Below are 72089 nucleotides of genomic sequence, written 5' to 3' on the forward strand. Positions count from 1 at the left end.
TAATCCTAGTAATGTGTTAAAATATTTAACAGTGAAAAAAATCCCCAAAGGATTTTTTAAAAACAAAAACTTATTTCTTACATACCAAATACTAAAGTAAAAAAATCAAACACAGTTTCACGAAAGAAAAACAGGTATTTCATTTGGACTGAATCAATAAACATGGAAGGATTTCAATTTCTGCAAATTGCAGGACGGACTGCTATGTTACTGAGAAAAAATACTAGCAGGGCTGTTTGCACCATTTTGTAGATTAGCCATCACCTATTGAAAAGGGGCTCAGAATTATTGTGACTTCACTAAGAACCCAAGAGGGGTTTATAATGGCCTATACCACATGTGTCAAACACAAGGCCCGCGGGCCAAATCCGTCCCGCCAGGCCTTGCAATGTGGCCCGCACCGCGCTGTCATCACTGCACTCCGCTGTGTTTCCATCACAATGACAGTTTATGACTGTTCAGTAAACCATTCGGCCCGCGATTTAGGCTGGATTTTAGATTTTGGCCCCTTCTCTGATTGAGTTCGACACCCCTAACCTATACCCTAGGAAACCAAACAAAGCTTATTGAAACCTAATTTTTATGATGCTGCAACTTGCAGGTTTTTAATTCAGGCAACCATGGCAAAATAAATCCTAGAGACATTGTCCTAGCATTAGCTCCTATTAATAACAACTCTTTAGTTGTCTGATCTGCTAACCCCCTTAACATGATCTCTAGAATATAATCTTTAAAATTGACAACAAATATTGATATGACCACACATAATAATGCTTGTAGGGAAAAAGAAAACCCTTGCAACAATTAATTCAGATTACCTTGGTTATTCTTTAAGTTTCTTCTCTTCTTAAGTTTACATGTAGTTGGTCCCTAAAAACATCTTTCCTCAATTGCAACTCAGTCTTTAAAGTCAGTGGATCAAATTGCTCCAACTTACACAACCTCTTAATGGTCAGTAACAACTTCTAGAAACCTATTTCTTTATCTGTGAAATTAGAAGATTGGATTGATTGATTGATCTTAACAATCTTTTCCACATTTATAGTTTGGTCTAACAGCAAAAGAAATACTGAAAAACTTCAAACAAAGTTGGAGGGAAAGCTAAAATTTGTAGTGTCACACTGAGAGATTAGCTGAGCAATTATCATTAATAGGAGTCATATGGTGAAATCCCCCAGAGCTATTTATCAACAAATCTCTGACTACTTAGAACCATAGGTAGAGCTAATTTTCTTTCACTTATTATTATTATTTTTTTTAGTCAGGATATTCCAAGGTTATGCTCTGTTTTCTTGGGATGAATTATATAATAGGCATTTGGAGAAGAAAGTTGTATTTTTCAGGTGAATATTGAAAAGGACTGAACTGAACCAGGGATGAGGTGGAGAAAAATAGGACATGTTATAAAGGTCAGAGGAACAGAACTGGGTTGGGGGTCAGCATGTGATAAGTATTTAAAGACCCCAGGGTTTCTTGTTGATAGTGGGCCAGCTTCCAATTCTGCTTAACACCCTGCATGATGAAAGAGGCATTGAGATATTATGAACAGTTGTGTTTATCATTTTATTTTTAAGTTCATTATGAGATAAGCTGGTGCAATATGAGACAATTACAAAATCAAAGAAGGGGGAAACCAATCAAAGGGAGTGCTTAAAGATATAAAAGAAGCTCTCTAATGCATTTTTCTCCTTTAAAAATGGATGCCTTTGATGGAGGGACTGTGTAGGGCAGTGGTCGGCAAACTCAATAGTCAACAGAGCCAAATATCATCAGTACAACGACTGAAATTTCTTTCGAGAGCCAATTTTTTTTTAAATATATATTTTATTGATATTTTACAGAGAGGAAGGGAGAGAGAGAGCTAGAAACGTTGATGAGAGAGAAACATCGACCAGCTGCCTCTTGCACACCCCCTACCGGGGATGTGCCCGCAACCAAGGTACATGCCCTTGACCGGAATCGAACCCGGGACCCTTCAGTCCGCAGACCAACGCTCTACCACTGAGCCAAACAGGTTTTGGGGAGAGCCAATTTTTTTAAACAAACTTCTTCTAACGCCACTTCTTCAAAATAGACTTGCCCAGGCCATGGTATTTTGTGGAAGAACCACACTCAAGGGGCCAAAGAGCCACATGTGGCTCCTGAGCCACAGTTTGCCGACCACAGGTGTAGGGTGTTGAGAGAAAGTGTTTCCTTTTATAATAAAACTAGAGGCCCGATGCATGAAATTCACACAAGGGGCTTGACCCTCACAGCTGCAGCAGCTTGCCTCTGTCCTTGCAGCACTGGCTTCATCCAGACGGTAGTCCATAAGGACATCTGGCTGACTGGCTAATTAGCATTTACTTTTACTATCATAGATTCAGTTATAAATTGTTTTAAGTATATTGCAAGATTGTTCATATTTCTATAAATATAAATTTTTATATGATTAAAAATAATTGAAATATTAGAATTAATGTTTAAGAAAATAATTCTTGTGTTTCACATTCGTATGACTCTCTTCAATTGTTCTTTTAAAAAGTGCTTTTATGATTTAATGGCAATAAGATATATACATTTTGAAGAATTTATTTATTAAAATTTTAGAATAAAAAATTTTAAAGTTGTCTACTATGAAGGTGCAAATTATATTTGATTCATACTATTAGGACATAAGAATTCAATAGTCAAGGCAGTTTAAACTGATGTGTACAAAAAGTTAAGAGCTCAAAAATAACAAGCTAACTCTTTTCTGATAATCTTTCTCCTGTATCCCAATGTATATTTTGCTGTAAATTTATTGTAGTGATATTATTTATTGATAGATCAATTTCCTCTTTGTACTAGATTATCTTTATAATCAGGGATTGTCTTTCTACCATAGTGTCCTCAGTGATCATTGGAACACAGTAGGCATTCAGTAAAAATTTTCTCAATAGTATGGTATTGCTTTGATTTATTCATGATGTAGAAAAAAGGAAAAACCAAACAAATAAATGATCTTACCAAAATCATTAAAGCCCTGGATAATAATACTGTAACACTTATACATGAAAAAAAATTAAAGGCAAACAACAACCTGGGAGAATACATCCTATAAAATAAAGAAAGCATTCCTAAAAAATAAAGAACTACAGAATAAAAAGAAAAGCACAAACAGTAAAGTAGGAAAATATATGGATAAAAATACAAAAGACCAGCAAACATGAAAAGATGATAAGCTCCACTAGTTATCAAAGACAGACAAATGAAAGCAATACTGAGCTCTCATGTTTGCCAGATTCATGGAACAAAATTTTAAAAGGTTAATAATCACAATGGTTGGTAAAAATGTGAGGAAATTATTACTAATACTAAGGGCCCAGTGCACAAATTTGTGCACCTTAAAAGGAATTGTGGGCTGAGAGGCTGCAGTGGGCACAGGGGTGGATCTCGGCCCATCCTCCAGGCCTCCACCCAGCCTTTCCCACCATGGCTTCTGGTCCCCTGTGTGCTGGCAGCCCCACTCCCATGCACTGACAATGCTGGCCCTGATCACACCTGCTAACAATGTGGAGTGATTGGGGCTGGTGCCAGCAGTGGGTGCGAGTGGGGCTGGTACCACCAGCAGGTGCAAGTGGTGGCTGCTGCCCTGATCATCCATCAGGAGCAGGGGGAGGTGGAGAAGCCCTCAGGGCAATCAGGGCTGGCAGACACCACTTGTACCCACTGACAGAAGGGAATAACTGGGATTGGTGCAGCACACTGGCAGTGAGTGGGAGAGGCAGCTCCAGCACCAGCTGCAAATGTGAGAAGTGGCTGCCAGCCCTGAGCGCTCCTCAGGAGCAGGGAGAGGTGGAGAAGCCCTGATGGGCTATGAGGGCCAGCAGTCACCACTCACACCTGCTGACAGTGCCAAGTGATCAGGGCCAACACCAGTTGCTGGCAGTGGGCCCAAATGCCCAGCAGGACCTCGGCATGTGTGCAGAAGCAAAGAATTTTCAGTAACCACCAGAGGCTCACCCCAATGACAGTGACTGGTGCCCCGCCTTGGTCTGGCGCTCCCACTCACCTGCTCTACCATACCACCACAGCCAATGCCTGCCATGTTCCACACTCTGCTGCCTACTGCCATCACCTGCCATGTTCCACACATGCCCCCTAATGGTCAGTGCATGTCATAGTGACCGTTTGTTCAGTTGTTCTTCCATTTGGTCTATTTGCATATTAGGGTTTTATATCTATAGATATTGTTAGTGGGAGAGTAGAATAGTAAAATCCATATTTTTACTATGGATTTTTTAAAAAAATTTCTAATCTATTAAAATGTAAAGCACATGTCCTTGGAACCAGCAATCGTACACCTCAGAATTTATCTTAGAAAAATACTTATACAAAACATCATGTGTCTGAATGTTTCTGGCAGCATTTGTTATATTAGTGAAAAATTGCAGGCAATCCAATTACCTATTAATAAGGTGCAGGTTAGCCCTAGCCAATTTTGCTCAATGGTTAGAGCATCAGTCTGTGGACTGTGGGGTCCCTGGTTCAATTCCAGTCAAGGGCATGTATCTTGGTTGTGGACACATCCCCAGTAGGGGATGTGCAGGAGGCAGCTAATGGATGTTTCTCTCTCATCTGATGTTTCTATCTCTCTATCCCTTCCCCTTCCTCTCTGTAACAAAATCAATAAAATATATTTTTTAAAAAATAAGGTGCAGGTTAAATACATTGTGGTCTGTCCTTCTGCAGGAATCTGTACAATCATTACAAAGAATAAGTTGAATACATGTTCGTTGACAAGGATATATCTGTGAAATGGAATGAAGTAATAAAGCAAGTTGTTTTTGTAAAATATATAATCACAGCATACATGTGGAATGTTCAGGAGGCTGGAGACTTTCATTTTACTTTTATGCTCTCTTATGTTTCCACTTGATAGTTTTAAAAAATGCAATGTTTTAAAATATAGAATGCAGAGGGAGGACAAGTTGAGTGTAAGATCTGTAACATTAAATATGTGTTTTTATTGTAAGCATTTTTAATAAATATAATACATATACATGTCCAAAAAAATCAAATAATACAGATGAGTTTATGTATCAGATTGTGTACTATTGACTGCAACTAACAAAAGCCTTTACTAAATAAACAAATAAGGCAATTATTATCTGACATTACAATATATCAAAGGGAGGGAAGACTTTGAGCCTAGTTAATTTTTCAACTCACAATGGTCATGAAGAACCTGAGTATTTCCAATTCTCTGATATTCTCAGTGTGAATTTCATTCTCAGATGGCTTCAGTGGCTCATCCAGATAGGGCATCATCAACAGGAAGAGGATAAAGGTTCAAGCACATCTCTTTATAGTTAGTTCTTGCTAAGGAGCGAGGGGGACTTTTCTCAAAAATGCCCCTCCTCCACCCCTGGAGCCTTCCTTTTCCATACCATAAACCAGAATAGATCCCAGGCAAAAGAAATGTGAGAGTTTTAGGTAGAATTGAGTGCAAGCTAAATTAGGATTCCCTTAGGAAGAGAGAAGGAGTGATTGGAAGGATGATGGTCAACCAACAATGTCAATTAGAGTGTATTATAAAAAAGAATGTCTTTCCTTTCTCTAGTACTCTTCCTTCTCTAGTCCTTCTCCTAAGAACAACTTTTAACTCTAAGTATTCCTCTGTATCTCTAGACCAGTGTTTCCCAAAGTGTGGTATGCATACCCCCAGGGGTACGGGAAGAGTTTGGTGGGGGTATGCGTTGCACCGGAGTTTGGTGGGGATATGCACTGCACTGAGCATAGCTGCTCCTAATTTTACATTTTATGAGGGGTACTCAGCATTACGAAAATTATAGAAGGGGTACACATATGTCAAAAGTGTGGGAAACACTGCTCTAGACAATATGCTTATACCACTATATTTTGATTTCTGAATTTTAGGATTCACCTATGAAATTTAACAATTTATTTACATTTTCTATCACCAATGTTAACCTTATTCCAGACATAATTGTGTCATGTTTGCTTCCTCTAAAGAATACTTTCGCATTCAACCAAAGGCAATATTGTATGACTCCACATTTTCCTGGCTGAGCTATCACCTAATCCCACCATATCCCATGGCTTTATCCCCTGATACAAACTTCCCCATTTCTGTCATTTGTAATTTGATTTTTACAGTGACATGCTCTAATTATTCTAAAAGCATAGTTACGTTTTCTGTGCTTTGGCTACAGATTAGTTCCAGATGTGTTAAAAAAATCAATAATAGTGTTTATATTAGCATAATTATAAGAATATATTCGTTAGGGTTTTATTTTGTGTGTGTGTGAGTGTGTAAGCTTGTTTTTGACACTTTTGCTCTTTCTTGTTTTTGAATCATTTGCCTCTATGTAGTCTCAATTATCATCAGATTTTTCTCTTATCATTCATTCTCTGAAGTGTCAGGGCTGCCCCCTTCCATCTGTCCTGGTTGCTCTGTGGGCTTGCCCTTTTGTGACTTCCTTCATCTGGTCTGATTTGGAAATACTATTTATTGAGTCCATTCCTTTTGTTTTCCCAGTACGTTTTCTCATTTTGCTGAAGAATATCCTAAAAAAAAAAAAAAAAAAAAAAAAACCCTGGAGAAAGTTCGCTGGGGAGGTTAACTCTTTGCAATGAGTTTTATTGCAACATTGTGCTTGCTTCATTGTTTGGGTAGCATATCACATCCCCAGCTTTAAAGGCATTGTTTTGTTGTCTGTGAGTTTCCAGAATGGCTGTTAAAAGACAACTAATGTAATTTTGAACAAGTATATGTATTTTCTCTGAAAACTTTTAGAGATTTCTCTTTATCTTCAGTGCTCTGAAATTTCACACTGTCATTTCTGAGAATGTGATTTTCTCTCATTTTGTGTAACTGTTGAGTACATTCAACCTGAATTCCTGTGTTCTTCTGCTAGAAAACTTTTCCTCTGTTTAATTTCTTTTAGACTATAACTTGCATGTGATTGTATTGTTTATTCTTTCTGAAACTCAATATTTGGAGAATGTACTTTCTGGATAAATTATCTTTTTAAATGAATATTTTTATATCTTTTCTTTTTTGTAGTCTTTTGATTATTTCCTTAAATATTTTATTTACTTTCCCTTATTGTTTTAATTTTAGCAAAAATTTTTAAATTCCAGAAGCTCTTTCTTTTTTTTCTTTCCATTTATTATATCATTCTATTTTTTCCTGAATTCAATACCTCCTTGAATCTACTTAGAAACTTTTGTGTGTATATTTCATTGTGTTTGTTTACTGAAATCTCTTATTTTTGTATGAGGTTAATTTTTTTTTTTTTTACTTCTTTCACTTTCATGCTGCAGGCTTTCCACAAATACCTTTATTTCTTGTTTGTTTGTTTTTTCTTTTCATATTAAATAATAATGCAACATAAAGTTCACAATGAATTCTAGTATAGAGACAAGGATTCTGAGCCATCAGTGTCCCCAGAAGGAACTGACAGAGATTGAGCTCGAAGGCATTGGTGTTCCTAAACAGCAGCGTAGAAAGGGTTTGGATGGGTCATAAACTTCCACACCATCTACCCTAATTTCCCCCAGAGAGTTACTTCAGTTTTTTTGTTTGTTTTTTTTTTTAGAAGAGCCCTTTGGTTGTAGTCATGGTGACAGCAGCAGTGGCAGTGGTAGAGACTTGTTCCTGGAGATAACTGGGTTGTGCTCAGAATTAATTTCTCTCAGTTCTACAAGTTTCTTTTACCTTCAATAGTACCTGCCATTTTTGAGCCCTAATCCCCTTTTTGGTTCTACAGAGACGATAAGCTCCAGGCAGGGCCATAGTCTTTCCACACAAACTCGTAACTGTGCTGTCTATTGGTCAGCTTCATCATCCATCAGTTCTTTATCCCACATTTGTCTCCCTGAAATCTATTACAATATCTTTTTTGGTGATGTCCAACCCTAGTATTTTTCAATTGTTGTAGAATTTTAACTTCTTTATTCTCTCCTACTATTTTAGTAGGGTTTCATGGGAAGGAGTAGGTGAGAAAAAACACACTTAAACTCAGCCCACAACCTAGAACTAAAAGTAACAAATAAACTCCTAAAATATAAAACTATACCTCCATTTTAATATTATATTTACAGAAAGTACCTTGTACTAAGATTTATTAAATTTCAACACAACTTCATGAGATACACAAAAATATCTCTAATTTGATATTAACAAAAATCAGATGCAGTTAGATTGACTTCCTCAAGATTAACACACCACTTAGAAACACAAAGCTAAGTATTGTAATTGTACCAGCACCAACACAAGGACAATGAGAAGTCACAGCTTTAGAGATATGCATTTAGTCACTGACATATTTCAGAATTTATGATGGTATCAAGTAAAGAGCCCTGGGCTAGAAGAGTTAGGAGGCATTATGTCTAGTCTTATTTCTTCTAACCAGTCAATGACACCTTCTTGGACTTTATTTTTTTCATCTGCAAAGTGACAGGGTCAAACATTTCTAAAGTTTTTTTGTTTTTTCTCCCCTGATTTCATGGTTGATATTTAAGTGATCTATTCCTAAATGATATTATTGGGGACTTAGTAAACCTTTCCTCGGAAGTGGTTCCTTAGCATGTTGCTGTGAATTTAAGTATACAATGCCCTGCCCTTTCTGGGTTGGGCTCCATCAAGAATTTAATGGCACCAAATTAAGTCTAATAATATTTAATAGTGAGGACTCTTGCCTAATTGGAAGAGTCATGCTCACTTAATTGAGATGCCTCTAGGTGATTGTGTGTTATATCTACAGAACTTGAGGTGACTGGAGACTGGTAATGCTTTCAGCTTCTTCAAATAATTCTGTTAATGCCAAGTTAGTAGAGCAGTTCAGAGGGAGCAAACACTTCTCTAGAAACACCATCTCTCCTAGGTGAGAAGAATCAATGTTACCAGGGAGAAGATTACTCTTCAGTTCTCCAGTAAAGATTAATTATTAAAAGGCACTCTTGCTTCCACAGAAAAGGCTACTCATGGGTAGCTGCTCTGAGTGCTTGCCATAGGCATGTATGACAGCAGACACAGCTGTAATGATGTCTGCCTTAGAGAATCTTATTATCTACATTGAAAGACAAACTCATATGGGGAAAGTAGGCAGGAGCTGAATCTGAAGCTTACGATGTACCAACATGCACACACCATATACTCAGGCTTATTAGCCAAATGTAAAAGGAAAGCACACGGCTATAGTTTCTTCTTCACAACCTGTGTAAAAGATACAGTATTTAGCACCTGGTTGCTTTTAGACACCACTCGTCTCTCTGTTTAGATTAAATGAGGTCTCTGTTTTCTTTTGGTTTCTTAAATTATTGTTATATTGAAGTTTGTTGCCATCCTATCTAATAAAAGAGTAATATGCAAATTAGCCATTATTCCATGACAAAAATGGCAGCACCCATAGACACAAGATGGCACCCAGTCCTCTTGGGCCCAGGGAGGGCTGCTGCTGAGAGTAGGCAGCATGAGGCCCCGGCTGTTGGCCTGGGAGGCGCCTTCACAGCCCCTGTGCGATCCGCTCCCAGTGGTGACCCGGGCTGTGGGCCTGGAAGGTGGCATCCATCCCCTCTGAGATCCTTTCCCAGTCGTGACCCGGGCTGTAGGCCTGGGAGGCAGTTGTGCACCCCTCTCCCTCTGCCCCCTCGAGATCCGCTCCCAGATGCAATCTGGGCAGTAGGCCTGGGAGGTGGTGCACACCCTGGTGTGATCAGGTCCTAGTGGTGACCTGGGCAGTGTCCTGGGAGGCAGCCATGCACCCCTGGCATAATCAGCTCCCAGCTACAACCTGAGCCATAGCCCTGGGAGGTGGCACATATCCCCTTCACGATCCGCTCCCAATGGCAACCCTAGTTGTGGCCTGAGCAGTGGCCGCGCCCATCCCCCACACCTCTCTACACACACACACACACCCCTCCCCCCCCTCCGCTATGTGTGATCTGCTTCTAGTCTCAGCTTGGGCTGTGGGCCTGGGAGGCTCCTGCAACTGCCATATCTCCCCACTCAGCGATCAGCTCCCATCCATAGCCAGTGGCTGGGGGGTGGGGGTGGGGAGTGTAGGCCTGGGAGACAGCTGTGCCCCAAGAGCTATCCTTTCCTTGGGGAAGCTTGGGTGTCAGGCCCCATGGAGTGATCCCCCCACACACACCTATAGACTTGGAATTTTTCTTGCTCTCAGCAGACTGATTAGAGACAGAAAAAGAATAAAAGGAGAAAAGAAAGGACAGAAGATGAAACATCAAGAAAAAAAAAAGGGAAGGAAAAAAGGAAGAAACAACCATATGATATCACCTTTCCAAAGTCTCATGAAATTCCTGTTTAACATTTTTTTTTTATGACACTTTTAGTTTGGGTTTACATTTTTACTGGTTTGTCAAGACCATGGCAGGTACACTGTCCAATATGTTAAAGAAAAAAAACATATCTAATAAAGAGGGAATATGCAGGGGAGGGCATTTGGGGGTGACCAGGCTGTCAGGGGAGGGTATTTGGGGACTATCTGGCTGGCAGGGGAACAGTTAGGCATCAATCAGACTGGCAGAGGAGTGGTTAGGGGCAATCAAGCAGGCAGGTGAGCAGTTGGGAGTCAGCAGTCCTAGATTGTGAAAGGTATGTCCTACTGCCTGTTTAGGCCTGATCCCATAGGGGTCCCAGAACAACCTCTCCCCTTCTCCCCAGTGCATGAATTTCCATGCACTGGGCCTCTAGTTGTATTATGAAAGTCTTGACTTTTTTCAATATAGCTCATTCTATTTTCTCCACTTGGTTTATATGACAATATTTTCATTATAAGCAGCATTTAGGGAAATTTTGTAACAGGGAACTTCATTATTTTAAGTTCCAAAATAAAACATGTTTAAAATTTCTCTCTTCTCTTGGAGACATGGAACTATGAATTTTGAGTAGATTCACTTCAGAGGAGATTTTGGCTTTATTTGATATATCTTTATATCCTATAATAGTGAACATGTTCTAGAATAATCATAATATTTTCTGAGTTGCTGAGCACTTCACACATATAATTTTTAAGCCAAATAATCCCAAACCAAATGTCCCATATAATCACTGTAGCTGCCAACAACAGACTCATAAGGCTTAATTTATTTTTTCAGAGGGATAGAGCTTTTAGATAATTCACTTAACAAAGTTAAAAATGTGATTGTAGTTACTGCTTTCCAGCAGCTTACATTATATTTGAGCTCAGTAATATCATTGAGATTTCTTCTACCCAAAGCAAGAATGTTCTATGCCCTCATTTTAACCCCCTGAACCAGTGCTTAACTACACTATTATTAGCAAAACTATTTTACAACTCACTGCTAATGTCAAGAGTTACTTCTCTCAGTTATCTCACTGAGGCATTCAGGCTGGACAAGAGACAAGTGGAAGTTCAAAGCACGAATGCGCTGAAGTCATATGAATTTCAGCAGCTGAAAAAGAGACCTGAGTGACTCTTAGGCAGGAACAAGCATTTACTTAGGTGTCCTCTCCTTTCCCTTTGCTTCTTCCTCACCTCCATGTGTGACCTGTACTTAGTAGTGAATTGACAGTTTTCACTACAATAGAATTCAATAATTTAGGACATAATAAAATATTCACTAGCTTTTTAAGAAATCTATGTTTTTTATTTTTTAAGTTTTTATTATTGTGTCCTTTTTATAAAAGTTTTAATTTCTGAGACATAGAATACATATTTCATATTAGTTTAAAAATATTTTAAGTGACATTGGAAAGGTGTCTTGATTTGGAAAGCAGAGTATTATACCATTTTTCTATTCGTACTGTGTTCCTAGTAGGTACACAATAAATGACAATTGTTGTTTATTAGGTAAATGATATAAATGCATTTTATTTAAAAATTCATATGATACTTTATCATTATTCTGGTCCATCTTATGATTGCTAAGTATGCCAACAACTGTAACTATTAAATAAATTACTTCAATCCAGAGTCAATGTCTTTCTCTTCATGTATGTTTGACATTATCTGTTCTTCTAAATAAAGTCATTATATGTCATACTGAATTCTGCTTACTTTGAAATCTAGATTTACTGAATCAATTTATAAGGTCAAATTTGTCCCACTACTTCACAGGTACAAGAATTTCCTCAGCTATGGGCTTGGGTTACACTTTGTATTTCACAGAAGAGGTTTACATTTAATTCTGGACTTTAAAGGCACCTGGATAGGAGCAAGAGGGGTTGTGGATGAATAAAGTGAAGTGAGAGTCAGAAGGCTGGTCAAGGTTATAGAAGTGCTTCAGTTACTAACTTGTCTGTGACCTCAGTTTCTTTAGAAATGGTGTGTTTAGACCTCAGTTTTATGAGCTTTACAGTGAAGGCACTGAAATCAATCTCTCTGACCTTATATTATGATGTTAATGCCTTTTGCTTTTCACATGGTTCTTCGAAGAGCACCTTATAAAGCAGGGGTAGGGACCGTCCAGCCCACAGGCTTTATAAAGCCTGAAAAATCATTGGGTCTAGCCCTGTCAAGGCAACCACAGTTGGGACTTGAAATTCAATACATCTAGGAGCTTTTTTCACACCAACATAAATTTATATTAAGTGAATTATATTAAGCAAATGATGTTATGGATATCCAAATAGCCTTTGGCAGAAAAAAGGTTCCCCACCCCTGTTATGAAGCTATGGTGATCTGAACCTAACAGCTGATGATATAACAAAGGTCATTTTTACATTTAATCAATATCTAAATATTTCATAAGTATATAAAAGTTCAGCAAAGTCAAGCAATAATATGAAAACATTTTACCTTTTAAAAATCTATCAAATATATAAAACTAAAATCGCATTTAATTGTCTTTTCCAAAAAATTATTTAAGATATTAAGATAATGCTATTAAATATCCATATTTATTTTCTATAATGAACTATATTGTGACCCCCAATCTATATGGTGAAGTCCTAACCCTCCAAGTGACTGCTTTTGAAGCTAAGGTCTTTAGGAGGTAATTAAGTTTAAATGAGGTCATAAGGGTAGGGCCCTGATCCAATCAAAGTGATGGCCTTATAAGAAAAGGACCATCTCTCTCTCTTGGCATGAACACCAAGAAAAAAACAATGTGAGGACACAAAGAGAAGATGGACATCTACAAAGTAGCAAGGGAGGTCTCATGAGAAACAAAACCTAGCCAGACCTTGATCTTAGACTTCCCAATCTCCAGAACTGTGAGAAAATAAATTTCTATTATTTAGTCATGCAGTCCGTGTATTTTGTTATGGCAGCCCAAGCTGGCCAAGACATTCTCTGTACTTACTAAAAGTATATGGTAATGAATAAAATATTATGATGAAGAAGTCCATGGGAATCTCCAGAATAACACTAGGGCTATTCTCTCCAGAATGCTTGGCTGGCTGGAAACAATGGCACCTAACTCCAAAAGTAATCACTCTATTGAGTTGTAGGAGGGAAGACTTGACTCTTGTAGATATATCTCTAATTACCAAATGACTATGGAATTAATATTCAGTTACTGCATACCACATGTACAATTTTAAAGTAAACAGTGACAAATTCTATCTATTTACAAACACTCAACATGAACTCTTAAGATTCGTTTTATCTGAGAAAGGGAGAGTTACAGGTGTTTCTTCCAAGGTGGAGGACACTGTGAGGTGTCCCTCATTGTCACTCAGATTTCTTGAACTGAACGAATCCTGCCTTCTCTCATAGCAAGTAAGCATAAGAACAGCAAAAAATATTATAGAAGTCCAAGATGAATGTTACTTTCCTAGTTACTAGAATCAAAAGAATGGAATTGAATCTTCATTCACAAGCACAGGGAAGCTTAGAGTTAAGGAACTTGCCCACAGTGCTCATTCACAGGAAGTAAATAGAGAATCAAAATCTGAAATCAGCTCTCTTGAATTCCATAGTTCAAATTCTTATCTTGTTTACTACCCATAACTCCATAACTCCTCTTTCTATACATGGAGAATATGACTGGGCCTAAAAAAAATCTGTGCCATAGATTCCATGGCATAGCAAAATGCTTTATAATATCCTATAATGGGTGCATATTACTCAACGGAAAAAAAACAACCTGAAATATGAGATTTTTTTTGGAAAACATCAAAACCATTTCAAGCAATTGCATGTTATAGTGTAATTATTTTTTTTCCTTTATATCTGGGATGTGCACAAGTCAAATGGTCTTACATATGTTCAAGAGAAGTAACGTTACTTACTTTTCTTAGTTCATTCTCATTTTGTTATCTCTCGGAGAGGTGTACTCTTGAAAGAAAAAGAATAATTTGGCTGTTTGACCTTTGTCAAAATCATTTGTAAACACACTTCCATAATGGAAAAGAATCAAGCTTGAAATAAACTAAAACACTGTTATTTTTCTTGACTGAAAGCGCTTGCCTAAAAAAGAATTTCAATTCAATATTGACATTCAAAGATGTTATATTGTTTTATTTGTAGTACAGGATCATTTGGGGAGAATAAAAGTAACAACAAAAAGCAATCTATGAATGTCTAAGCAGATGATGAAGGTTGTTTCAAACTTAGTGTTTGAACTTACGACATACAAATTTTAATGTTATTTAAACTTGCTTAACATTTAAAAACTCTGTCATTTAAACAAAATCCACCACAGTAATGACTTATGATTGTAATTTTTTAGATAGTTTCTATTATTTGGTTTCTTATTTTCCCAATACACTGGTCAAAAATTATTTTGAACAATCCCTAACTTGAAATTTAAAATTTCACCATAGTATTGATCAAGAAGAACTTCATTTGCAGCTGACAAAGTAGCATTATACTCTCCAATAGATCTTGTGAGTACATTTTGGTTACTCAACAGAACTCTTAGATAAATTGTCCCATCCACAACCACAATCCTATAACTTACAGTTAAAGAATGGCAATTGTATAGTAAGGGCTTAGCAGGGAGTCAGCTCTCACTGGGAATGGTGTTAGGTGGTACTAAGTACAAGAGTGTTTAATTGGTTTCAAATTTCCTAACTCTTGGAATGGGATTTTGCAAGAAATTATAAATGGGCAAAAAGTAAGGGGGGAAAAAATCTAGTATGAAATTTTATGGATCTTGAACTCCTCCCATTTATAGAGATTACTATTTTGGATAAGTGAAATTATATTCTAATTTTTTTTAAAAAATCAAACTTCTGAGAAAAGACATTATGTTACCATACTAATAAATAATGATTCTTGCTACCTGAAATGATCCTTTATGTGCTTCCAAAAATCCTCCTATTGCTTTTTACTGTTTATTTTCTCTCATTTACTCCTCAGTGAAATGAAATCCTCTGTTAGAAGAAATGAAGAGTATCTAGTTATCATATTTTAAATAAGAAATTTCTGTAGGCTTGATGATAGGTATTTTATTTAATGTAAACATTTTCACCTCCCTGCATTTGCCTCATCTTCTCCCATTTCAAAACTGCTCATTCATTCTGAGAACTGGAAGGAGTAATAGTCAAAGGATTAAGATTTAAAACTCAATTAACAATTCTGACACAAAATAACTTTGTGCCCTTTGGATAAAACACTTCAAACCTTCTGAGTTTTGTCAACAGTAAAGTGTGGAGTTTGAACAGAATTATCTCTATTTGTCTATCTCTCAAAGCAAGTTCTAATGCTTTCCTGAAATCTATCCCACATTAATTAGGGAATCTAGAACTGGACACATCATGCTGATACTAAATATAAAAGTTAGGTCATCATTGTGAATACATTTATGTCTATTTCTGAATCCCAGTCTCATAATAATGTTTTTAAACTATTTAACTTTAGAGGTAAAATAAAAATAATTGTATTATTCATGGTAACCTCAAGGCTTTTTTCCATGCTAATCTTGCTCATCATTATTAATTTTGAATATTTTTAGATTTGTTTAAAGTGTATCAGCAGAGAATATACCCATGAAAATTTATTTTGTTTGCTCATAATTATTTCTCCACCATATTATTTTCTTATTATAATCTGGGAAACAATGGCCTTACCTATCTGTCCACTTGCAATACATCATTTACTCCCTTAATTGTTATTCTCACAAATCACCAAGGAAAATATTTAGCAGCATCAGGGCTTGTGCTGGCCCCAGAGAAGTACCATCACTGTTGACACTGATCCTTTGATAAGTTCTCTCTGCATAATGACCATGAGCTGTGTGATCCATCTAGAGCCTATTTCCCAATTGACTTATTTTCCATTTCCATTTTTATTTGGATTACATTTAGTTCTATAGGTTTACTTTCCTTGAGAAATAGGAAGGCTGTCCACACTAAGAGGATGATACCCAGAGACCTATTTAGGTAATATATAAGAAAGGGATCTTACCATGGAAGGGAAAAAAAACAACCAATAAGAACAAAAACATTACAGCCAAATAAGCTATATTAATTAATATATAAAATGTAAATAGGTCAAAACATCCAATTAAAATCAGAGATTATCAGAATGGATTATAATGCAGACCCAACTATATTCTGCCAATATGAAACACACTTTAAATATAGAATCATAAATAGCTTAAAAGTAAGAAAAAGCCCTGGCTAGTTTTTCTCAGTGGTTAGAGCATCTGGAAATTGATCAAAGGGCCTTGGTTCTGGTCAAGGGCCCTTGCCTCAGCTGTGGGATCAGCCCTGATTGGGGCTCCTATAGGAAACAACCAATTGACGTGTCTCTCTCACATCAATGTTTCTCTCTCTCTCTTTCTCTCTTTCTCTCTGTCTCTCTCCTCCACCTCCTCCCTTTTACTCTCTAAAAAAAATCAATGGAAACATTATCCTCAAGTGAGAATTAAAAAGAAAAAAAAAGTTAAAAACAAACAAACAAAAAAAACAACCCACAATATCCTCAAGTGAGGATTAAAAAAAAGGTTAAAAAAAAGTTAAAAAAATACAAACACTAATCATGAGAAAATTAAAGTGACTGTATCTATATCAAACTAGGCTTCACATAAAAAGTATCTTTCAAGATAAAGAGGAAAATTTTAATGATAAATCACTGAATTTATAAAAAAAATCATGACAATTTTAAATGTACTGTATCTAATAAAATAACTTCAAAGTACATGAAATAAAATTTGACAAAACTAAATGCAGAAATAGATAAATTCACAATAATCACTGGAGACTTTAACAGTCAACTCTCAACGACTGACAGAACAAATAGATTTTAAAAAATCAATAGCAATATATAATATTTGAACCTCACTATCAGCAAGTGCATTCAAGACCTATACTCACTACTGTATGCAAATATACCTCAATAAAATAAAGAAATAATATGTTCCTAAACTCAAAAATTGTGATACATGTCATATCACAGGTAAGTATAATAAGACAATCTGTATAGTTACTAGAGGCCTGGTGCACAAATTTGTGCATGGGTAGGGTCCAGCTGGCCTGCCTCAATGGGAACCCATCAGGCTGGGCCAGTGAAGGGAGGGGCCCTTGGTGGTTGGCCGGCTGGCCCCACCCCCCAGGCTGGCTAGGGGGGCCCAATTGGGGCCTGGATTAGGCTGGTTGGCTGCTGCAATGAGCATCATAGCCACCAGTTGTTCTGGTCATTCTGCCATTCCAGTCACTGGGCTTTTATATATATATAGAGAGAGAGAGAGGTCCAGTGCACAGAATTTGTGAACTCTCGCGGGGGAGGAGGGATCCCTCAGCCTAGTCTGCACCCTCTATCAGTCCGAGAGCCCTCAAGGGATGTCCAACTTCCAGCTTAGGCCTGCTCCCCCTGTGGAAGCACACTGATCACCAGGGGGCAGCTCCTACATTGAGCTTCTGCTCCCTGGTCATACCAACCTGTCATTATGCCATCAGCTGAAACTGACTCTCCGACATCCCCTGAGAGGTCCCAGGTTATGAGAGGGTACAGGCCAGGCCAAAGGATTCCAACAGTGCACAATCAGGGCTGGGGAAGAATGTGGGTGGCTGGTCAGCCGGGGAGTGACTACAGGAGGACTCCAGGGTGTGTCCAGTCCATTTTGCTCAGTCCTGATCAGCTGGATCCCAGCAGCAAGCTAACCTACTGGTCAGAGTGTCGGCTCCCTGGTGGTCAGTGTACGTCATAGTAAGCCATTGAGCAACCTTAGTATATCATTAGCATATTATGCTTTGATTGGTTGAACAGTCAACTGGACAATCAGACACTTGGCATATTAGGCTTTTATTATATACTAGAGGCCTGGTGCACAAATTTGTGCACCAGTAGGGTCCCTCAGCCTGGCCTGTGGGATTAGGCCAAAACCAGCTCTCCGACATCTCCTGAGGGGTCTCAGATTGTGAGAGGGCACAGGCCAGGCCAAGGGACTCCACCAGTGCATGATCGGGGCTGGGGAGGGAAGCGGGAGGTTGGCCAGCTGGGGAGGATCTGTGAGAGGGCTTCTGGGCATGTCTGGCCCATCTTGCTCAGTCCTTATTGGCGGAACCCCAGCAGCAAGCTAAGCTACCAGTTGAAGCATCTGCCCCCTGGTGGTCAGTCCACATCATAGCAAGCAATTGAGCAGTCTTAGCATATCATTAGCATATTATGCTTTAATTGGTTGAATGACCAATCGGATGACCAGACACTTAGCATATTAGGCTTTTATTATATAAGAGGATATTTATTTGTATGCATATAAAGAAATTAGTTCAAGGCCCGGCCAGAGTGGCTCAGGGGTGGAGTGTCGACCTAGGAATCAAGAAATCAGTTCATTTGACCATATTGCAATCTGAACTGATTGATTAGATTTTTCTTAATGCCTTATACATGATACTACCTAGACAAGACAGAAATTCAATGCATTTTTGGTTAATGACCTCAGCATATTATATAGGTGGCTTCATGAACTCAAATATACAAGTGCCTGTGAGAGATCCAGATCCTGGAAATTGGGATAAGTACCCTCCTACACCTGGAAGCCTGGATGCTTTTGGCCAATGAAAGGTAGGCAGTGGAGGAAGTAGTTCTTCCTATTGATCTAAAAACAATCTGAGTCATAGCCCATGACATCGGAGTGCTGTATAAGATCTCAAAGGTAATCTAGGTCAGCCCTCTAATTTTACAGGTGGAAAGCCTGACACTGAGATAGGTTGCCCAGGGGAAGACAGCTAGTTAGTGGATTTCAAAATGTCTATATTCCAAGTACCATGTGAACTCATATCAGATGCTTCTAACCTCTATAAATTATCTACCATTTTTTTCATTGTTAATTTCTTATGTGTGATTTGTTTTTAGGTATCTTTAATATTCTTTTTTCCCAATTTTTTACACAAATTTATGCATACTATTACTATGCAAACTGCTCTACACTTAGCTTTTGAAATCATTTTAACATAACAGTATGTCTTGAGGGTCAATTTATTTTCATATATAACCACCATTTTCAAAGTAAAAGTGAGTGAACCAACAGGGCATACATTTTTCAGTTTAAATGTTGTATTTTGAGTCTCTCAATCCATTTAAGGCTTCTTTTGATATATATTTGAACCAGATTTAGACCAGAAAGGAAAGAGTGAGTAACTTAACTGTCTTTGCCTGAGCTCATAAGCCTTTAGGGTTGGCTCATGACAGACAGTTTCATTGCAAGATAATTGTATTTCAATTTCTTGTAGCAACTTCTCCACTGAGGCTTTAAGATCAGAGAGGGGAATGAAATGCATCATTGAATTACACCCATTTCTATTCCATAAAGTGAACTTAACTATTAATTTGCGATTAGTTTAGACGTGGTATTTTTATGTGTGTGTGTTTTTTTTTTAATTTAAGGATTATTTATTTTTTTAAGTTGTAAGCAATATTTCTCTTTTTCAAATTTTGTTCAACCTCATTGTTTTTACCCGTGTAATTTTAGGAAATCTAGAGATATTGCTTGTATCACAATTTTATTTGGAGATTGATCTTGCAGCCTAATGCTCTGTTAATGTTTTAATGCAAATTGGTTTTCCTTTTAGTAGTGAAGAACTTGGAGGGCTTGTCTATGTGTGTGTGTGTGGGGGGGGGGGGCAGTAGATATTAGTGATCTGGAATTATTCAAATCATTTGCTCTCTGAAGGACATTCTGAGACATTTAGGATTATTATGCAGAGATTGCCATGGTTAGAATTGCTATTCCTAGAGTCTCTCTACTCATTCACCTGAGTGTGTTTAAGAACCCTGTGATATGTTCTGTCAGCATCAGTCAGTTTGGGAGGTCTCAAGGTATCTGTAAGCCTATGGACCACCTCAGTAGATGAGTGCCAGAGAAGGGTAAAATCTCCTGGTTCTCTTCTCTGCAGTTTTTGTGACCTCACTTTCTAGGGCCTCTGACTGAGAAGTGTAGGCCAGATAGCACTCAACAAGACTCTTAAAAATACAAACTGAGAACTCTAGTGGGAAATAAAACTATAAATTCATATATATGGAAAGCATCGTTTTGGGAAAGTTTCCAAGATGTACTAATTGGGCAACAGCTAGTCAGCTTTTTTGGAAAATGAATCAAAGTTGAATGCCTTCCATTGTACATTAAAATAAATAAGCCTCTCTTAAGGATGTTAATATTAGCCTTTCTAATTCACTGCTTTCAATATAAATAAATACATTCATATTTTTCCCATTTTTTAAATTTTCTCACCATGCCAAGAATTCTTATGTACACAAAATTTGGTTTCAAATGTCTATTTTAATTGTATACGAACCACTGGAAGTGCCCTGGTTCCAACGTGTTAAGAGCCTTTAGTGATCTTCTGTAACATTAACCTAGACTTTTACATGTCAGACTTGGTGACAGGGGGTACTCCTGAGAGCACTAGTTTGATTGATGTTATAGTGTTGCTGGGACAATGTGGAAGCATCAGGGGGCATTTTCAGAGGCAGCATGGAGGATATAAGCCAGAACAAGTGCACTGGCATCAATCCTCAGTAAATATTTATTAAGATCAATGGCTACATGCAATGTGCTGATGGTAGATATTTGCTCTGAGTTAAAATTAAGATGAAGTATATTATTGATGTATTATGACCTTTTCTTTGCTTTTAAAGTGTAGGACAGGTTTTTGTTTTGTTTTGTTTTTTGGTGTTGTTTTTTTTTTTTTCTCTCCTTCTTTGTATAACCTACACATCTTGCGAGCTACCAGACATTGCATCATAATGCTTACATATCCATTTAACCTATAGCTGATCTCTAGTGGGTTAGTGACAATGATGTGATCTACAGAAAAGTCTTGGATAAGGGCCAGGATCATATTGTGGTGAGTCATTTGACCTCTACTTATGTGGCCAGTTTTAACGCCGTAACAGTCTGTTCATAATCACATTCAATAGCATTTGAGTAATAATAGCATACCCTGATAAAAGCAGAACCTTTTTGAGAGGGTTCTTTGGAGGTTGGAGTGTATGAGGACCTAGAGAACCCTCTTTACTACAAGATGTTTACAGATGGCAAAATTTTGTTGGCTGCCATAAAAAAAGTATTTTTCTTCTTTCTCATATAGGTTTCAAAAAGTAATGGTTTCAAGACTTTGAGCATGGGGGGTACATTTTGCAGGATGCCCTTTTCCCCCAAATAGGTGTCCTTCAAAATAAAGAATAATATTTTGGGTTTTAATGTATAGCTTTGAGATGAGGAAAATTTCACTGGATCTTTTAGAATAAAAACATAAAATATTTTGAATATTTAAACAAAGGCAAATAAAATAATCTTCCTCCTATTTCTGCAACAAAAAGAAAAAAATGGTTTTGCCATGTTTTCTATATTCTTTAACAGGTAAGCTATAAATTATTTAATAAGTGCTACCTGTCCAGAGAATATGATCTAAAGTATTGAATATGTTCTGCTAAAGTCTAATCAGTTGTTCCAAAAGGAAACATTTGTCCCGCTACAAACTGGTCTACAGCAGTGAATCTCAGAATCTGATCTGGAATCACTGGTTATTCATTATAATCCTTGTTCATGGATCACACATGATCCAATGATCCAAGTCCCATGTAAGACATTCAACTTTATATGTCTAATATAATCCTATGTAAGACATTCAACTTACAAATAAATATCATATACAGAATATGAGACCTAGACATTTCTTTAGAGTTTTGTCATAAAAATTATTGCAACTTGACCTCTAAATTCAAAGTGCAGTCTTCCTAGGAATATCTGTGGACTTTTTTCTTTGTTAGTTATTAGTTTTATTTACCAAAGTATTAGCCCTTTGCCCAAATAGAAATTGAGAGCAATGTCTGCAAAATGAGGTTAAATATTTTCAAATGTATTGTCTATTTTGCCTAAATTAATGACTCTTTTCAAATTATCCTAGCCAAAATATTTTCTCTTTCCTCATTCTGAATTCAGGGATGATAAAATAGTGTTTACTGAGGTGTTTTTGTTCATAAGTTTGATCTAGCAAGTAATGAAGTGACGGTGTCATTAAAAGAAAAGAAACAGAAAGGGAAGTGTGACGAGGGAACAAACGAAATAAGAACAGAGATTCCTAGCGCCTCTCCATCCAGCGGGAATTCCGTGGGGAATGCCTTCCTTCCTTCCTTCCTTCCTTCCTTCCTCCCTCCCGCCCTCCCTCCTCCCTCCTCCCTCCCTCCCTCTCTTTCTTTCTTTCTTTCTTTCTTTCTTTCTCTCTTTCTTCTTTCTTTCTTCTTTCTTTCTTCTTTCTTTTCTTTTCTTTTCTCTCTCTCTCTCTCTCTCTCTCTCTCTCTCTCTCTCTCTCTCTCTCTCTCTCTCTCTCTCTCTCTTTTTCTTTCTTTCTTTCTAAAGAATTTTTCCAGAAACTTGATAGGAAATCTCTGACTCTTTTTTTCAAGTCTTAGATGAAAATATTGAATGCTACTTGACCAGCCTCATAACTTAAGTCACTTGGCTTTGTACGTCTCATCAGATTGACAATGAAGCTTTGGTGGTCTCTAAAAAATGGCCTGATTTGTGCATAATAATACTCTTCGTTTTTCTTTGATTACTCCCAAAACTCTGAAAAATGTGTATCCTTTAAATACACCACAGGCTTTTTAAAGAGAACAACTTATAAAGAACACATTCTTTAATTTTTTTTTTCTGAGGGAAGTTTTTAAAATATGTATCATATCGCACTAACCAATTGATATAAATTCTTTTTGGACATTTAGCAAATTAAGTAGTCAATGAGCCTTATGATTCTGTATTAATCCTTTATGTGTTAATATTTTGTTTTCTTTTTCTGGGAAATACTGAAATGTAAAGAAATGTCTTCAGGAGTCAAAAACAATGAAGTTTGGAAAGGGCATTTGGAAAGGATTATGCGTGCCCTATACTATACAGAACCAGAGTTATAGGTCTGAGTCACTGAAGAATGTAACAAATTCTTTGTCAAATGTTCTGTAAACAAAGAAAAGGATAATCAATTGGGCAATGAGTTATTCAACATTCACCCAGTTGTGTCATTTCCTGTTGGCTAAAGAATGAGGACCAAGTCCATACATCAGCAGCCAATCACATTAGCAGTCAATATTAATGAGGAAAAACAAAACCAAATTCTGTAACCCAGACTAGAGCACATATACCAAACAGCCTACACAGCTTATTTGAATGCCCTTGACAAGGAAAAGAGACATAATTCTAAGTGAAAATTAAGGAAAAGATAGATTCTCTTCCAAGGGAACAAATTCTTCCCAAATAATAAGTCCAACCCCTTAAATTTTATGAACCATCCTTTCCTCAATTCCTTTTTCTCACACAAAAAAAAGCCTATTACTGTTTTGATGTTACATGAGGCCAGTTGAGTGATCATCCCAATGAAGAGACAATTCTGAAAGTGTCACCCTTGTTACAAGTTCACACCCTACTCTTATCTTTATATTGCACTTCCTGTATTTGAAGCTATGTCACATCCACCATCATATTAAATTCTCTGAGAGAATGACTATGACTCATAGCCATATGTTCTGATGTAACGTCTGTAAAGGCATTCTGCATGTTTTCTTGTTTTTATGTCATCTCTTGCTTCGTTGATGATGCCTGTAAGAGACCAGTGCTTTCTCCTCATGATGCACCTGCTCCTTCAAATGCTTTGACCGGAGTCTGAAGAGAGGCAGGCAACCGTGAATAAACAATTAGGATTATGCCTCACAATTTTCCACTGTGAGCTAAGATCTCCATACAAACCCTTCATGGAGAAGGGGTTGTCTGACCTGTGTTTCTAAAGAAGAATGTTCTAAAGTATAGGGCACATAATTTTTTAAGCAGCCTTATTGTGCAAATTAAAGGAGGCAGATATTATCATTCTCTTGCCAGGATGATACTAAGGAAAATAATTCAGCTAGCATTTGCTTGAGGTCAGACAGTGCCTTAGTGTTTAGCCTGGACTAAAATTTAAATATTCAGACTTGTAGTCCAGTGCTCACAGGAAGAACAGAGCTATTCCTTATCAGTCCTATACCACCCCCAAAAAACTGATTCTCTCTCAATTTGCCCTCTCAACGCTTTTTGTGTCAGATATGATGCAGTTTCTATAGAAATTTGGATTTCCCTCTAATAAGTAAAGGGTTAACAACAAAAGAAATACGGTAATTTTCTTTTTAGCTCAAACCTCTTAGGACAATTGAATGCTGAAAACACACAGTTTATTCACCAATCTATGTTGAAATGTTTGCTTTTTTTCTTCTTCTTTTGAAGTTAGGGGTAAACTAGAGAAGGAAGGGTAATAGGAAGACAAAGGAAGATAAATAGAAGCAATGATAAAGGGAAGGGCATTAGGTTAATATACAGGGGTAGGTAAAAGTAGATTAATAAATATAATAAATAGTACAATAATCAATAAATAATGCAAGAATAAACTCTGGGATATTTATAATGGTAAACCTACTTTTGCCTACCCCTGTATGATCCCCTAGATGGGGCTTCACATCTTCCAAATGAATGTTTTTCTTAGGGAAAAACCTTCCATTGCAGTCTAAACTTTTAGTCTTTTCTAGGACTTTAGGTATCATTTAGATCTGAAAACTTCATTAAAGATGAGCAGTTTCATCAAGGATTTAGTTATCAGAGTGACAGTTGCAGACCTAGAACTAGGTCCATTCATTCTTTCTTTAATTCCTGAATTAATTCATGCATTTAAGTAATCACATCACTACTCTGATTCAAGCTTCCCTATGTCTAACTAGATGTTTCCCTAGAATGAAATCCAAACTCTATCACCATATCTCCATCGGCCAATTATTTCATTCCTACCTGTTTTCTTCTGCTTCCCTCCCTATTTTCTCTTTCCCTGACTAGGCCTCAGTGACTCTGGCCTTCTGATTTCTGTTCCTTAAATCTGCCAAACACTCTCCCTCCATACTATCTTTTTACTATCTGCTTCCTTGCCTTCCACTAGACCTTCTCAAGGCTGATTTGTTCTCATCATTGAAGACTCAACTTCCTTATAGAGGCACTGCCAGGCCACTATGCCTAGCCACAACCTGCTATGCTTTATCATGCCGTCCTGTTTTTCCTTCACAGAGCTCAGCACTGTCATTCTTATTTGTGCAGTTGCTTCCTTATTATTGTGCATCTCTTGTCTGGAATGCGTGCTCTGGGAGCATAGCAAACAGGTCTGGCTTGTTTACTGTTATACTCACAGTTCCTAGAACACAGTGCCTGGCATATAGCAGGTGCTTAATAAATACTTATTGAAGTGAATACTAAATTTTTAATTTTTGAATATCCATCCATCTGAAGCATTAAAGATTCAAAGAAGAAAAGGAAAGAGTTCTTACCCTAAAGAGACTCAAAGTTTAGTGATTTCAGGCAGTTGATTTTCTACTCTATTACACAGACATTAAATTTCACTCAGCAACTTGCAGATTCCTGGAGATTCAGGTAACCTGATTTCCAAAAATAGCTATCCACTCTGATTCCAGATTACTCATGAGTAAAGTGATCATGTCTCTCAGTTTGTCTGGGACAGACGGTGTTTATCATTGTTGTTCTGATGCAATCATTTTTCTCTCAAAATTGTCCCAGCTTATATGATAAACTACTCAGTTATTCTATTCCTTGTCAGCCAATTACTGATAAATAATAATTATTGCTAGTTAGAGTGGTTTAACCATATAGACCAGTGTTTTTCAACCTTTTTTGGGCAAAGGCACACTTGTTTCATGAAAAAAATCATGAGGCACACCACCATTAGAAAATGTTAAAAAATTTAACTCTGTGCCTATATTGACTATATATAAAGTAATTCTCTTGAATAGGAATCAAATAAACACAAAAAAGTATTTTATAATTATTTTATTATGAAATATTAAGTAAACAAAATAGTGAAAAATTATAAAATTCTTGTCTTGTCTGCACCTACGGCACACCAGGCAACATCTCGCGGCACACTAGTGTGCCGCGGAACAGCGGTTGAAAAACGCTGATATAGACTATGTCAATTCAAGAATATGGCAAGTCAAATCATATCTCTAGAAAGGGGCAAATTTCTAAGTAAAAAACTGAGGGAAAAATAAGGTGTATCTAATTTTCCCAGTTTCAATTAGTGAGGCCACTAATGAGGCCAGAATTTCCCGTGATACATTCAGTAGTTCTGAGAAGTGCAAATAAGAGTTATGTGCGATATAAAAAAAATAGGTTGATGATTCTTTATTGTGCCAGAAACTAATCTGAGAACCTCATTTACATTGTTTCAAAATTACTATTTTACATTTCCTCATAGTTATTATTATAACTCCTATTTTACAGATGATGAAATTGAGGCTTAGAGAGGTTAAATAACTCACCCAATGTTACACAGATGGAAAATATGAAGTTTAGGAACTAAATACACCTCTTTGTGATCTATTGCCTCCAACCACTATGACCATTGCTTCTTAAACAAACCAGTAAATAAACAAGTAAAAAAATTTCTGTGCATAAGTAGATTTGAGGATGATGGTTTAAATAAAGCATGTAGGCTACTTTGCTACAAGACTTTTTCTGTCTGCAACATACTTGGTACATCTTCAAGGAGTGATATGAGCACATCACTCACATGACACCCATTTTTTTTTTTTTTTTTTTTTTTTTTTTTTTTTTTTGAGGAGGAAGAGGAGGAGGACTAAAGTTCTGCCAAGCAAACTCTGGCCGATGTTGCTGCAGGAACCCGAGGACGGCCAACCATCCTCTTTTCTGTGGGTCAGCCCTCCACAATGTGACCGATAGGCCACATCAGAGTCTGCCTCTGGGGGGCTCCAATTTCTCAGCTCTGGGATCTCATGGTCATAGTGTCTAATACTTACATTCATGCTTTTCACCACCCTTCATTGTGCCTTTTCACTCCTCATACTAGACTTTTTGTTTTTCACTTCATCTTCTTTTCATTTACAAGCCTAGAAGTCTTCATAGGGAACTTTTAAGTTGGTTTTGGCCAATGTCCTTATGACCTAATGGTTGAAACCTTCTGACTATTTGGAGCACAGAAGATGAAGATGAGGGGAAAAAAGAACGTATAAGAAAAAGAAGACAAATTCACCGGTCAATTTTAGTCCTCTCTGAGACTTTTGAAATGGGTGATTAGAGTGATGGATGTGGAGGAGGGATGAAGGGAGGCGGAAGTTTGTACCTGCATTTTTCAGCTATGCATAATGTATTTTTTGGGTCCAGCCTAGGGTGCTTCAATTCCAGGGAGGGCGGGGGAGGGTCCCTGATAAAGGGGTTAAAGGGCAGTATCTGAGTCCTTCCTATCCAATCCCCTCACTGCAATTTGGACAATGGCTGACTTCGTATGTTTGGGTCCCCAGCGCCATAAGGTTATGTTTCCAGTGGTTTTGTCACTCATTGATGAGTAGTCCTTCATTTTATTTCTTTTCTGCTCCCACCTCCCCTTTGCACTACCCCTGATTGACTGAAACTGACATGTTTCAGAAGACAGTCTATTACTGTGACCCAGGCAAGCCAGTTCCCACATCTGGAATAACCTGGCTTAGCTGCTGATTTATGGCCTATATACCTATGACAGACGGTTTTCCTACAAAAACAATCACTTAACCCTTCCCCACCCAAGACTTGCTTCCTCTATTGTATATGGATGTCTTAATTTAGGAGACTAACGTTTTTGCTTTCATAAATGTCCATGCATCTTCTGTAGATCAGTCCTTACTAAAACGTCTTTTTTTTTATTTCTAGTAAAAATCAATATGCACAGGGATTCAGTTTTCCATCGCTTCCTGGACTTGCCCAGTCCCATCCATCCCTAGAGCGTCCTTGGAAGCTTCAAGTTGTGCCAGAGCCTTGGTCTGGCCATAGATCCCGCAGGGTCACCCTAGAGGGCGCACTGTTTACGTCGTCTGCAAGCAACCAGACAGCGCTGGCTCCCGGGCTCCATAAAAGGGGAGGAGGCGGATCAGTTTCCTCCTCTCATTGAGAAAGAAGAGGATTGGAAGGCTGAGCGTATAAAGCCGCGCAGAGAGCGTGAAACAAAGCAGTCGGATCGGAATTGGACTCGGGAGGAAGCGCGGCGCGGAGTCAGGCATAAAAACTTGTTGGAGGGGAGAAAGGAGCCAGCTCCTCCAGCTCTCCTGGTCTGCGCCGTGCTTCAGGGATTCCCACCAGCCTTGCCACTTATTTTTTTATATCTGCTTTTTTATATATATATAGAGAGAGAAACATACATATATATATATTTTTTTTTCCTCTTAAGAGAAAATTCCTGTTCTAAGAGAAAATAAGACAAGATCAATGAAGGAGAGAAGAGCCAGCCAGAAATTGTCCAGCAAATCTATCATGGATCCTAATCAGAATGTGAAATGCAAGATAGTAGTGGTGGGAGACAGTCAGTGTGGGAAAACCGCGCTGCTGCACGTCTTCGCCAAGGACTGCTTCCCCGAGGTGAGTGGGGCCGGCGGGACTTTGAGGATGCGGGCGGCTCGCGGGGGTACTCTGTCTCTGGGTGGGTTTCCCTTTGCTTTTCCCTCTTCCCTCATTATTATTGTTGTTGTTGTTGTTGTTGTTGTTGTTGTTATTATTATTATTATTATTATTATTATTATAGCTCTCCCTTTTTACCCCGTATTCCTCCCACCGGCTAGACTGGCTGGAGAGGGAAAGTGGGCAGGAAGCATGTAGGGGTGGAACGCGCCTGCACATTCTCTGCTGTTAGCTCTGAAACTTGTCCGGTCCTGAGTGCAGTCCGGGTTTGGGGGAGATTTGGATCCTCATGTCTTGGGGGAGTCCAGGGCGAGAGGAGGAGGCGAGTGGGGAGCCGGCGGGTTAGGAAAAGGCCAATGAATGCCTGTTTGGTGTGTGAGCTGATGTGTCGGGTATTGTATTTGTAATTGAGGAGGCAGCGTTTCAGAGGGTATCTGTCCTTGCAGCGTCGTGTGCGTTTTAAGATAACCTCTTTGCCCTCTTCTGTCCATTTTGTTCGTCCAGAATTACGTCCCCACGGTGTTTGAGAATTACACGGCCAGTTTTGAAATCGACACACAAAGAATAGAACTGAGCCTGTGGGACACTTCGGGTAAGAGTCACCGTCGGACCGCGTGGTTCTTGGTGGGGTTCCAGCCGCCCCGAGTGCGCGGCGGCTCTCCGCACCCGCTGCCGGCCCTCGGCGAACGCGGCCTTTTCCGAGGGGTCCCCGCTGGATGCTGATGTGGTCCCTGCTGGGTGGGGGGAGCTGTTGGCAGCGGGGAGGGAGGAAAGCGCGCTGCGTGCCCGCAGGGTGCCCCCGCGGTGGGCACCGCCGGGAGCCGGGGGGCCGGAGAGCGGTGGGCGCGCGGGACGCGCTGCCCGGGTCGCCCCGCAGCTGCCAGGGGGGCCCCGTGCTGGGGTGCTGAGGGCGCCGCCTCGGAACCACCCGGCTCCCCCGGCGGGCACTCCTCCAGGATCCAACCCCGCTAGCTTTCTGGGAGGCGGGGAGCGCGGCGGGGGTGGTGGAAAGGGGGAGGCGGGAGAAAATCCCCGAAGCGACGCTGTTCCCTTCGGATCCCGCCCCCGGGGGGGTGCGCTGGGCGGGGAAGGAGCCGGAGCGCGGCGGCCGGGCGCAGTGACTCACGCAGCCGGGAATGCGCCGGCGGCGGCAGCACGCGGCCCGCTGGTCCCCGGGTCCCCTCCTGGCCGCCGCCTGGTGCCGACCTGCAGATCCGAGCTCCCAGGCCTCCCCCCATCCCCACCCCCGCTCCCCGCTCCTCTCGGTCACGCCGCCCCCCGCCCGTGCCATCGCCCCTGCCCCCTATTGCATCACCCCGCCCGCCTACGAGGCCGCGGGCGGCACACTTCGCCTTTGACCTTCCCGTCCAGTTGAATTATGGACGTCGTGGTGCGTGGGTTTCAAGGATCTGGGGTTCAAGACCGGGTTACCGCCTTCCCAGGCGCCCACCCATCCACCTGGCGCGCGGTGGTGGTGGCTGGGGCCGGATCCCAGCACACGGCTTGGCTTTTAGGGGTTCGGGCAGGGTCTGATGGGGTTAGGGTACCCTCTGGGGTGTGAGTCTGGGAGCCAGGCGTCCGCTCCGGGAGCGAAGGAGCGCGGTGCTCCCCCGGGGCATTCCTCTGGAGGGGGAGGAGCCGGCGCCCAGGCCGGGCAGCCCCCACCCTCTGTGCGGAGCTGAGCCAGCAGCTGGGCTGCGCAGGTGAAACCAGCCGAATCCCGGGTGAAACCAGCGCGCAAGTGCCGACACGCAGGTGTTGCTGTCAAGCTGGGAGTAGCCTCCCGGAGGTGCATCTGGGCCGTGCGAGCACCCCACATCCTTAGGCTTTAACCTCTGCAGCCCCGGAGGCACTGGGGGGAGGGGAGGAGTGGATTGAGAGCACCGGGAAAGAGCCGGACTGGTAGGGTCGCCCGAGGTGGTCCGGGCACAAAGGCCGGCGGGAAGCCTCGCACCAGCGCCTCTCCTGGCCACTGCCTGATGCTCTGGGTTCTGCTGGGAGAAGCGCCGGTTTTGTTTCTCCCAGGAGAGCCAGGCTCTTCCTGGAGCGTTGCCAAGGGCAGCAGAACCAGGACTCCGGAGTGTTTTGTATTGGGGATTGCACACAGTCTCACAGTCTCGCAGCTGCAGGGAAGGTGTTGATAGAATTGCTAGTGTTTTCTTACCTCAGTAGTTGCTATTATCAGCGTTGTTACAGTACTTAATGGGATCTAATTCCCGGACATATCAAGGTATTGGTTATACTTGATGGACAAGACAGCTGGTTTGGACCCAATAATTCGCACCAGTAATCCATCCCGTCCCCCTCACCACACACACACACACACACACACACACACACACACACACACACAGGTTTGGACCTAATGCAAGGTAAAAAGTATGTAGGCATTTAGGTGAGGGGTCTGAGTCTGATCCAGTCGTTGATATGAAGCTGTGCTTCTATCTTAGCTACTGGTTACCACTGATTTCTGTGAACAAATCCCCTACCTCCCTGATTCTCATGTCATTGTCTGAAAAAAGAGAACAGAGAGCTAGATCACGTGCAGGATCTCTCGCAGCCCTTCGCTTCTTGGCTTTAGGACACCGGACCAGCAAGTCTTTTTGTTTCCCATGATCGGTTGGCTTCTGCTCTCAGTCCCAGTGGAACTGGCATTCCAGTGCTGGGGTTTTCACCACCCACAGAGCAAGCCAGGTTCTGGTCAGAGCCCCCGCTTCCTGGGGGGTTTAGGAAGGAGACTCATTTAGGTAGGGGAGGGGCCTGGGTGGGCTCCGAGGAAGGAAGGAATGTTGGGTTATACATGCCCTGTCTCAGGCTTCAAGAGTCACAGGACCACCAACGGAGATTTTTAGATTAGGCCTCCAAAGAGCTAAATTGACTTTTTTTTTTTTTAGCAGGAAAAAAAATGACACATTGTTTTTCAAAGGCTAGAAAATAAACAAAATGTGGACAGTTGATAGTTGGAAGCCATGCTTCACATGTGCAGTAAATATCAGTCACTTCAGATATTTTCAAGTATTTAATTCAAACTTTTTGCATACATAGCATCATGTCTCACATGCAGTATTCACCCAATACGATATGTTGCATGAACAAATGAATATGCATAGTTTCCAAGGAGATCAGATTTCTTGACATTTATTACCACCGAATTACCTGTGCACAAAGATGTCAACTTTATAAACACTGCCTTTCATCAAATTAAAGATAATCACCTGAAATGAAATCTGTAGTGAGATAATCATTTGTACTTTTACTTAATGAAACAAAAACGGATGGATGTTTAACTGAAATATAAAGGTTTGAAAAAACTGTGATTAAGAAAATATCACTGGAAAATGATTCCATAATGAAATCTTTGCTCCAATAGAGGTTTATACAAATGGAAAAAAGGCATAGTTAGAATTCCATTATGTTATTTGTGAGGCAAAATATTAATTAAACACAGTTACCAAGCACTGCTTAAATTCTAAAATAGACTCCACCAAAAATGGTGTGTCACTCATGAGCAAAACACATCTAGCAAGAACCACTACATCAGCAGCTAATCATTTCAAGTGTCTTTAACATTTTTCCATTGCAACTCGAGCTTTTCATAGCAAATTTCTAAACAGGATTAATTTCTGACGAATGTTTGACATTTTCTTTGCCCACTCAGACACTTGTTTAGTTCAGGTTGTAAAAATAATTGCATGTGCCTTATGCCTCCTGATACATTTATTTTTTCCAATTGCTATCCATTTAACTTTGGAGATAAGATCTAAACCACTTCTGTAAAGCCTTAAATGTCAATTTTATTTTTCCTTCCTAAAACATTGTGAATGTTAGAGATTTGTTTAGGGAAAATTAGATGTTCCTCACTTCACTTATAGAAGGAGAGAGATTGCATAAACTTTGTCCTTTGAATGGCATGCTCCTCATGTTTATCCTCCTAGCAGAGGGATAAACATTCAGGAAACAGAAGCATTTTTTGCCTTATCTGGCTTCCATACTTGGAAGGCTTCTCATAAAGGGGTCTCCTTTCCCCCCAGTAGTCACACAATATGCACAGAGAGCTCTGCCAATTTGGGTGTAGGAAAGAACATCAAGTGGAAGCAGGCACTATAGGGTCTTTTTGCACCAAGAGAAAAGATAATTCATTCCCCACTTTATAAGGCACGGAAACGTAATAGTGCCTTCCACTCTTTCTCTAGCTCTCTTCTTTTTTCTGTACCTACTATGTGCAAGCCCTATGGGAAGTCTTAGAGATGCAGTGTTAGTTTTAAAAAGGCCCTTCCCCTAAGAGTCATATAATTCAGGGGGGTGGGGGTGGGGAGTGGGGAGAAGGAAACCCTCCCCCTTTTTAGTGTAGCTCATATTCAACTTATGATCAGAGTCTTGCACCAAGTGCCCGGTTCCACCTGGTTACAGTGAATTTCCATTGTCAGGCATCCTTCGTGCTGATAGACCCTCCCACCCCCAGGGCACACACCAGTTAAAGCCACCACAGTGGCACTTGGCTAGTTGATTTCTGATGGTCCCTTAAAGTCAGCCCCTCTGAAAGTAAACAAAACCTTCTTTGAACTAATGCCAGCATGACTCCACTAAAAGATGGTGGTGGGGGCTAAAGATAGCCTTTGGATACAGATCCATAATTTCTTGATTTCAATGAGAAGCATTCCCTTTTTATTAAGAAAATGAACATGTTTATTAATAGTTGTAGAAATGCCCCAAATAATTTTCAAATTTACTCCATGAGCTTCTGCAAAACCATGGGTCCTGCTATCAGCACTTTGAGGTGATGAGTTGAGATCAGAGTAGTTCTACTATCTATCATGTGCTTCAGAGCCGGCCACGTTTGCCAAGCATGGAAGCAATTTGTAGCATGGAGCTAATAATAGAAGCTTAGTCATTTAAGGATCACCATATCTTTCCTAAGTGATTTGATTGCAGTGTAATTTCAACGCATGTGATTTCGGGAATAATAGTCATTCATGCCAGCTTTTAAACCAAGGCAAGTTAATGCACATTTTATTTCAGGCATATTATTAGTTTTAAAATACTCAGTTCAGCTGCTAAAATTCCCCCACAATAACTATGCTGTTTCCTCATGAATACTCTTTTGAATCTTGTCATGATATAAGCTTCTTTTAGGCCCTATGTGCTAAAGTTAGTACTTCCTTATTAGTTTTTAACATTATTAACAGAGAATACAGTTGTATTTAAATTTTATACTTAAAGGAAAAGGGAAGAAAGAAAAATCTTAATTATTCATGGCCTGACTTTAAGAACAAACTCTTTACAAATAGAAGTCATTTATATTGTTTTATCCATAGCTTATACACAAGTTTAAAGGACGGTCTCTGTGACAAGCATTCTATTGAAATATTTCTTAACAGGAATGGAAATGTTCAGCTGTGTTGAAGATTAGTGTATAATTAATTCAGAAAGGCAGCTACAAAAGAGATCGCTGGTCCCTCTTTTGTGATTTACCATGTAAATGAACACATCAAGGCAAGACATATAGAAAGGAGTATAAAACCAGTAAGCATTTTTTTTATTTTTTTAGGACATTGTGTATGCATGAACTCTGATGGATGCTGTGGGAACAGGGTACAGTGCAAAGCTGAGCCCTCAAGGCTCTTACCACTCTTATCATTGGTTCTTTAATACTTGTTTATAAGAGAGTGAGTCTTAAGGTTCTAAAGCTGTTTTCACCTATCGAGAAGGTCCTAAGGCTATAGGGCCAGCCCAAGCCCCTGATCTATAAGTCATTGCTCATTGAAGTCCATCATAATACCTTCCTATCTCCAGAAGTTGATGCAGTTCTTAAGAAGTCTTTAACATCCCTCCCACTTGGAAACAGCTTCCATTTATTTAATGATTCAAGGAAGGGGAAGCCAAGATTCTGAAAGCTGAAGTCTAACTTAACCTTGTTAGAGAAAGACAGAGAATAAGCATTTACAAAAAAGCCAAATACTCATGGGTGATGTGACTACCAAGGGCAAAATTGCAGAAAACCAGTTCGATCATAAGGTAGACCTGATCCCTAGGAGCTTAGAGTTTCAAAACTAGGTTCAACTCTTAAGTGTTTATCCTGAAACTCTGTAAGACATATAGATTATGGCAAACAGAGAGCTCTTAAGTTTGGATGGTGATTTTTCAATAAGCAATATATAAAACTACACTTGGAGATTTGTCCACCATACAATGATTTCACAGCTTAAACTATAGATTTTTTAAAAAGTAAAGTATAAATTCCCTTCCTAAGTTTACAGTTGTCTCTAGATCTTTTAAAATTTAAACCCCAAGTAGTGCTAAGTTTTCTCCAACCTAGTTTCTTACTAAGTTGTACATTTCAGTGAGGCGTCCCTATTGGTCATTTTGATGGCACCTGAAATAACCAGATATTTCCTTATTAATCCAGTTCTTTTGCATGTAGATATGACACCAGGGATCAATAGTTTCTCCAAAAAAGTTCATGGTATCTGGTGGCTGTGCTAAATGAATTAGTTGTACCTCAGCCACTTTCAGATGCCCTGAAAATGTCTTCTTGGTTCCTATATACTGGCAACTTGACTTAGAGACACCCTTGACAAAGCAAATTCCCATTGACATGGAATGCAACTGGGAATTTGCAGAAGTTTGACTAGGTGTTGTGTAAATTGGTTTTAAAAGGAGCCTGATAATGTACAATAGGTATGGCAAGATGAATTCACCTGTGTATTATATGGACACAAAGTCTTTGATCTGTTACTGAAGAATAATGCCATTTTAAAATTTTATCCATATCTACACTTATCCCTAAAGCTCTGTGACTTTTGGATTCTAAGTCTGAGTGAGACTAGGAGTTTAGGGCAACCACTTTATTTACAGCCCCCAAATACTGACCTTATTTCTACCTCATTGACTTTCCAACTATGCATCTGCATTGCCCCAAGAAATCAAAAATATTGATTCTATCTTTATAGCAACACAGAAGTATCCCCGTCCACGTTTTCATAAAATCTGTTCATAATTCCAGTGAATCTGAACCTGTAAAAGAAACAAAATACTCTTTCTGGGAAAGTTCCTTGCTTACTTGCAGCCATGGCATTTGTGGGGCACACTACTTGGGAAAAGCGTTCAGAGTCCTACACTGCAGACAGAAGTCTTGCTCAGACTTGATTCACAAGTTGAGATTGTTGCTAATTTGGAGCTTTCACTCTCTAGCTGGCATGAAGAAATGGAATCCGCTGATAGCTGGGCAGATCCTGTGTTTGCTGCTGTTGGCACAGATATTCTGTTGGTGACCACTCAAAAATGCCAAAAGTTAATCTATTTTCTTGGTAAAAAAAATAAATAAAAAAAATAAAAAAAATGCAGTATTCCTAATTTTATTGTTCTTGTTAGGAATTTCTTAAGGGGGAATGGAAAGTTTTTAAGGTTCAAGCAAAAGGAATTATAGTTAGGAAATATTCAACTAGAGACTCCTATAGAGACTCACATTTGAACTGGTTTTGCAAGAGTTTCCATAAAGCCTCCCTTTGGGCATGAATCTTCTCACATATACATTTCATAATGTACATATATGGTATGTTCTATCTTTGTGAAAGGATGACGTAAACAGGCAGGTATGTCTGCAAAATTAGTTTCTGGGTGAGGCACTCTGTGACTCTTCTTGGCCTGGAATTGCTGCTCTCACGCAGCGTTAATGGTCTTGAAGACAGAGATGGGTAGACCTGATGTTTCAAAAGCCTTTTAGAACGTGGCCGATGTTTGCCAAACTTGAGGAACTCAGAGCACCACAATGTGCACTTATTCTAATCTACACCCAAGCAAAGAGGAGTTGTTTTTTTTTTTTTTGAGGGGGGGGGGTGGAAGTGGGTGCAAATGTGGTGTAGTTGTTTCTTTACAATGCAGAGTTTTCTTGAAATTTTCTCTTTATGGTTCATTATAAAGGACTTTCGAATAGTGCTGTGTGTTTCAAGTGTTGTCTGGCATAATAAGAAATGCTGCAGCTGAGATTTCCATATGTATGAAGCCTATTTCACATGCTGAGAAAGAGTTTTAGTTGAGAAAGCTCAGCTCAATGCCTCGACTTACTGCATTTAGCTAAGGTACATTCTCGGGGTGCACACATTAGTACCTGCTGTGTACTGCAGTTAAGAGTTCAGTACGCTCCTACATAGTAAAAAATGTTCAGCACTTTTGTGTTTAGTTCTACAGTTACCCTTGAAGCTTTGCACCTGCATCTTTAAAAATATATTTATAGAAGTTAATGTGTTGCTGTTTGGCTTAACAGAATGTTTTAAGACTTTTCTGGAGGGCAGGCATTGTTCCTGTTTCATGGGCTTACTTTCTGCCCTTACTTTGGTGTCACTTCTGCCTCCCATATTGGTTCTCACTTCACAGGGCATTCCTGGAATTCCTTTTCCCTTTTTCTTGGCCTGTGAGTTGAACCACACATGCCTGTGATTACAGCGTGCACTCTCCAGCTTTGCTTTCCTTTGTGCAGTAGCGTGGGCTTTACAGAAGAGAACGAGGAAGAATCCAAAGTGCTCAAGCAGAGTAAACACTGTTAAGTTACACAGGATCTTTTTTTTTTCTGAAGGTTCTGCTTAGCTGAATTGTTAGATTTTTTTTTTTTTCCAGGTAGATTCTTTTTCTAATTCTCTTTTTTTTTTTCTTTTTAAACTATGAATTGGGATTTTCTATCCCAAAAGATCCAAAAATATTATGACTAAATAGTCTTGTCTTGTTATTTTTAATGACAAATTACTCTCATAGTTAGTGGTTATGCAAATGATGCTTATAACTAATAAATATGGGGATCAGTTTTATTGCCACTTTGGACACTCCCGTTGATCTTGTGAAAGCTTTTAAAAAGTGCCTCTTCGTGGGTGGTGGGCACACAGTGCAATATACAGATTTTGTGTCATAGAAGTGTATGGTTGAAAACTGTATGAACCTATTAACCCATGTTATCCCAATAAATTAAATTGCCCCTCTACACCTGTATAAAGCAAGAGGGTTCATTTCTCATGAACCTTCACATACATGCTTATTTTCATTCAAAACATTAAACCAAATGAAAATATGAACAGAAACAAACTCCAAAAGAATGTGATACCAGTCACAGCTCTGTTTCTTTTTAAGTCAGGACAGTTTCCACATTTTGCAGCTATTTGACTTACTTAGCACACAAAGCACATGGCTTGTTTCTAGTAAGTGGTAGTCTCTAGGCAGGACAGAGCAGAGGACAGAAAAGAAAGCTAAATCCTCTTTGTGGCTGATAATGCTTGGGGAAGGGAGACCAGTACAGAAAGGGCCAGCCGGAGACGTATTCTCTGCAGCCATGTGGTGAGTTAAATTATGAAACTATTTTCTTGGTAGTCCCAGTTTTCATTACTCTATTTTTACACCTGTGTACTTCTCCAGCTGTCTTTCCTAAATTTTGTAGTATTTGGAAAAGATGGCCCCCATGGCTGTGCAGAGCAGTTGTGGGTCTGAGATTGGCAGTGAGCACTCTCACCTCATATCTGAAGGAATCAGGCACCTGCAGGTGCTTCTCTGCCCACGTTCAGGTTGGATTGAGTCTGGGAAAGTGAGTGGTTTCCAAGAAAGGAGATCTTTGAAAGCCTGGTTAGGTTTCTGACAATCCTCACTGTTGGAAAACCCTGGTTTTATGGATCTGGGGTCCACTCATTTCCTGCTAACTTGGAAGAGCCGAGGAAATCCTAGGGTTCTTGGCTGGTATTTGGATTTCCACTCTATGATATAGAACTTTCTGACTCCGTATTTGGAAAGCAATTCCTTAATGTTTACAGCTGCAGCTGTTGTCAAAGTTCAGACTTTGGACACAAACAAGAAAGGTTGCCATTCGGAAAGTCAGCACTTCACAGAACAAATATACCCACACAGAGCCATAAGTCACCTAATTCCTGATGCCTCTCAGTAATGTTTAAATTTGAGAATTATGTGTGTTATTCTCTTAACCTCAGATTTCTTTAAGTGGCTGAAAAGGTAGGACGGCAGCTTATCATTTTCAGAGTCGTCCTCATTCTTTTATGCCTTATTATTGAAAATGACTTGATTTTGAAAGAAGCTGATTTCTTTAATCAATTGGGAAGTGTCTTTCAGTTGTCAGCCTGCTTCTAGGTGTGGGTAGGGAGCTGGTGCAGCTCATGAAACATTCTGGCTCCGATTGTTTGTCCTTATTCATACACTTCCTGATTCCTAGAACATTTCCTTCTTCCTTGATTGGTGGACACACCTGGCTTGAATTGTCATTGTCCACCTGTAAAACAGCTAGGTGTCAAGGCCACAGTGTCTCTGGGTTCCTTAGTGACTGCTAGGGACCAGACCATACTGTGAAGAGAGTCTGGTGCACCCTAAGTGCAGTAACTTCTAGAACTCAAGAATAAACTCACATTTTGTTTTGCTATATTATTTGAGAAGCTTCTTTAGTCTTTCTCTCCTCCTGACTTTGACTATCAAGGTTTTGATTTACAAGGAGATAACATGTCATGTTTTTTCTGCTAGAAATAGAAGGATATGTCAAAATGGAATTGATTTTTAAAAATACTTCAGTGGTTTAGATTTGAAGACTTGACTCTCTGGAGTCAAACACACACACACACACGCACACACACACTCACACACACATCCCCTAGTAAAATGATTTTCATATTATGACTGTGAAATGTCAGTATACTGAAAATGATTTTAAAAAAAATAAAAAGTATTGACAAGCTGCATTTGACTTTATGGTCACATTATTTTATAATAATTGGCCTCATGTAATTGCCATCCTTTGGGATTCCTAAAGGAAAGGGAGACATTTCCTAAATGGCTAGAGGGTGCTGTGGTGAAATTAATTGGCTGGAAACTTAAACCTTTCGGGTGCCCTGGATCTAACTCAGGCCAAGACCCTTGGCTCATGCCTTCGTGTCACTCTCAGCGATGGAACTGTGTAAAGAAGTGAGGTGATGCAATATGGCATTTATTGCATGCTTTGTTGTAACAGGAAGAGAAGCTGTGTAGAGTTTGGGGGTGAGTTTAAGTAAGCAAGCTCAAAGGTCGATGGCTTATCCAAACCTGTAGCTTTGAGGTGGAGTGCACAGATGCCATCTGGTTGACTGACTGTGGGTCTCTTTGCAGAGCTGAACCCACTTTTTCCTCCCTCCCCAACTTGCCCTTATCAGATTGCCAGAGTGACTTTGAGTTTTGGTCTCTTTCCCAAGAAGTACCTCTATTTATGGTGCTGGCTCTCACTCAGCTTTTAATAGCACCGACACAAGCATAACCATAGTTAATACTTACTGAGCTCTTACTATAGCAGCACCCTGCCAGGGTCTATTTAATCCCAGGTAGGCAACATCATCTTCATTTATGAATGAAGACTCTGACACAGAATCCTAAAGCAACCCTGTCCCTCCTCCGTCAGTGGTGGCGGTGGGTTTGCATTCTGACCCATTGGCAACAACAGCCTCTGTGTTTCCCCTGATGCCCTAGTCTTTCCTCTGAAACACGCAGATGTTAGATCCCAGCTCTTCCCTTTGGAGTCCCAGCAGATACAAGGAGGCTTCATTCCTCTTCTGGCAGCGATTCATAGATTCATATATTACTACTCAGCCTTTGTTTGTGTGTTTTGTTTTGTTTTTGCATTATTTACCAAGAATTAGAGGAGGTGGAAGTGGGACCTCCACCCCCATGTGATAGTCAAAGGATTTAATTCAAAAGAGCAGGATTAATGCATGACAGACAAGTGATTTTCATCTAAAAACTTGTGTGTCTTTGTCTCTTCCAGGTTCTCCTTATTATGACAACGTCCGGCCCCTCTCTTACCCAGATTCGGATGCTGTGCTGATTTGCTTTGACATCAGTAGACCAGAGACCCTGGACAGTGTCCTAAAAAAGGCAAGTGCTGGGTAATGATGACACAGTTCAGTACCAGCCCATATATAACATAGGAACATGAATTGGACTGGGGAGCCCCAACACTCTAGTTAATACTCGGCTGTGTATTTTAGAGTTAGAACAATAAAAAGGACACTTTTACACTATATCAGGGTTTCCATATGTATTGCCAGTTTTAATGATGAGCCTGCTTAAAATTGTATTACATTTAAGAAACAAAATACCCTTTTACAAGCCTTTGGGTTTATTCTCTGGGCAGAAATTATATTTGATTACTGTCAAGCATGCCTTCCTTCTTTCCTTCCTTCCTTTACCCTATAGATTGTGTCTTAGTTTATAAGTTTATGTTCCACCCCAACTCAGATCGTGAAAAGAATGCAATAGTAGCTATTTGAAGAGAGAGGCTGTGTTTCAGTAATGGTGTTATTTATTAGAAACAGAAGTAGAACTAATATAGGAGGAACATGGGCATGTTTCCAGACACTAGACAAGGTGACTGTCATTAGGGAGATGTCAGATATTAATAAGAACAGTAGTTGTAAACATGTTCTAGATGATAACATACCTGGTTCCTGGAGGTAAAAGGACCCAAGGAAGCTCTGGACAGAACCAGGGGGAGGTCAAGAGGAAGGGGACCTGTTGCAGGTGAGAAGGCCCGTGGGAGGGAGGAGCTGTCCTTGGCCTCCACCAGTCCTGGGCTCAGTCTCTGGGCAGTTACTGAAGGCATATGCTTCACTGAGGATCATCCTGTGATCTCAGTCCTGGCCCTGAGTGCTGTGGGGTTTCAGAATCAGACCCTTCTGTGGAGTGCCATCTTTTCTCCATGCACTAAGGCTTACACAGAGGATGTGGTTGAGACCAAGGCAATGCCATTATAACATTTTGTGTGTTTTTATTAACTTACACTTCTTTATCATGTTTGACTGTTTATCTTTTGTGTCACACAAAATTAGGGTTTGAAGGTGAATCATCACTCATCTCTTTACTAAACACGGCAAGCACAGTTATCTCAATGAAATGTGCTTCTTAGCTCCTCTGTATCACAAATAATGCTAATGTTTGTCAGACTTAGGCATGAATACACCTTTCCTGTCTTCACTGCTTGTAAATAGTTGTTAGACATGCAGAGGGAGGCCTAAGTCATTACACAGCTGAAGAGCTACGTAGCAGCATGCCTAATGCTTGTCTGTAGGTAAAAGAGATTGCTTATTTATTGCAGTTTTTACTTGATGTAGCATCGGGTTATGCATAATTTATAATGAAAAGCCGTGCTCCTGTTTTATTTTGCTTTTGTCCTCTGAGACAAAATGTATAGTGACATTGGCCTTAAATATATTAATGAGTGTGTTTTACATTCCTGTGAGGTTTGAGGCTCCTGATAACCCCTGTTATGGTTTGTCTTGATTAATTGAATCCTTTAAGTCCTTGAATATCAAAGAGGTTAAAGTGGCTTAAAGCACAATGATAGATTGTATTCTTTTTTTATTTTCTTTCTTTTTTTTTTATTCACCTTCCAATTCTTAACTCCAATGCCATTCAACACATGGTAGATGTTCCTAAATAATTCTGGGAGGGAAAGGAGGAATGAAGGGTGGGGGAAAAGAGAGGGAGGAATTTGTGGATACATTGGGCTCTTGTGGAAAGTATATTGCTCCCTCCAATCCACTGGTATACTTGGCAGTAGAGTTCTTTGCCCACAGCACACCTCTAGCTCTGGAAATGTCTCCTCTGATGGTCTTCTAAACTACTCCTGCAGAATGTCCCTCTTGTCCAGGATCATATTCTTGATGTCATCAGCCACTCTTCTGTGAATTCCTTTTTTCAGGCAATTATGTCTTAATCGCCTTTGTAACCACCACAATATGTATTGTAGTAAAGCATTTAAATACATATATGTGCCTGTGGGAGGATCTGGAGGCGTGGATTCTTGATCTCAGCCCCTCTAATCCCTCTTCCCCAAGAGCCAGAACTTTCCTGTGAACACTCTGAACTCCTGACTCCCATCCTGATTTCTCAAGCTTGAGGAAGTGAAACCACAAAAAGATCTCCATTTGCTCTTTAAAGGGACAATTTAAAAAAGGAGAATCCCCTGGCAGACATTTCTGTAGATTCTAAGAATTCCTGTTAGGTCACAAAACAACAACATTGCACTAAATTGAAATATTTAGCAACTATCAATATATGACTTAAAACTGACTCCAGGGCCTATGAGCCACAGAACCAGATGCCTTTCTGAGAGCCCAATGCAAAGGTCTTAGTTGCTTTGGCCACTAGAATGGAAACTCCCTTAAAGGCAGATGGTTCTGTTTATTAACTTTATCTCCAGTTCTTGAAATCTCAGTACAGATTTCATCACATGGTAGCTGCTCCATCCTTCTTGATGGGATCAGTGAATGCATACCTGTGCTTATGTTGGCTCGGTCTTAATTCCCAGCCATCCATGGTGGGAAGTGTCAGCTGAACACATCCAAGGATGTAATCATTTGTTACAGTATATAATTATGCTTAAGGCACTTTTATCTCTCAGAGATAACCCAGTAATTAACATATTACTGAAGCTACCTTCTGAGAAGCTACCTTCTGACAACACCCAACAAGTCTCTTGCAGTAGGGACAGATACTGAGTCACAAAAACAGAGAATAAATAATAATATACATAAGTCTTCCCCAATGGATCCACTTGAAGATATAGTAAAACTTAATATTACTTAGGAGATAAGTGCCAGTTTGCTTCTTCATCTGAAGTGACAGTTCCTTTTAAATGTCCTTTATGAGTCCCATTTCTAATGTCTGCCAGTGGAGAAATGGTTTCTATTCTGTGGGTGTCAGTGCTAGGCTAATGTTTCGTCTTTTCCCTCAACAGTGGAAAGGTGAAATCCAGGAGTTTTGTCCCAATACCAAAATGCTCATGGTTGGCTGCAAATCTGATCTTCGGACCGATGTCAGCACGTTAGTGGAGCTCTCCAACCATCGACAGACACCAGTGTCCTATGACCAGGTATGTATATGTTGTCAGTGTACCACTGTAGATCTTAAAAAGAACAAAAATGGAACATCACTCATCTTACCTAATAAAAGAGAAACATGCAAATTGACCATACCTTTGCTATGCTCACAAGCCACACCCACCAGCCAATCGGGGTGAATATGCAAATGAACCCAACCAAGATGGCAGTTAATTTGCATATCCAGGCCAGAGTGAAGACTGAAGACAGTGTAGAAAGAAGCTAAGCTCTGCAGAAGGGAGCTAAGCTGCAGAGAAGCAAGCAAGCAGTATGGGGGAGAAAAGAGGGAGGCAGGCAGGGCAGCAGAGACCCCAGCAGGAAGCCCTGTTGCAGAAATCTTCCTGCGATAGGCCTCTAGTAATAAATAAAATTAAAAGTAGCCACTTTTCTTAAGTCTCAACCAGTGGTCAAGTCTAAGTGCAAGACCCTTTTCTAAGATGCAGAATGAGCACTGTATGTCTAGATTGGGACCATCAGTCAACACAGGTGAAGGGTTGTGCCTTCACAGGAAGCTCAGATTCGTGTCAAGACTACAGAGTGAGCACCAAAGTGATCAGGGACAAAGCTTGGCTGAACCCTCCCAGAAAGCTTTCCAAAATGTTTTCAGTGGTTTATTGTATAAAGGATTCGTATGTGTATATGTGTAATAAGACGAGTTTGGGAAAAAGTCTTTTAAAATATGAATGTTCTGGCAATTTGTAGGGCAACCACATCTTTGATTACAGATTATATAAACAGTGGGTCATATGCTACCTTGTATATTTCTGTAGCTCCCCCTGAATTTAAGAGAGAAGGTGGTCAACATCGGTGCTATTCTTTAAGATAATTCATCTTATTTTACACTCAGCAGCACAATAAAATACTACAAAAAGACAAAGCCTTTGCCAGTAAAGTAGAACACTCCATCAAACTGTCTTTTAGAGATTCATCACTTATTCAGATGTTTTTTCTAAGTATTTTGAAAAGAGAATAATTGGTTTTAGAAATTTAGTCTCTCAAAAGTTACAGATTCTAAAGAGAGTTCATGTTGAAATATATATATATATATATATATATATATATATATATATATATATATATATAATTATGTTAAATGCTGTAGTCTTTGTCTTGCATTTCTAATTAACAAAAGTTTTGTTATTTAGTAAACCGTTTTTGTTCTGCACACTGGGTTGTGTGGCCCATGTTTAGAAATTACATATTTTGTGTTTACTAAAGTTATAGATGGCATAACAGTATCATTTCTTTCATCAATATATTTTGGCCCTAAACTTAATTCCATACATCTCAAAATTTATTCTTTATCTCTGCTTTTTTGGTATAGCCTTTTGACTAATCTTGATTGTTATTTACACTCAAGAAAACTTGAGTGCCCCATGAGGTGCTGGAACAAGCTAGGGGCTGAATCCCCCCTGCTAGAAGCAGGTGAAAAATGCATCATTTACATTCATGATCTTCAGCTGCCTTTTTTCCCATAGTAGAATCCTCTGAGTAATTCTATACTCTGCTATGACCTGGAAGACAAGAGTATCTACAATAGTTACTCTGAGTTACAGTTGATAGTGAAGATGTATCCCCTCCTTAGCTTCTCTCCTACTTCTTTGAATCAGACTAACTGATATCCTGGGCCTCATTTGGTGATGACCCAGTGACAGCCATTAGCACTTCTGGGATGTGATGAACATTGAGAACCTTAGGACTGACAGGTTCTTGACTGCAAATATTAATGAAATGCTAAAGAAGGCAGTACAAATTTAAAAACTGGGTTTGTTTTTTGTTTGTTTTTTCAGCAACACTTGGAAAATTCTGTTAACATTAGAAATGTTTTGCCATGCATTATTATTTAGAAGACACTTTATAACTTTCCCCAAAGACTTATTGCTAACTACAGTCCCTTCTTTTACTCCTCAGGGGGCAAATATGGCTAAGCAGATTGGAGCAGCCACTTACATCGAATGCTCGGCATTACAGTCAGAAAACAGTGTCAGAGACATTTTTCACGTTGCCACCTTGGCGTGTGTAAACAAAACAAATAAAAACGTTAAGCGGAACAAATCACAGAGGGCCACAAAGCGGATTTCACACATGCCCAGCAGACCAGAGCTCTCAGCTGTGGCTACGGACTTACGAAAGGACAAAGCGAAGAGTTGCACTGTGATGTGAATCCCCCGTTACCTTTGATGAGGACAAGGAACTTTGGTGTAAAAAAAAAACAAAATCACACTAACAACAAAACAAAAAGGTGAAGTCTGAATGAAGTGCACAGCCGAAAGTCACATATTCCGGAGGCTTAGGAGGCATTTGAGAGGATGCTCATCTTTTTGGGATCCTGTCCTTAGGTTCGGCATGTAGAACAAGCGGTGAGAAGTGAATACATTGGAGAGTTCTGAAGTGTGACTTGAGAAATATGCCAAAAAGAGAGAGATTCAGATGGGCTAGAGGTTAGATGAGGAGGAGTGCGAGTACCTCCAGGAAGAAAAATCCCGCTCGGAATGGTGCTTGCATTATTGTTTTCTTTGTTATAATCTAGTCATAGATCTCTACTTTGATTTAAATGTTTCAATCTCCTTACAAAAAAAGTATATATTAATATACCGTCCTCACTGGGGAACTGGCACTGTGACCTTAGCGTTTAGTTTTCTAGAGGATGAGATCTAATTTCCTTCTAGCTCATCATTAAAATGGAAATTGTATCAGGACCCTTGGGATATCCAGAGGAAAAGTTGGCGAGGCTTTGAAATCTTGCCTTCCTGACAGTAGCTGAGAGAGAGGGCTCTAAAGAAGGGCTTTTGCAGTCTTGCAAGATATGCAGATGATCCAAGTAGAAATAAGTGTCGATTTTTATTCAGTCTGATGGTTCTGTTCATCATTGTGATTGTCATTAAAAAGTGGTAAATTGCTCAAGGTAATATTTTTGTGCGCTGTTTAGAAGAGAGGGAGTGTGACTTTTTTTTTAATTTTTGATATTTTTTTGTCATGGTTAATGAAAATGCAAAGTCAAATAAAAGGTGTTTTGGTTTGACATCATAGGATGAATGATCTGAGGGGGGGGGGAATGTAGGTACTATTTTCACCTGAAGAAATAATGAAGGAATAGTAGCAGAAAGCACAGTTTGTGAGTAAAGCTGTCTGGAATTGTTACCAAAAGTACAAAGCGAAAGCGGCCTCTTATTTGGGGGATGAAGCTCTGAAGCTGGCAGCATCTGATGATCGGTTGGTTTAGCTCGCTTTCTTTAAATGAGCACGATCAGAGAAGGACCTTCTTGTCCAAGCTTTAGCGTAGCCTTAGTGGAAAATTATGTACGGTCCGTCCTGACACTATGCTAGCCATTTCTAGAGTGATTGCTAAACCTCACTTAGCCAGATTCTGCCAAGGCCCCTGTTCAGTACTTGATCTCTGTTGTTAGCTAAAATAATCAGCAGTTACAATAGTTTACAGATATTTTTGATCAGTTTCTTTTAGAGCTTCTTTCAGAGTATAAACCCGATCTGACCTGTTGGCGCTTGTTGAAAACGAGCTTTCTTTCCAATGATAAAGCTTCATTTTTGAAGTGTTGAAGCTCTCGCTCCCATTAAATAGTGGCAGGAGAGGAGATTAAGGTGATTACAAACTTAGTTCAATGTTTTACAAGCACTTTGTTTTGTCTCTGCAAGGAAATACCATTCCAGTCATTTCCCACAAAATATAGACGTTTCTACCAACATAATATGCTTTGACTGAGGCAGCATTATGCTTTGGGCAGTATTACAAAATAGCTGGCAAGTGCTTTCTGTATTTAAATATTGTAAAAAGAAAATAAGTTATAACTGTTAAAAAGCAGAACTTTCGTTGCATTTTTTAAAATGTTGAAGTCAATTTGTATGTTTGTTTGGTCAATGTTTCTGCAGTATTTATTAAAACATATTTTTCCCCCCTTCAAATAAAAAAGTAACCATGTCTTCGTCTAAATGTGATCTGCCTTTTATTGTCTACTTCCTGATTTAGCTGTTGTAATTTTGACAGAGATGATTACAGAATCTGGCTCATGTTTCCAAACCTAGTAGGCTTTGGAATGCTTTCATTCTGGGCAGTAGTAGCAGTTTCTTGGGGAAAGATAAATCTGCATCTATAAAGAGTTTTCATGATGATTTCAAATCACAAAAATGAAAATGGAGCATAATTGGGCTAAGTGATTGGATCTTAGACATAAAGGGCCACGATACCACCTGGAATTAACTTGTAGAAAAGGTGGGACTTCCTTGAACAGCAGTAATGATGCAGTCGTGCAGTCTCCGAGTCATAGATTTACTTCTGAGAGGAGGCTAGTCTGCATCCCTGCCCTCAGAGACCCTAGCCTCAGTGCCTAACTCAGCCGCCCACCCTGCAGCTCTTCTTGTTCACAGAGGTCAATGGAACAGATGACCCAGGACCCAGCTATTGCATCCATTAGGGGAAAGGAAGCAAAACAAAACAAAAATGACCTTGCTTAGAGTTACAGCATCTCAATAAGGGACAACACAATATAAGCTCCCTCGGGGTGTGGAAGATGTAAAGGAAGAGTGGGGGTTAGCTTAGGACCAATGCAAGCTTAGGTTCCTCTAAGCCTAGTTAGTTGGTTCTACATTTAGCTAAAACTTACACATGCAGAGGCTGTTGGGAAGGAAGAGATCAACCAATGAACTTGTATGCATATATGCATAAACTCTGGACACAGAAGGGGGTGGTAAGGGCCTGGGGTGGAGTTGGGGCTGGAGGGACAGGAAAAGGCTGGAAGAGTTTAATGGGGAAAAGGGGAACCTAAGTAATACTTTCAACAATAAAAATTAAACAAAACTCTTACATATAAGTTTTACATAAATGTCTGAAGATACTCAAAGAGAGACTTTAAAACTCAGCTTTGTTTTCTGCACAGTTAAGTCACTGTATATGAAAACAGCATTGCGTAGCTTTTTTTTTTTTTTTTTTTTTTTTTTAATGGCTTTAGAAATCTTTGAGGTATAGTTGCTTGGAAAGAATTCTCAGAAGTACAAATGAACGGGGAAACCTGAGGTTCCAGCATGAGTGAGTGAATTAAAGAGCAATGAGCAATGACATTGGGCAGCCTCATAAAAAAATTTTAAAAGCAGAGAATTACCAAAAATGTTTGGAACTTATTCTTGTCAGCAAGCAATAAAGGAAATAAAAGGACTTTCCTAATTCTTGGCATTGAGTAACTTCTCGGCATAATATATAAGTCAGACTTGCAAGAAATGTTTCTCAACAGTGACTGGCATGGAGCAGTCGGGGGAGGGGTGGTGGTGGTTGGTGGGAGTGAGGGATACACAAACTGTTGAAGTTCTGCTGACCACGGTGGTATTTCATAGGCTGTACACTAACGTTTCCCTCTGGTGAACTGTTCCTTTCCAACAGCTTTAATTTGTTAATCCCAAAAGAAAAAAAATCTGTCTTTAGCCCTAGGCATGCATCCCTTCCTTTTTCCCTCTGACTTTTTGCTTCAGCAAACATTTATTCTAAGCATTCTGTGAACATTCCTTTCTATTGATTAATAGTCATGATTAATGTCTCTTTAAATACTTAAAGGTGATTTTCACATTCTGAGTTAAGACTTTAATTGTATCTCTCTCACTTCCATTAATCTTCTCCAGAAATAGTTGCTTAGAAGATTCTGGTCTTATATGGAATGTGCCTTTAGTCAAATTTAGAAATAACCCAGGAAATTCTTTGTTTTATTGGAGGAATATATTTTTTTTAAAATCACCTTATCCTCAAAGACTCTCAAAACTCAAAGCTGCATGTCCTCTTTTTGATGGATTATTTTGACATTAGCATTCTGTTCTAAATACCTGTTTTTATTTTTGTCATTCTTCCATTGACCATGTGATTTTTTTTTAGAGTACCTACTATGTGCTGGCACTATTCTAGGCTTGGTGCATAAGACAGTATCTCTGCTTCAAAGAGTTTATTTATTTATTTATTATTATTTTTTAAAATATTTTATTGATTTTTCACAGAGAGGAAGGGAGAGTGATAGAAAGTTAGAAACATCGATGAGAGAGAAACATCGATCCACTGCCTCCTGCACACCCCCTGACTCGGGATGTGCCGCAACCAAGACACATGCCTTTGACCTGAATCGAACCTGGGACCTTTAATCCACAGACCGACGCTCTATCCACTGAGCCAAACCGGTTTTGGCAGCTCCAGGGAGTTTATATCTAATAGAAGAAGATGGCCACAAACAACACAATGCATCATGTCTGGGTGGGATCTCTGTGGACATCTCCATGATGGACACCTCCATGGAATATCCATGGACATGGTAACAGTCACAGATGCAGGGCTGGTGGGAACATTCCAATAGGTAGTGGGGAACACCACTGCAAAAGCCACATATCATACCTCATTTATATTGCTATAATGAAGTGGTGCAAAGTGGAATTCCCAAATGCATCCTAATGGCTCACATGGTGATTATGGAAGAGCAATGTGAGATATAGTGACCAGTCAATATTGTGTTTGTACAATAAACCTAGATTTTTATGGCTGGTCAGAGTTAGTAGGGAAAAAGATTCCTTCCGAGCTGAACATGAGCGCCCCCCCCCCCCAATCTGTTTGTTATAAAATGTTGCTGCATTGCTATAGCTTTGTATTTTATGTGAAATCTTCAATTGTTGAACAAATTGGAAAACTGAAAATGAAGTATAGTTTGAAATAAATGAAATAAAAATTATAAAATAAAATTAACTCTCAAGAAATTATAAAATATGGTAGTATTTATATAGTACTTTGGGCGAATATAGAAAACTCATTATATATCTAATATTGAAAATACATATTTAGTGGGAGTCTACTAGTAAAAGATCTTTTAAAAAGTATTCACAGCCCTAACCCGTTTGGCTCAGTGGATATAGCGTCCGCCTGTGGAGTCAAGGGTTCCAGGTTTGATTCTGGTCTAGGACATGTACCTTGATTGTGGGAATATCCCCAGTAGGGAGTGTACAGGAGGCAGCTGATTAATGTTTCTCTCTCTCTTCCTCTCTGTAAAAAAATAAATAAAATATATTATAAAAAATAAAAAATATTCACAGTGAATTCTAAAGCTCTTAATCTCTGCCCCCCTGGGAACACAGTAACAAATTCTAATGAACCCTAAATCTGCAAGCTTGGCAGAGCCAATTAATTCTTTGGGATTATTTTTTCTTCAGATATATTGTATATATATATATATATATATATATATATATATATATATATATTCTTTTGAAGAGAGATATTAGGGCCTATCTTCCATGAACACTGAAGCACTGATGGTGAGCTTCTATTATACAACAAACTTTTAAAAGGCATTTCAATGAAAAATGAAAATGGGGTCATTCCATGACAAACCCCCCTATCAAAGTAAGAGTTAACACTAAAATTGCACAGGTTATGTGCCAGGCATTGTCCTAAATGGTTCATACCCCATCACAAATGAACTCGGTAATTTAAGTACCATCAAGTTTACTATTTTACAAAGAAGGAGCTAGGTATTTTCTTCAAGGTCAAGATTAGAACTCAGACAATGCAGTCCAGCTCTGCTACCCCATGCTATCTTCACGGCAATGCCATCTTGTCACAAATGTGTATGGGACACTTCATGTGTATGGTCTAGAGTCCCAGGTGCATGAAAGCTGAGCATTATGATCATACATCTGCTTTCTGAGCCAGAGTGTGGCTGCATCTTCCCTGACCTCCCTGAGTCAGCACCCTCATGAGTCCTTCCCACACCTTCCTCTTCCCTCTTTCCCCTCCGCCTTCACTTTCATGCTTGCCCTGCTTCCTAGGTGGTGAGAGCATTCTGAGGGGACAATGGAAGAACCTGTCTTGATCTGCTCAGGCTGTCAATATATAATACCACAGACAGAGTGGGCTTAAACAAGAGACATTTTTTCCCCCCCTCACAGTTCTGGAATCTGGAACTCCAAAATCAGGGTACTAGCCCATCAGACTCCTGGGGAGCACACTCTTCCTGGACTGTGGACAGCCACCTTCTCACTGCATTCACATGGCCTTTGCTCACTGTGTGTGAAGGGAGAGAAAAATCTCTTCCTCTCATAAAGCCACCGATCCTGACCCCGCACTTAAGGCCTCATTTAACCTTAATTGGCTCTTAAAAGCCTTCTTTCCAGATACAATCACATTGGAAGTGAAGGCTTCGGTATAAGAATTCGGAGGGATACAGTTTAGTCTATAGCAGGACCCATGGATGGCTGTCACCCATGGCCTTCCACAATCCAAGGATTCTTGAACTGTCCTGGAATCAAAAGGTTCCACAGCCATAGATCTAAAATCTTTCAGCCTCCAATGGACACTGGAGAAACCAGCACTCAAATCAAGAAACTGAAAAGTAGAAAAAGCTTTGACTTTCTGCCTGCTGGGGATCTACTCTATTGCATCTAATTCTTTTCTGAATAAAGAAAGATATAAGCGATAGTATAAATGATTATGAAAGGTAATCAACTAACTAAGACATTCTCCTGGTTGCAGATTCCTTATTTTGAGGAAGTCATCAGTTAGAGGAGTAAGTTACTTTATTCACTTTTAGTTTCCCAAGGGTGCACCCCCAGAAAATTACCATTTAAAGGTGTTGAGAAGTAGCCAAGAGTTACTTTTCTTTATGAGGGGCTGGCAACAGGGGTGGACAGAGAAAACCTGATTCAATGCAAATAATTCACTGGTTTCCATTAGACTGATCATCATCAGGGTGCTTTATCAGTCAACAGAGCTAAGAGAAGGGCTACATGCACCTGTCATCAAGATTGTGTGGTAAGGGTTTCCTCCTCTTTAAGTGCCATTGGACACTTCTGGAAAATAAACTTGTTCTGCTCCTCTTGTTTGTCTAGCTCCCAACAGTTTCAGTTACTCTCCATCAGTTGAAGTCCAAAAATATTAAATGGAAAATTCCAGAAATAAACACTTTGTAAGTTTTTAATTGCATGCCATTCTAAATAGTATGATGTAATCATGTCCCACCCTAGTCATGAATCTTTCCTTTGTCCAATGTATCACGCTCCCCACCTATTACTCATTTAGTAGACATCTCAGTTATCTGATAGATTGTTGCAGTATCGCAGTGCTTATGTCCAAGTAACCCTTAATTTTCTTAATAGTAGCCCTAAAGTATAAGAGAACAATAGAAATGAATGCAAGTATGCAAGACAAAACTCCCTCTCTTCCTCACCCATTAAATTTGGCTCATTTATGTTATGATGCCATGGCCTTTGCTCAGAGTTGCTATCATAGATCCAAACCACTTCTTATAAGAATGGCCTAGTTGTCCTGGCCATTGTTGCTCAGTAGTTAGAGCACAGATATAGAGCATTGAAGGATCATTGGTTTGATTCCTGGTCAAGGTTCAATCCTAGCCCCAGTCTACACATATACAGGAGGTAACCAAAGTTCTTCTCTCTCTCTCTCTCTCTCTCTCTCTCTCTCTCTCTCTCTCTCTCTCTCTCTCTCTCTCTTTCTCTCCTCTTTCTCCCCCCTCCCTTCCACTTTATCTAGAAAACAAATGTAAAAAATATCCTCAGGTGAGGATTAGCAAATAAAATAAAATCTTATCTAATAAAAGGTTAATATGCAAATAAACCATCACTCCATCACAAAGATGGTGGTGCCCATACCCACCAGATGGCAGTGCCTAGTCGTCTCAGCCCAGCCAGAGTCCCCCAGTTCTGGAGAGGGAGCCACTGAGAGCGGGCAGCATGAGTGGCCTGACAGAATGCTTGCCTCATTGCCACGGCAAGGTGATGAGGCAAGGGTTTTGTGCCCGGTCTCAAATGGGCCTCTGGGTCATGGGCAGCAAGTGCAGACCAGCCAGGCCCCACAGAGAGCTTCTGGCACATGGATTTGTGTGCAGGGCTATTAGTAATAAAATAAAATAAAATAAAAAGAATGACTTATCTTCCATTCCTGATGGGTGTCAGAAACCTTCACTCTCTCTTTACTCAATTCTCTCCAAAGTTCCTGGATTATCATCTCATCCTGTTGGCCTCTATGTGGGCATTCTTAGCAAACAGTCCATCTACTATCTCTTGAAATCCTTTTGGATAGATGGTATTTATAACTCTGAGCCTGGAAGGCATAGAGTATTTGAGGAAAAATAATTACTAGTAGTGTTCTAGGATAAAAGAAATCTACCAAATTTTTGTTCAATATTTACTGTGGGCATTTGGAAAAGTAAAAGACCTAGCTCCAGATGTGAACACATCAGATAATATCTAACATGGGCATATATAGATATTTAAAGTATCATGAAGCAGTATGAATGACCAGGGGAAAATGGATAATCAGAGAAAAAAATTATATACTGTGGCTGACAGTTTTAAAAGTTTTCTTAGAAATGTAGAAATTTTATAGGGGAACATTTATATCAAAAGTTATGTATTTGGGTGTTTCTTATTTTTTTTCAAAGTTACTTTTCTTTAAAAACTTTGAATTTATAAACCATTTATCTCTTAAAATGCATAAATGCATATACCCATATACCCATATATACATAACATTTTACACACAATCTCAGGAAGCTTACAGGCTTGCCTTGGTGTTTGCTCATGAATCTAGATTCTTCAGGTTAGAAATCCCCATGTCCACCTTCTCTATTATACAAACAAGAGAACAGAAACCCAGTTACATTCAGGGATTTGTTTCAAGTTGCTAGAAGTAAGCTAATGACAGAGAGTAATTCTAGGCCTTCACGATTCAGGAGTCACCATTCTCTCAGACCTTCACCAGTGAACACAAGGAGGGCCCATGACTGTGTATTTGCCACATGATGAATGGGGCTAGAATACATGTTCTCTTCTAAATCTGGGAGTGGCAATCCTGGCAAATGCAATAACACTTTCCTGAGAGTGAAAAATAATACAACGGAAATCATTGGATGGTGCCTTTTGCATTTGTGGACCCAGTCATTTACATTGTCAACAAATACTTTTTGAGGACTTTTCATGTGTCAGACACTGTTCTGTGCTGGGCATAGAGAGAGATGAGTTAGGCCTTGGACTTGTCCTTGTGGATGCTAGGCTAATGGGTGAGAAAGACAAATACAAATAAAAGCATAATTCAGAGTGATGAGTGACATTGGGGAGTATAAACAGATGTATTCTTCTCTCTCTGTTATTATTGTGTTTGATGTACTCTGCTCATTTCCTAAATTTCAAAGACAGATTCTTAGAAAAATTAAAGGACAGAAAACATAAGATCAGATAGAAAATGGTTGATTTTTATTTTCTCTGTAACTCTATGGAGAACAATAAGTAATTCAATTCTGTCAATGAAAATAATGTGTTTCTTTGTCCTCCAAAAGCAAACTCATACTTTCCTTGGGTTAAAAGAGAGAAGGCTCAGGTGTTCTCCTAATCACATGTACTGAAGCAGGAGGGTATTGCTTTTCATAATCAATAACAAAAGGAATGATATGTTTTCTTATTAAAGACATAAGCATTATAACGTGAGTGTGTGTTGCTGGAGAAAGGAAGACACTGATAAGGTAGGACCAATTAACTTCAAAAGCAAAATAGCAGTAACAGCTGAGCCCTCCTAAAGAACAGAATTCAGAAATTCAGAGCCAAACCCTTAATTCCACAATAAAGGACAATGGAAGTGACATCATCCCTTCTCTTACTAAGCCTTTTTTCTGTGTGAGACTTTCATAATGCTAAGCCCAAGGTCAGTTAAACCACTCTCGCCAGAGTTAGTCATCCTCTCTGCAGCTTTAGATGGAAGATGCTGGAAAATCCCTTTATTGTTGACTTAATTATATAGAAACGGGTGTCTAGAGAAAAAAGAAGAGATTGCTTCTATTCTTAACGAGTCATTTAGATTTATTGAATTAAAGCTTCAAGCTGCAAATTCATTTATCAAATTAAAGCTTCAAGCTGGATGTGGTTGGCAAAGCAAGGCCCTGAAATGAAGCTGTCAGCCAGGAGAAACCAAAACTGGTCAGGTGGCCGTTTCATATCATGGTTACTTTTGTCACTCTAGGATGTCCTGTTGAGGTGCAAATAAAGTCACTTTCTGGATAGAATGTTGTCAATTTCCTTGGCATCTTTTGACATGACTCAAGAGAAAAATTGGGTTGGATTTCCACTTCCCTAATGACACAAAATAGGTTGAGAAAAGGTGGAGGTATAATGGCAATTTGGGAGAGACCACAGACAGAATAGCAAATGGCAAACTTTAAGACAGCTGACCCCAGGTCTCTGCATTTATTTGTATGTCTTACTCCCTGAAGTCTTGCCTGAAATTAGATGGGTGAGAAAATCTTTTTTATGATATTTATTTTATATATGGTTTTATTCTAATCAAAAACCACCAGAGAATTATCAATAGGGCTGTTTCTCATAAAATTAGGATAGGAGAATATATTATTTCAATTCATTTTATTGCTTTTATTTCTAGTTTAATTGAGAATAAAGGAAGTAATAAGAGAAGAAGGGGTGGATAGAATAAAAATAAAATGCCTGCTATCTCCCAACCCCGGCTCCCACCCCCCACAGTTAAAAACAGAAGTTGTTACCAATATTTTTATCTTCAAGTTTCACTATCTTTGCATGATTTATAAAGTCCAGCCCCTCTGCTCCTTGTTCAACAGTTGATCCTTACCTCTTACCACACCAACTAAATGTTTTATTTAATATCATAAAAAAGATTTTCTCACCCATCTAATTTCAGGCAAGACTTCAGGGAGTAAGACATACAAGTAAATGCAGAGACCTGGGGTCAGCTGTCTTAAAGTTTGCCATTTGCTATTCTGTCTGTGGTCTCTCCCAAATTGCCATTATACCTCCACCTTTTCTCAATCTATTTTGTGTCATTAGGGAAGTGGAAATCCAACCCAATTTTTCTCTTGAGTCATGTCAAAAGATGCCAAGGAAACTGACAACATTCTATCCAGGAAGCGATTTTATTTGTTGCATAAATTGGTTTCTCTCTCCCTCTCTCTCTCTCTCTCTCTCTCTCTCTCTCTCTCTCTCTCTCTCTCTCTCTTTCTCTCTCTCCAAAAATCCTCAGGTGAGAATTTAAAAGCCAATAAGTAAAAAGAATGACATTATTAATGTATGTTCTTCCACATTCCTTAGTTGCATAAAAATTAGAAAAAGAGAGACAAAGTGAGCCCCTACCACTGTTCTCTCTGACCTGCACATATGCTATTCTTACTGACAGAAATAATCTCTCTTTCCATGGTTGGCCATGGTTACCTGGCAAACTCATTCTGATCCTTCAAATGTCAACTCAGATATCACAGGTCTAGGTATATTTCCACTTACCTTACAATTTGGGTTAAATCTTTTTGTTGTCTGGATAGATAGGACATTTCATATCTTGGGATGTGCCACAGTATAAGAATGCCATATGTACCTTATTCACCATTATAACCAAACATATGGCCTGGATTTCTGGCACACACTAGGCTTTCAATAAATATATGTTTTAAACAACAAAGCTAATACTTTTTCATTTTCTCAGTCACTACTAGCCCACTCCAACAGATTGAAATTCATTAAGAACATGTGTTGAGTTAAACATATAATTGGGAAAGAGGAATGGAAAACCATAAAAAATAGAATATTGAACATAATTAACTATAAGTAAAATAAAAATAATCTGAGACATCATTAATATGTTCTAAGTAAAAATATTTTTAAAAGTAGGCAATTGTGTTTAAGAAAACATATTCAGTCTGGAATGGGCAGCAACAGTAAAGAAAAGGTCTTCAGGAAACTTAGACTCCAACTTCCACTAAATTTTCAGAGAGACTTAGTCAATGGAAAGTATGACATTGGAATCAGGCCTCGAAAACTAAAGAGGAATTGAAAGGGTCCAGAACAGACCTCACTGTAAAACTTGTGAAAAATAAAAAAAGTATTCTAAATATGAATAGTAACTTTAGAGCTGCTTTCAAGTAATCAATGAAATTTCATGATAAGAAAATGAAATAACAAGACTTCATTTCAAAAATGACTCATGGAATTCAGCTTTATTGGTCTATTGTCATTGTTCAAGAGTATAATCAGTCTTTTTCGATTTTGCTTAGGAAATAAATAATAGAGGCTAACAGAAATGTAATTAAAATACAAATTTCTCTAACAAAGAACTTGCCAATGGGAAAAACTAAGAATCAGAAAGGGCATTGAAGGAAGCATTGAAGTCCAAGAACAAACTCTTACCCGTCCATAGGTGCTGGATGAAAGCCTTCCCAAAACAAAAGCCCTTATCACACTTAATGCCATGATTTATGGAATCATGAGTTCATCATGTGCACCTCAATGTGGTAAATAAGCATAAAGATATCGATTCAAAGCCAGACTCACCCACTTTGTAATTGCTAGATATATCCCAAGACTCAGATATCTAGTCTAAGAGATGGACATGATAATACCTACAGCATAGGTTTGCTATGAACATCTTAACTTTAATTATCCATCATTAATTCATCATTCATTTATTTTTATATTTTACCATGGAAAGAATACTTAATATAGATTTGTCCTAAAAACATTTGAAGTGTACAATATAGTACTGCTTATTATAGATACAATATGTATAGCAGATCTCTAGAGCTTATTTATCTAACTTCTCTTAGATCTTAGCATGATTAGTGCCATCACATGAAAGCTCTTCTTACCTATCCAACAATGTGACTTTGCACATCAGATACTGTCAAAGCATTGCATGCCCTTTCTTCTTAGCTCTTACCACACATGTAACATCCAAATATATAAAAGCCTAAGCAACTATTTGACCATGAGACTAGTAGCTACCATGCACTGACCACCAGGGGGAAGATGCTCAATACACAGACATGGAAACATGGAACAGACGAATGAATCTCAGAGAGAAGTGGGGAGAGAGGAGGGTGAGAAGAGATTAACCAAAGATCTTAGATACATATTAGAGGCCTGGTACATGGATTCATGCACTGGTGGCGTCCCTTAGCCTAGCATGTGGGGATTGGGCTGAAACCGGCAGTCCAATATCCCCCAAGGTGTCCTGGATCACGAGAGGGTGCAGGTTAGGCTGAGGGATACCACTGGTGCATGAATCCATGCACCGCTCCTCTAGTATATTTATATTTGTGACTAGAGGCCTGGTGCATAAAATTCATGCATGGGGGGGTGTCCTTCAGCCCACCCTGCACCCTCTCCAATCTGAGACCCCTTGAGGGATGTCTGATCACCTGTTTAGGCCCAATTGGTGTGATCGAGCCTAAACGGGTGGTCGGATATCCCTCTTACAATCCAGGACTGCTGACTCCCAACCACTCACCTGCCTCTGCCTGATTGCCCCTAACTGCTTCTGCTTGCCAACCTGATCACCCCCTAATCACTCCCCTGCCAGCCTGATCTACGACTAACTGCTCCTCAGCCTGCCTGATTGCCCCTGACTGCCCTCTCCTGCAGGCCTGGTCATCCCTAACTGCTCTCCCCTGCCAGTCCCTGCAGACCTGGTTTCCTTCAACTACCCTATTCTATAGGCCTGCCCCCCCACCCCCATCCAACTGCTCTCCTTTGTTGGCCTGGTCACCCACAACTGCCATCCTCTGCTGACCTGTTCTCCCCTAACTGCCCACAACTGCCCTCCCATGAAGACTATCTTGTGGCGACCATCTTGTGTCCATATGGGGACAGCCATCTGTGTTGCTGTAATAAACCACTAGATTTGTTAACAGAGTCAATCTTAAAAGTTCTCATCACAAGAAAAAAAAAAAATTTATTCTCGAGATGATGAGGAATGTTAACTAAAATTATAGTGGTATTCATGTCACAATGTATATGAATTAAATTATTATGCTATACACCTTAAACTTAAACAATGAAAATTTTTATACATTGAAAATATTTGCCATCTTTATACAATGCATATTTTAACAATAAAGTATACTTGGATATATTAAAAATGGACTCTAATTCATGCTCTATATGAATTAGAATCATAAATAACATTGTGGTAGAGAATAGTATAGTATAGTGTTTTAGAGATAAAAGGAAATTCTAGATTTCCAGTTTGATTTCTTCATAATAAAATAAAAAGTGTCATAGGGAGGCAAAAAACATACCTCTCTCAAGAATATAAGCAATTTATGTAGCAACTTACAAGGAATTTAAATTGCTATAAAATTATTAAAGCCATTACTGAAATTAAAGACTAGAGCATTGATTGGCATTGCCTAATGAGTAAGGATTGTCATATTCTTCTTTGTATTCCATCACAGCATCTTTCACACGTTTACTAAATAATGGTTTATTGGTTGACTGAAAATCAATAATGCAAAGGAATCATACTGAGTTGATTTACTCACTGTTTTCTCTCCTACTTCCTCTTTCTTCTGCTTTTATGAGCAACATGATTTGGTGGAAACTATTAGATGACATTTCCCCTTTAGGGAAATAGTTACATATGGGCTTGTTATAGAATCAAGTTAAATCTTCCATAGTGTTGAGGTTTACTAACACATTAATAATAATAATAAATACCATCGAAGAAAGTCCTGCTTTTTCTTCTTTTCAGTCTAGATCTTTGTATAAAGTTGAACAGTGAAATTAGCCTAGATATAATATTTGCATAGAAGTCAGGTTCTTGTCTCTTTATTTTTCTGGTAGGACCACTCTTATGTTTGATAATTTTGAGAAATTTCCTTTTAGTTAACAACACAGTGTTAAACTTTTTTTTCTGTTTTGTTTTTAATGTATTTTTTTTTATTTCAGAAAGAAAAGGAGAGGGAGAGAGAGGTAGAAACATCAATGATGATAGAGAATCATTGATCAACTGCCTCCTGCGTGCTTTCCTACCCCTCACTGGGGATTGAGCCAGCAACTCGGGCATGTGTCCTGACCAGGAGTTGAACCATGACCTCCTGGTTTATAGGTCAATGCTCAACCACAGAGCCACACAGGATAGGCAACAACATATTGTTTTAAATCTTCCTATTACAAAAAACTTTCACCAAAACTCTTTCTAGCATCTGCCTTAGATCAGGTTTATTTTCTCAGGTGCCATTTAGTTTCAGAAGTCCTAATTATGTATCTACAATAAAAGACTGAGAATTAACACAGTTTTGAAAATTGATGATAACCAGTTTAAGATTAAAAGTGCCTGAGGGCACTGAAGAGAATAAGTTTTGAGCTCTTACTAGATTGCTGTGTATGTAATGATTGTAATGTAGGTGAACTTTTAAGACATAGAAATCCTAGTCACAAAGTTTGCTCTGTAGTCATCTGCTTTGGAAATAAAGTAATTACAAAGCAAATCTATAAATTTAATCTTATTTGAGGGAAATAAGACATAAATGCCATGTCCTCTATAGCTCCAACTCCATGATATGCCCATTCTCTCTTCCAGTCCCCCAGGATTTCAACTTTACTCCATTTTACTATGCTCATTCATCAGTCTCAACATGCATATCCTTCACTTTTTATTGCCTTTATTTACCCATTTAGTTATAACACTTGGCCTTTAATCAAGAACCAGATGACAGAATTGTTTACTGCAGGTACAAAGGTTGTGTAGAATATAATCACACAATCATCCCCTAAACCTCCTTATCACCACCACCACCACCACTATCACAACATCAAGATATAATGATTTAACTATTTCTATAACTCCATCTCCATGCCTCCTCTTCAGCTGCTCTTATCAGATTTAAAGGTCAAAATTAAGGAGGAGAAAAATGAAACTAAATATGAATTATTTTGAGAGGTCTTTAAAATCATATTTGTTCATTCATTTATATCTTGTCATATGCCTAGAAGGAGTAGAGGTGACTTATAAGATACAGACATAAGATAATATAGTACTTGAAAAAAAATGGAGAAAGAAAAATAAATTGAATCAAGACCTCTTTCACATATCTGAAATTGCTTTAAAGTAAAACCATAATAGAAGGGTAAGGGCATGAATGAGGTGGGGGGGGGAATAATGGGAAAATAAGGACACATATGCAATACCTTAGTCAATAAAGAAATCTTAAAAAATTATAAAGTAAACCACATCTGTGACTTTTGTTTTCCCAGAAAAATAAACAAAGAGGTAAGTCTTCAAATAGCTATAGGTCATAAAGGCAATTTTTAAAAAGTATAGAGCTCTACTGAAACCGGTTTGGCTCAGTGGATAGAGCATTGGCCTACGAACTGAAAGGTCCCAGGTTTGATTCTGGTCAAGGGCATATACCGTGGTTGGGGGCACATCCCTAGTAGGGGGTGAGCAGGAGGCAGCTGATCGATGTTTCTCTTTCATCGATGTTTTTAACTCTTTGTAAAAAATCAATAAAATATATATTTTTAAAAAAAGTATAGAGCTTTAAGTGTAGCCCCAGTTGTAATGGAATGATTTCAAATTAATACCTCTACAATTGAGAGAAAGAAAGAAAGAAAGAAAGAAAGAAAGAAAGAAAGAAAGAAAGAAAGAAAGAAAGAAAGAGACCATCAGATCAAACAACCATAGACATTTTGTTTTAACTTGTATAAATTCTCCAAAATACCTTTTATCCAAAATAGGTCTTTTTTAAGTGAACAAAATTGAACTAAATGTGTTGATTATTTAGCATCATGTTGATTATCTATCATTCAGGCAACCTTCAGAGAGAGACACTTATATATCTGGAACTGTGTGTCTCATACATGCTACAGTTTTTACTTCCTAGGTTTAGGAGGGTATCTTAGTCTAATTGGAAAGACAGAAGTGTACACACAATTCCAGCAGAACAAAGAACATGCTAATAAAAGAATATACAGTAACTCGATGTGTTGGATACTGAATTGTAAAAATCACAAAGACATGGGTTCAAAACTTATTCACCTACTTCTCCATTGCTGGATGTATCTGAAACTCAATTATCTTTTCTAAGAGATAGGTATAGTAATAGCTATAACATAGATTTGCTGTGAACATTTTAATTTTTTTTATATCTTAGTATAATTATGACCATCTCAGGAAATTTTTTCTTAGCCCATCCAACAGTATTACTTCCCCCATCAGACAATCTCATAGCGCTGTGTGTCCCTCCTTCATAGCACTTATCACAGCTGTAAGTTTACATTTATATATGTGATTATTTGATTAATGTGTATACCCAGTACCTTGCCCAATTCCTGGAACTTAGTAGATGCTCAACCAATTTAGGTTGATGAATGAATAATTTAATAAATAAATACATACACAAATAAAGATTGAGAGATATAACAGAGCACATACTAAGCTTAATTCTTGACCTCTTAAGTGATACCATAGCCTTGGCTAGGAAAATCCTTCCATTGTTCCCAAATTTTATATGAATGGACTTATACCCATGGACTTATACCTAAGGACGCAAACGACAGTACAATGAAGATATCTGGGGTAAGGACATCTGAAATGCCCTCAATGATAAAGATAAATTAAAGAAAATAAAAGAAAAATCAATAAAAACACATGTTCCTTAATCCACAAGGATTAAAAAAATAAATGTAAAAAAAATAAAAGAAAATGAAAACCAATATTAAAAACTAGAGGCCCGATGCATGAAAATTCATACAAGAGCAGGCCTTCCTTACCCTACTGGCTTCCTTCCTGCACCTAAGACCCAGGCTTCCCTCTTCTGGCCACCAGCAGGCACCTGGGACCTAGGCTGGCTTCTCTTGGGCTACCCACAGGCACCCCAGACTGGGCTGGCTTCCTTCCATCCCTGGCTTGGGCAGGAAGGACATCCAGAATGATGTCCAGAAGACATTTGGTCTAATTAGCATATTACTCTTTTATTATTACAGTTAGCACTTTCACTGTGTGTGTAGACTCACTAAATACAAACTTTGAAAGTGTTATGACTGTAACCTAGATTAATTTTATCCTTCTTCATATCTTGTAGCATTGATATGGATAAAGGGTCCATCTTGCTTTACTCTGCTGAGAAAAAGAGTTAAACTCTTAGTTTTAGGGTTAGATAATCAAATCAGAAAAAAAAGCTTTAAACATTTATACCTTGAATCATATTAATGTTTAATATTTGCTCCAAGATCTCAGTTACAGTATCAAGGAGAGACTTTTTCTCTTAAATCCTTTAACACAGTACTAATCTATTTATTCCCCATCTGTTGAAAAAATAGCACAAAATTGTAACACATACCTCAGAGCAGTTTTAATTTTATAGTGACAAAGGGCATGTTTAAGTGGATTAGGCAAAAATCCTCTTCATTCTGTGCCATTGTAGATAATAACCTAACTAATGCCTGGTCTCATCTGTAATATTGATGAATGGCAGGAACTTTGATTTTTCTTATTTTTTGATCCTAACACAATGCCTGGCACAGTGTATGTACTTAGTAAATTATTGTTTAATGATAGAATCTATGATTGAATAATTGAATGATTGAATAAATGAAAATGGTATAAAGACTCAAACAAGGGGAGGAAAGACTGTGGGGCGTATATGAAAGAAGGTGAGGCATTAGCCAAAGAACATATATGCATAAGCCATAGGCACAGACAACAGTGTAGGGAGGGTGGTGGCTGGATAGAAGTGGGCAAAGTAGGATTGGGGGATAGGGACATCTCTAATAGTGTCAACAATTAAAAAAAAAAAAAGAAGAACTCAAACAATGCTTTATTCCATCAGTTCTGAAGAGAGCTTATCTGACCAATAGGATCTCAGCATTGGCCATCCAGTATTTTTTGACTGTCCTCGCCTTTGGTCACTATTTTGAATTTTATAAGTTATTAAACTTTGGTTGTTACCTGGTGTCAACAACCTCCACACAAAACATCAGCAAGAATTGACCTAAGACAAACAATGTTGGTTTTTTTCTCATTGGAATGTACCATAAGGCATCCCAACAAGAGGATGTTAGAAATGACTTGTAGGATCTGAGCTTGTATTAGGTGAGTTGGGGAAGTATTAAAGGAAGAGGGTATTCACTCCCATTGAGTGCTCTCGGAAAATGGAGATAATTCTGTAATTAGGTACATTAATGAAATTTAAACAGAACAAAGAAAGAAAAGAGGGACACTAAAGCTGTCATTGGTAAATAAGCAACAGTCATTCATATTAGCTTGACAAGGAGGTGTTTGGTATTTGGTGCCATGGAGAATGTTCATGTTTTGTCATGTTCAAAGCAATCTTACTTATGCCTTGATCTATCATGATCTCAGAGTGGCCGTGTCTCATACTGATGTTTTGTGAAATTTTTGACATTTAACAGGAGATCACCAAGTTAAAGCTGTGGGTGCCCCTGACACCCAAATGGAGCTGAGTGTCAGGGATTGCTGTTTTTCTCACTGAAAAAGTAGCATAAAAACTATTGATATTACCATCTATTTGACTTAGGTTGAATCAGTTTCTTAGTTTCCTAGCAGAGTTTAGTAATTATGAAATTAGTCAAAGTTGGGTTGTTTTACATGGAAAGATAAGTGATACATTTTAAACAGGAAGAAGACAGAAAGAAATACCCCATTAGAGCAAACTTGGGAGTTTTGGGTTCACATGAAACATGAGAAAAAAGAAAATAGAGTATAAGCTTTCCTTACTTTGTGTTTTGAATTGTTGCGACTGAATTTTAGAAATAGTATTTTGTAAAATGATGACTAAGTTGTAAATTTTATGTTCACTCAATTTACAAAGAAATAAGATTTTGTAATATTATGACACACAGAAATTTGGACTTCTGTTTTTATAAAAGTTGTGCAGCACCATTACTAAAATAGATATAAAAGTAGTCTTATGACAACATGGGACTCCATCTTTTACACAAAATGCTCTATACTTAAAATTTGTCACTTTTATTTTAAAATATCACTTTAAAGGTAATTATATTTTTGAGTGATTCACATTACTCTCTGGTTAATTAATACCACTGAAAAGAGTTCTTTATTCTTAGGTATTAGAATATGCAAGGTTTTATGCATTTAAATTTATTTAAAATCTTTTTTTAATAAAAGATCTATTAAGTAATTCCAAGATTGTATCTCTATTCTTTACATTTTTCTTTGTCATCCATCATTTCCTGTCAGTGGTGTGAGCTGTTTTTGGCTTGTTCCCAGGACCTTGAACAGGCTTTCATCTTCAGAAACTCAATTGCTTCCTGTATGGGTAAACTCCGGAACCTAAAACCTGCCCTTCCACTCATTTGGAGGGGAAACTTGTAGCATAGCTTATGCATGCCTTTTGTTGAAGACATGATTATCCTTGTAGCTTCTCACACATGAAAGTTACCGACTCTCCCATCCTTCGCATCAAAGCACATGTTGCCAGGAAGAGCTCTAAGTACACAATTAGTTTTATTTTAGTCTCTGAAGTTCCTTTCATTCACATGTGTGGTCCCCTTTCTTCCATAATTTTAGTACAGTATTTATATTTTTCACTTGAGGGAAAACACCCACACCTATACCCACATTCATTGTGTGCTACAGAGGTTGACTCTGCAAGGACTGAGGCATACCACCATTCAAAATAAAACACTGCTCAGAGCTGTCCCTGAGCTTTCATCCACAAAGCCAAAAGCAAGCAGAGATTTGTTCATTTTCTGGTTAATTTAAACATTTCTCAATGTGGTTTTCCAAATTAGGTTATAATAATTAGACAATGGTCAAATCTTATATCATTATGTTAAATACATCTGACAGATTTAACACAAACACTGTTGCTTTCTAAATTTCTTCTAGCACCAGTTTGTTTTGGTAGTATAGTAACTATGTCCTGTTTAGAGTTGAAATAATTTTCACAAAACTTAAACATAATTATAAAACAATTTATTTACCTTTTATTTTTTGACTTGTATAATTCATGTTCAATCAATTCTCTGGCTCATTTAATTGTTAACTGTATTTAAAACACAAATGTACTAGCAGTACAAGCCATTAGTTTGAAGCAGTAAAGATGAATTGAGTGGTTTAACAATTTCTTTGAGAGTAATTTTTAATAATTCCAGGTAATTTAAGTCACAATTTACACTGCAAACTTGTACATGTAGAAAGAACATGAAATTGAAAGAAAGGATTCAAAAAGTCAAATGCAAGTATTGATGTAGATTCCTTAGTAGACAAATTATTATTTACTGAGCTTCTTTGTGATTTAATATCACTTCTATTTTAATTTTGTAATTATGTTTCTATTGTTGTAACTTCAAATGAGCAAGAATAATGTTTGAATCTCAAAAAAATAGAATAAAAATATGGATAATATTAATAGTTGTAGTTAGAGGCCCCTTTTCCTCTGTTTTCCTTATGTTTCCATCATTTTGCATAAGCCTGTACTACTGAAGGAGATAAAAGAGAAAAATAATTCTCACTTGTTTAAGGATTTCCAAAGCAAGTATAAATCTTGGCCGTTTCCTCTGAAAAGCCTGGGGCTCATTTGAGCAGTATTAAACAGAAGCCAGCTAGGTTTTGAAGCTTCCAGGCTGCGGCCCCCGATTTTCTCCAGGTGTGTTTCACTTAAGCACATGTTGGTAGCATTTCTTCCTCCAGCCATACACTATATACTTCCTACTTGATTTTTTTTTTTCATAAAACATTTCCAAAATTCTAAATTGCCATGTTGACTCTTATAAACAAAGTTTTTCAACCTAAAAAGTCTAACAAATTACTTCAAAGCCCATTTTAATAAAAGTAATTCTGCAGTGTCCAGAAGTTGTGACTTTGATACACTGTTTATTGGTGGTCCAGCTGATTCCAAGGAAGTCTGAAGATACGTCCCAAACTTCTTAATACCTTATTCATAAAATACTGGGGGAGACAAAGAAGAAACTGAAAACTTACAACATCAAAACCCACAACTGACTCACTCCTGATATCTTAGATAATTGACTTCAATTATAAAGGAGTCAGATTGAGGGAAACATCCTCAGGCTGCAGCTCACAGCGATCATAGCAAAAAATTATGTGGTACTTGCTCTATGGCTAGCATTGTTCTAAGATTTGACTTTTTCACAGCTTCTAATCTTCACAACAAACCTGGGAAGTCAGTTACTATTATTTCTCCAGTGTTTCAGTTGAAAACAGACACACAGAGAAGGTAAGTGACTTACAGAAAGTTAGTGAATGGTGGTGTTGACAGTTAAACCTAGTAAAGCTATACTAAATCATTAGAATATGCTATTTCTTGATATATCCAAGTTTTGCTTCATGAAAAAGAATCACCTGGAAAAAAAAGTATGCAAATATTCAAAACTCTTCTAATTCATTTGTATTATGTGAAGAAGTAATGCAATACACTGTGAGAGTGAACTGGAGCACCATTGTTGTTTGACCCTCACTGTTTCTCCATGTAGATCATCCTCATTGTCAACATCTTTCTGTCTATATGCAAAGAGCAGACAGCCCAGAGATTACCAAGAAGAAAGAGGAGAGACGTACAGGCTGGTTATATGGTGTGACCACACAGCTTTCACCTCAGTCCAGGACAAATATAGAGAAAACTCTGGAGCCTGCTCTGAACTTGGTATTTAAACTCCAACCTGTTGATTCCCAAGTGGTTTCAGTATGGCACCACCCCGTGTTCTTCTCAGGCCACTGGAACTGGAGCTCTGCATTTAAGAAATGCCAGTATGTCCAGTCATGAGAAAATGAGTAACGGCTAAAGTTATTAAGTAATTTTTTTTTTTAAATCAGGTAGACCTCAAACTTCTTTGCCATTAACAGGGATCACAGGCAGAACTGCAGCTCAAGGCCTCTCATCTTGGGTGAGGCAGTTGTCTGTGATTATGGGACTAGAACCAGGTTCCAGTTAGTCCTTTCCAAGTGACTGCAAGAAACAAGAGACCCTAATAGATGCTGGCACAGAACAATACGGAAGTGGCATGAACAGTAGGAGTTTTGCTCTATAAAGAGTAAAATGAGAGAATGCTGGTTTTTAATTAGGTCTTATATTTACTATTACATGTTAAAAGGTAGGAAAAATAGGGCATTTTCCCTTTTGTATCAAGCTAACCTTATTTTATTTCAAACTAAGCTATCTTTAAATACTTTAATTGCACAGTCAAACTTTAACTTAAATTCCTGTTATTATAAGTTGCTTCTATTATATACTAAATAAATATTAAAATCTATAAGTAAACCAAGAAATGTTATATTCACATTATGCTCAAACTTGGAGCCAGTTGTTATTACAGAGTAATGAGAAAAGCATGGTCATCAACATTTTTTATATATAAAAATTGGACCAAGAAGAAATGGGTCAGATCAGCTATTCTCAGCTGTGTGAGCTTATATGATGCCATAATTAAAGTTAGAACAGAGCCCTAGCAGGATTGGCTTAGTAGATAGAGCTTGACCTATGAACTAAAGGGTCCCAGGTTCAATTCTTGTCAAGGGCATATGCCCAAGTTGCAGGCTCGATCCCCAGTGTGGGACATGCAGGAGGCAGCCAATAGATGCTTCTTTTTCATTATTAATGTTTCTATCTCTTCCTCCCTCTTCCTTCCACTCTGAATTCAATAAAAATATATATTTAAAAAAATAAAGTTAGAAAAGAGAGTGTGGAATCTTAATTATTTGCCTATATTTAAAAAAATAAACAAATAAACAGAAATCTCCAAAGAGCAAGACTATACCAGAGACTAAAAGATTAGATAACATAATTGTTTAAAAGAAAAAGCAAGGCCTTGTTTTCCTGGTAAAGGAACAATTTAGTTTGGATGCTGGGCTGAGGGTGTTTCTTTCCTGAGGAGTCAAATTTCTCTCTGCAGATGGTTTCTCTTTCCTTAACTCAAAAACAAAACTAGAAAAAAAAAAAATGGCTTTTATGGCTATTGATTTTGATTAATGGATTCTGTCAGGGGAGATCATTTTATTTTTCTTGGATAGAACACAGACCATTGTGATGAGGGAAAAGTTTAGGTTTAAAATCTTTGTCTATCGTTAACCAATTGGATTGAGAAGGACTAGACCTATTAATAGGCATTCTTTTCCTGGTTTGAGAGATTCTGAGTCGTAGTAGGATCTTAATTGTTAAAACCTTTTAATTTCCTTTCCATTATATGATTAGAATACAATGGCTGATGAAGAAAAAGCTCAGGACTGGAGGCCTAATTTTGATTCAGGAATATAATTAATGTTCCCAGGGTCAGGCTCTGGCCTGGTGGATGCCCCATGGGGCTTCCAAGGGCTGAGTGGAGGGAACTGAGCAGGGGAAATCATCTCTGGAGCCAGCTGGGCTTCCCTGCCTACCCCTCCCAGCTTGGCTAACCCCACTGAGTCCCCAAGCCCTGCTGGTATCTCCTATCAAGCAGAGCCAGAGGAAATTGATGGAGAAAGTGTCCCCGAGGGTTCCCCCTTTGCCAACATTGGCTGGAAGGAAACTGGTCTCATTCAGTGTTAAAGCTATTGATTTTCTCCCTCCCTCAGGCCAGCCATGCATTATGCTCCTTCCAGGGTCTGAGCTCTGTGCCTTTCATCAATATGTTTCTTTTAGATCATTCATTTACGGAATCAAAGAAGAACTCTCCCGAGTAGCCTGTTATCTTGCCAGCCCTGACCTGAAGTACACCTGGAAAATGCAGGCAGCTTTGCAAATAACAAATCTGACCTCATCACTTAGCACTTCCTGGCATGCTCCTTATTCATAAAGACAACGTAACAAACAAACAAAAAACACAGGAGATAGAGTTCATTTATTGCCCACTTCTTCTCTGGGCACCTGTGTTTAAATTCCCTTTTGGTTATGCATAACATCATATTTATGATTTCTATTTCCTCCTTAATAAATATACATTATAATCGGTGCTTTCTGTCTTCAATAATATATTCATTCATTCACTTTACCCATTTTTGTTTATTTATGCAATTCCATCATTCATGCAATTCATTCCTTTACTTGTTTATTCATTCAGTACTTAGTCTCTGCGGCAGGCCAGGCACTGTGCTAGTTCATGGGGCTTACATATAGAACAAAACAGACCTGGACCCTGTCCTCATGATGCCAACAGAGTCATGAAGCAGATAATAAAGAAATGCAAAAACTTCAAATGTAAATGGTGCCATATGATATCATGAAAAACCTCAGGGTGCTCTGAAATAGCACAGCGGTCCAGATAGGGGAACCTGCAGATGAAGCGACATTCAGGGATACACTGCAAGGGGTGGAGCTGGAACACTTGATATTTACACCTTCTTCTCTGTGGAGACTGACCCGAAGGATGGGTGTTGGATGCAGGCAGGAAATGAATTAGGAGGCTAGTGCCTGTGTTCAGGGGAGAGAAAATAGCTCACCTGGTGATACAGAAAGAACTGTTGGAAGTAACCGATGATGTTCTTTTTGTTTCATTTCAATAGCATCAAAATATCAATTATAATGTTTTTATTTGGAATGGCGGCATAAATATTATTTTATGCTGAAAGAATTGAAATTTCTGTTTAATTTTTAGTAATTCAATAATATAGAATAGGCAAAAGAGTAAAATATAGATGAAAAAGAGATAACACCCAAGTCAGCCACAAACTCTTTCCTTACCAGTCTCTTGTTAGCAGTGAAGGTTATCCCTGCTTACCTTTCTCTTTGCTTATGTGTGTGCACATAATAAATGTATGTGTATATATGTTTCTATTTAGATCATTAGAAAACTAATTTTTTCTTAATATAAATGCCTTCCCATATTATCCTATATAGATAAACCTTATTTTTTAAATATTTGGATAACATTGTATAAAATATAGATGAAACTACAATCATACTTTAATAATTTTACATTATTTCTATTATGGTTTTGATTTTTTTTTTTTTGCTTAGTTTTTTAGTTCAGCCAAAAATTATCTTTGTATATTACTTAAAGTAAGATTACAATTTATTCCGCCCCTCAAAGTGTTCTGTTTTCCCAACCATATTTATTGAATAATTCATTTTTTTTCCCATTGTCATCATCACAAACCACATCCTCTCATAGAAATAAATGTCTTTTTGGAATCTATTTTCTATTTCAGTGATCTCCATATCTATTATTATGGCTGCAACATACTGTTTTATTAAAGTTGTATGATGCTTTGACATCTTATAAGCAAGTGAACCCAAGAGTGGAGATTGAAATTGTAGTCACAGGAGCCAGGCCAAGAATGACTTCAAACTGTAGAGAATAAATTTGCTTTCTCTAGATGTTGTTTATAGTCAGAACATTCTTACATCAGTATGATGCCATCATTAGTATATTGATATTCAGATTATGGTTAAAACTGATTTGGTGTCAACTTTCAGCAATAGATGTATATTAAGTGATTTATTCTTAAACAAAAATATTGGGATTCTTTAAAATACCATTTTTCTAAAAACTACCTACTTACAAATAATTAACTTAGATGCAATGGTGGCTTTAATAAAGTTGCAAATAAGGATATCTTAAGTAACCTGTGACTGTCCACTTCCACTGGGAAATAGCTATTCTGCTCTAGTCTTTGGG

The 72089-nt window shown here is 38.6% G+C and overlaps 1 protein-coding gene across 1 annotated transcript; it reads left to right on the forward strand.

The window, feature by feature from the left end:
- The first annotated feature begins 28331 nt into the window (after window positions 1-28331).
- On the forward strand, window positions 28332-47661 carry RND3 (Rho family GTPase 3). Its single transcript, XM_036421279.2, has 5 exons — window positions 28332-28788; window positions 29332-29419; window positions 40598-40707; window positions 43571-43705; window positions 45624-47661. The coding sequence occupies exons 1-5, from the start codon at window positions 28639-28641 to the stop codon at window positions 45873-45875; spliced, it is 735 nt and encodes a 244-aa protein (XP_036277172.1). The 5' UTR covers window positions 28332-28638; the 3' UTR covers window positions 45876-47661.
- Window positions 47662-72089: the final 24428 nt, after the last annotated feature.

The sequence above is a fragment of the Pipistrellus kuhlii genome, unplaced genomic scaffold, assembly GCF_014108245.1.
Source record: "Pipistrellus kuhlii isolate mPipKuh1 unplaced genomic scaffold, mPipKuh1.p scaffold_m20_p_7, whole genome shotgun sequence".
NCBI classification, from domain to species: Eukaryota; Metazoa; Chordata; class Mammalia; order Chiroptera; family Vespertilionidae; genus Pipistrellus; species Pipistrellus kuhlii.

What these genes read in the sequence shown, in the direction of transcription:
- RND3 (XM_036421279.2), top strand. Translation starts at nt 28,639, where the DNA reads ATGAAGGAGAGAAGAGCCAGCCAGAAATTGTCCAGCAAATCTATCATG. An exon ending in GAGCCTGTGGGACACTTCGG is followed by an intron (nt 29,420 to 40,597) that starts GTAAGAGTCACC and finishes TGTCTCTTCCAG; the next exon opens with GTTCTCCTTATTATGACAAC. An exon ending in TGGACAGTGTCCTAAAAAAG is followed by an intron (nt 40,708 to 43,570) that starts GCAAGTGCTGGG and finishes TTCCCTCAACAG; the next exon opens with TGGAAAGGTGAAATCCAGGA.